Source organism: Equus asinus, chromosome X, assembly GCF_041296235.1.
Source record: "Equus asinus isolate D_3611 breed Donkey chromosome X, EquAss-T2T_v2, whole genome shotgun sequence".
Lineage (NCBI taxonomy): Eukaryota > Metazoa > Chordata > Mammalia > Perissodactyla > Equidae > Equus > Equus asinus.
This window is the reverse complement of record NC_091820.1, coordinates 111,605,747-111,677,835: the sequence shown is the minus strand read 5'-3', so window position 1 is coordinate 111,677,835 and position 72,089 is coordinate 111,605,747. Positions and strand designations below refer to the sequence as shown.

Genomic DNA, 72,089 nt, shown 5'->3' with positions numbered 1-72,089 from the left:
GTCTCCACCCTCTGGGCCTTCTTCTAATTCCATGCACATGGCTGAGAGGTCAGGTTCAGGCTCAGACAGACTTTGCTCAAGTAGACCTCCTGTGAGAGCAGCCATTGCTCCCTACCATCCACTGTCCCAAGAGACAGACCTCTGACCCCCCTGAGTCATTGCAGAGCCAATATTGCAGAGCAGCCCAGAGAGCAAGCCTCCAACAATCAGGGAACTCTGGTTTTAAAGACCAGGCCCTCCTTTCTGGAGAGAGAGCCACCCTCAGCACCAAGAGGAGAGGTGGCCAATGCAAATGCCCCCAACAGCTCTCAGAGACCATCGACTACCACTAAGCCTCTCTAGAAGTTGTCCTCAGGAACTAGAGACAAGGCCTCTACCGACTGTGCTGGAGTACCTCCTCCTTCTCCTGCCCCCACAACCTACCCCACTCACCCAACCTGGGCCATCAGCCTATCTACTAGAAATAATTCTCTTGGCAACCTTGCAGAAGGTATGTATATATATATGAAAACGCTTTTCTGCCCCTCTGATACCATCTCCCAGAAAGTACCTATATCAACAGTTTGCTGCATTGTCTTTTTGATTTGTCCTATGCTCATACAAATATATAAGGCAAATATGTCTATTTATATTTTGTAAACAAAAAATAGGATTAGTCAGTACACCTTGGACTACAACGTGTTTTACTTCCCACCTAATGCATCATAGACACCTTTCAGATGGGTACATACAGTTCCATCACTTTCTTTTTCATGGCTACTTAGTATTCCATTGAATGGATGTACCATGATTTATTTAGCTCTCCCATCCAGGTACTAACCAGGCCCAACTCTGCTTAGCTTCCAAGATCAGGTCATTCAAGGTGGTACAGATGTAGACTATTTGGCTCTCTTACCTTTCCCCTCTATTCTCTCCTCCTCCTCTTCTCAATAGAGTTATAGCAACCTTTGGAAAAACTATTATGTTTACATCATTATGATTATGTATAAATAATTCACCAATGAGCCAGGTGATACATTACAATTAGATTTCTTTTCTTAAACAACTTTTTCTTTTTTTTTGGATTTAATAACTGTCTCTCCTTTTCATTTGCTTAGTTTTCCATGGTGCTTCGTGGAGTTGTGCAGTGCACGCCCTGTGCAGCTATACATGGCCGCCTTGTTTGCACCTATGGCTAAGTCTCCCCAAACTATTCAAAAAACTTTCAATATAATTTTCAACACAGTTAAATTAATAGATAATCTATCAGTTGCTTTTTGTTTTTTTCTCAGAGCCCTCTGTCTTCTTACTTCAGTCTCCTGTGTCAGATCTTGTTTCCTGCATGCCATGTCTTTTTCTTTCTTGGTTTACTCTCTAGGTTTAGTGAAGAATGTCCTCCAGTCATTTCTTGAGAGTGTGCACAGGAGGAAGAATTTTTGAGCACTGCATGTTCAAAATGTATTTACTCTATAAATAAATAAATGCATTTATTCATGTATGAATTCTATGTTGAAAATTATGTTCACTAAGAATATCGAAAGCATGGCTCCATTGCCTTTCAGCTTGACCTATTTCTGTTGAGAAGCCCAATGTCATTCTTATTCCAACTCCGTTGTATGAGATCTTTTACTTTTTCCGACTTCCAGGAGCTTTTAAAGTCTAGTATTAACTCTGGTATCCTGAAATTTCACAGTGGTGTGCCTCTATGTGGACCTTTTTTAAAACTCACTCCGGTTTTATGTTTTATGACTATAACATTGTCCCTTATTTCTCTGAATATACTAATTGGTGGGGCGGCATAATGGTTGTCTTTATGTTTTCATCTGCTCCCTGCATTGTCTCTGTTTTATCCAAGTTCTCCTTTTTTTTGTTTTTTGTTTTGGCCTCTGGCTTTCATGTTGGAACTTTCCTTGAACTGTCTGAAAATTCCTGGTTATTTGTTCATATTTAATAGTGAGGCGCTGTAAGGCTGACTGGAAGTTCTGTGTGCCGGGGGTGGGCAGGACTTCGCTGTATGGTGATTGGATGGCAGAATGCTTTACAGTTGGGGTCTCAGTAATCTTTCTTTAGGGTGGTTCAGTTCTCCAGAGAAGGACAGTTTAAATCTCCTACTTGGGATATAAGCCTGGCTGCCTGTATGCCGGGAACTGGATGAGGGAAATAGAACCCTTGACTTTCCTCTCTTCCCCCTATTTTCAGTCTAACACACGCCACTACCCCTCTTTGTCTCCAAGTCTCCTCTTTGGTTCATTTTCACTTATTTGTTTTTTAATAAATTGTTAAAACTTTTTACTGACAAATAACATACAGAAATGCACAAATGACAAGTGTATAGTCCAGTGAATTGTCACAAGCAGAACCAGCTGCACCATGAGCATCCAGAGCTCTCTGGTTCAGTTTCTACAAAGAATAAACTTCTTTGCCGGGGTAACACACATGAAGCACTTAGAACAGTCCATGGCATATTGTGAGTGCGTCTACTAGCGCTAGCTATTATCACTCAGTCACTTGTCCCTCTGCTTTCCATCTCCACAGATTGTGCTTTCATGTAACATTTATCTCTTAGTTTCATGGAAAGTGGAGTCTACATTCCAGTTTCACTTTTCCTTATTGTTTTGGGGTGATTTCTGTGCTTCAGTTCTCCTTACAAAATTTTTAATTTTTATGTAGGCTTATCTGTCAATGGATGGCCAAAAGGCATTGGATAGAAATCAGCAACTATTCCTTATAAAAACGCTAAGTACAATGGAATAGAAGAGAATTTTCTAAACACAGTAAAGAGTATCAAAAAGCCATGATGAGCAAGCATCATAATTAAGTCATTTCCCACGAAATTCAGGAATAAGGCACAACGTTCCCTATAGTGTTTTGAAGGTTCTGAAATGTAATAAACTAAGAAAATGAAATAAACTGTATTAAATTTTAAAGGAAGAAAGAGAAAAAGAAAAAAGTTTAATTATTTGATATGATTATATGCATTGAGAATCCAAGATATGCAATTTAAAAACTATTAAAACTAAGAAGTCCATGTAGTGGACATCTGCTGTTTTGGTTTTCCCAGCATTCCTTTCTCCCCGCTTCTGGTAACAGCACACTCTCCTCCCTTTAGAGATCTGCTCCTTCTTCACTGTCCTTTCAATATAGTCCTGGTGGGACAGGCCAAGATAGTACCTTGCCCCATTCCCCCTCCACACACACTGCTGGGCACCTAACCCAGGATGGCGAATCATAATATCAAACCCTGCTGGACACAGTGGCAGCTCTAAGGGGTAGCCATGTGACCCAGGCAAGAAATATAAGAACTTCCTCAGAATATTTCAAATCAGAGGTAAGGAAGTAGCTTTCTCTTTTCTTTGCCTCTTGGACTGTAAGGATGTGACTCCAGAGTAGTTGGTAGCCATGTCACTACCATGTGGAAAAGTTTTAGTGAATGAGGCAATACAGAGAAGTAAGAAGCTGAGAAGAGAGATGAAGAGATGAGTGAAAGCCTAGATACATTTGAGTCTCTGGATTCAGGTGTGTCTGTGATCTGCCCTGTCATTCCCAGTTATATAAACCAATAAACTCCATTTTCCTCTTAAGCTTATTCAAGTTGGGTTTCTGTTACTTGCAAACGAGTCCTAATACAAGCTGGATGTAAGATAAATGTACAGAATTCCATAGCTTTCACTTTTTCTTTTTTTGAAGTATTATAAAGTAGCTCCCTTTTGTTTTATTTTCCAACACTTACTATGAAATTTTTTCCAAATACCATATGATTTCACTCATATGTGGATAAGGAGAACAGATTGGTGGTTACCAGAGAGGAAGGGGGCGCGGGTAGGGCAAAAGCAGTAAAGGGGCACATATGTATGTATGGTGATGGATAAAAACTAGACTATTGGTGGTAAACACGATGCAGTCTATACAGAAACTGAAATTTAATAATGTACACCTGAAATGTACACAATGTTTTAAGCCAATATGACCTCAATAAAATAATTTTTTTTCAAACATACAGAAAAGTTTAAAGAATTCACAGTGAACATCAATATACCCACCACATAGATTTTACAATTAACATTCTATTATTATATTCCAATAGCTTTGTTTTATTCTAGCGATAATAGAAAGGGGGCGGGGGGGAACGTATTCCAGTCACAATAGTGGAAAAAGATATGTGAGAAACACCACCCGGCACAGACAAATAAAACCCGCACAAAATTCTGCTCTGTCTAGACGAAGGACCAGGAAAGGAGTAACCAGGCAAGACGGAAAATTACAGATAACCGACTCACTCTAGCCAAATGCCACAGAAAAAGTGCGGCGCCACCCTCATCCACGCCTGGAATGGCGGAGTGGGGCTCCCAGATCTCCGCCCTCGGCGGTCTACAACGAGGCGCCCATCCCCATCCCCGTCTCCTCCATCCCACCCCTTCCCCTCAGTGGAGACCACGTGGGGAGCCTGACACCTTCCCCCCCACCCCCAGGTGTCGGCGTAGTATGCCAGTCTTGGCACAGAACAACCTTAGCTGACCTGCTGATGTCCCAGAGATGGTACTACTACAGATAGAATAACCTAGAATTTGGGAAATGTATCGATACCAGATGGTTTTGAGTTTTCCGGCTTTTTCACTTTTGGCGCCAACCAGGCCCCTGTTAGTCGAGTGGGGTTTCCCCTGAAGGGATTGGTCAGATCCGCTGTCAATCATCCTTGAAAGCCATTAAAAGCACAGGAAAGCCTCCACGAGCACAAGTCAGCCTTAAGAAAGGGCGTGTGTTGGTAGCGTGTTTGCGACAGGTCTTCTTCCGAGCCCTGAGGTTTCGAGATCGGACTAGATGGAACGACGGCAACAATAACAAATTCTGCTGGTCCAACTGAAGCGGTAAGTTCAACACCCTCCAGATTGAGAAACGCGGGGAGGGTGTCCTTTAGGAACTTAGTAAACGTGCGCGTGCTTTCCGGCTAAGAGACCCTAAGCAAAGCCGCCTCTTCAGGCAATGTTAAGTTATTCTCCGTGTTGTGCTTCCTTTCGTCATTCTCAGCTGTTTAGAAGAGGTATGTTAGAAGTTACAGCCTTTATCTACCCGCAGTGTGGAGAATTTAGGGAAAAGCGTGTTAGAGCCGTAGTTACCTGTCGAGAAATCTCTCCTCGGCAAAGTGGTGACCACAGGAGGACCCTCAACAACCCTAACACTGTAGGTGTAAATGAAGAGGCCAAAACAGAAGATAGGGACCTGGTCCAGCTCACATGTGAGATCGTACTTTGGCAAACCCTCCGAAAAAGCTGGAGGAAGCTTTAAGGGGAGTCTATTTCTCGACATTTAAGCTAGCAGGAGCGCAAGCCATCGTAATTTAAAAGGAAACTTAAAAGAGCATGTCATACTTCCAGTTTAAATTGTTAGTCTGAACAAATGTGTTTTTCTCCCCAAATTAGCTTTAATCGGAAGAAAAATAAAAAACAGAGCCATAACCACAAGGGATAACAGGGAAGGGTATGATTCGCAGGCCAAAATTTTGAGGATTTTCTTGAAGATATGAAAGAAATAGGATAAAATTGGTTGAGAAACCAGAGTCAGTGAATCCATAACAGTATACAGATATGGGAAAGGTCTGCGGTAAAAGGGAATTCTCTGTTTTCTAACATAGTCCCCAAGTGATAGATGAGGGCACAGTGATCTGGGTTGGGGGATGGGAGTGATGCTGGGGCCAACTCAGAAGACAACGGAGAGTAAATGAACTTGTCAAACTTAGATTTAAGTCCAAATGATTGTGAAGAATGTGTATAGGATGCTTGAGTAAATTATGAAGAAATTATTCCTAAAAAGATGAAGCCTAATGAAACCATTAATAAAAAATTAATAGCAAAATGGAAATAAATTTCTGGAGAGAGGATTGGTGTTAGAGGATGGTAGTAAAGATGGGACTTCTGCTTTTGCTTTGTTATGGTTGTTTTACAGTGAGAATGAATTCATGTAATATTTTGGCAAAAACTTTAAAGTTTGATAATATTTAGCGTTGCTGGGGGCCAACCCGGTGGTGCAGCAGTTAAGTTTGCAGGCTCTGCTTCAGTGGCCCAGGGTTCACCAGTTCAGATCCTGGGTGCAGACCTAAGCATGGCTTAGCCATGCTGTGGCAGGCGTCCCACATATAAAGTAGAGGAAGATGGGCACGGATGTTAGCTCAGGGCCAGTCTTCCTCAGCAAAAAGAGGAGGATTGGCAGCGGATGTTAGCTCAGAGCTAATCTTCCTCAAAAAAAAAAGAAACAATTTAGTGTTGCTCATGGTGTGAGCATTTAGCAGTCATTCTTTTTTTTTTGAAAGATTTTTTATTTTTTTCCTTTTTCTCCCCAAAGCCCCCCCCCCAGTACATAATTGTATATTCTTAGTTGTGGGTCCTTCTAGTTGTGGCACGTGGGCCGCCGCCTCAGCGTGACTTCATGCGTGATACCATGTCCGTGCCCAGGATTCGAACCAACGAAACACTGGGCCGCCTGCAGCGGAGCACGTGAACTTAACCACTCGGCCACGGGGCCGGCCCCTTAGCAGTCATTCTGAAAGTGGGAGTGAATGCACAATATTTCTGAAGAGAAATATGGCAATCTATCAAAATTTTAAATATACCTTCTCCTTGACCTAATTCTACTTTTTCAGATATACCCTCATAAATACTTTTACACATTCACAAAGATTTATGTTACAGGATGTTCACTGCTGCATGTCTGTAGTAACAAAAAACTGGAAATAACCAAATATCCAAAAAAATAGGGGCGTTTAAATAAAGTGTGGTGTGTGTTTGTAGCCCTTAAGAAAGAATATGTACTGTCATAGGAAGATCTCCAACGTATATAAGTTTAAAAAGCAAATTGTAGAGCTATATGTACAGTAATGATACCATTAAAAAATACCAAAGCTTCCTGTTTGTATATAAACAAATGCATATGTATGTAAATGTTGAGGAAGGATACACACAAAACTTAACAGTGAAAGGGACACTTCCAATTTTTATCCTATATTCTTCAATACCGTTTGGTTTTTTTTTACAAGAATGTTTGTCTGTTATTTGTATGAGTAAACAAAATTAAAAGATAACCATTAATAGAATGTAAATAGTATGTAGTTTCCCAACCACTAATAGTTGAAAAAAAGGAAATTCAGTCAGTCCAGCAAAAATAAGGAAAGGGAAAAAGAAACAATAATAACGTGTGATAAATAGAACTTTTAAAAAAGTGACATGAATATGTACATCCATATAAAGTATATTATGCTGCCCTTCAAAATGGTGAGGTAGATTTATGTATACTGACAAGGAAAGATGTCCATGATATAATATTATGCAAAAAAAATTAAAGTTACAGAACAATTCATACAGTATGATTCCTTTTTTTTAAAGCAAAAACTCTGTGTTGCTAAATGTATAGAAAAAGATCTTTAATTAGCAAATTGTTAACTGAAGTTACCCTTGAGGAGTGGGTTTTGTTTGGGCAGCAGGGAGTAAGGGGTGATGTCACCTGATTTTGTAGTCAAAAGTTGTTGAGACCTGGACATTTCTAGATGTACGGCTGATCATATTACTCCCTTCCCTGCTTGAAACCCTTCAGTGGTGACCCATGACCTGCCGGATCGAATGCAAACTCTGGAGCATGGCATACAGTGGTCGGCATGATCTGAAACCTGCCTGCCTCTCTGTCTTCATCTCCCGCTATACCCACCACTGGCCTGCTGCGTGTCAGTGACACAGCATAGTAATATTTGCATTCGCTTAAATGGGCCATGATTTTTCTCATACCTCCATGTCTTTGTACACACTGTTCCCTTTTTCAAGTAACCTGTAGGTCTGCAGATCTCACCATCCTGATACTGTAAATTAAGTTCAGATTTGTAATAATTAATAATACAGATTACAACAACTTTAAGTCCCCATCTTGTGGACCATGGAAAGTTTATTTTTCTACCAGGTTGGAAACTTTTTATTACATAATTTTAATACATATGAAAGAGTATGTGTGACAGCTTATGGAGCATTAGAATAAAACAAACATCCATGAACCCATCATCAGCTTAAGAACTAGAACATGCTTTTGAATCTACCTAAATTCTCCCCCCTTGCTTCCCCGAGAGCAATCCCCTATCCAGGATTTTGTGTTTATTATTTCTCTTCTATATTTTAATGGTTTTACCACATTATATATCCATAAGTTTTCCTTTTTTCTTTCTTTCTTTCTTTCTTTTTTTTTTTTTGGTGAGGAAGATTGGCCCTGAGATGACATCTGTTGCCAATCTTCTTCTTTTTGCTTGAGGAAGATTGTCCCTGAGCTAACCTCTGTGCCAGTCTTCCTCTATTTTGTATGTGGGATGCTGCCACAGCATGGCTTGATGAACAGTGCGTAGGTTCACACCCGGGATCTGAACCTGCAAACCCTGGGCCACCACAGCAGAGTGCATAAACTCAACCACTATGCCAATGGGACTGCCCGAGTTTTCCTTATTTTTGAGCTTTACAAAAAGGTTAGCAAATTGTATATATTCTCCTCTGATTTGCTTTTTTTATGTAACTTTATTTCTGTGATTTATGCATGTAAGCAGTAATTCATTTTTCAATGCTGTGTAGTATTTTGTTGCATGAATATGCCACAAATTATTTAGCCACTTTATTGAAGAATAGTCTCTTGCCATTCTTTGAAGTCTGTATCAAAGGTGATGAGGACTAGGAACAGAAAATCCTTAGCATGTCTTTTTTTAAGTAATTTTACTGGGATTATAATGGTTTGTAGCATTTGTAATTTCGAGTATACATTGTTTATTAATCTTAGCATGTTTTAAATCACTTCCTCCTTTGTGCCATCAGTTAATATTTTCATATCCCTACTTTTAGCACTTAGTATATTCAAGGGCAAGGATTAGCAATTTTTTTCCTGTAGAGGACTAGATAGGAAATATTTTAGGCTCTGTGGTCCATATGGTCTGTAGCAACTACTGAACTCTGTTGTTTTAGCACAAAAGCAGCCACAGAAAATATGTAGATGAATGAGTATGGCAGTGTTCCAATAAAACTTTCTTTATAAAAACAGGCAGCTGGCTAGGTTTGGTCCACTGGTTGTCATTTCCCAAACCCTGCTTTAGTTCATCTGAATTCCTGTAGCATTGTCCAGTATTGTCTTATCATCTTGTTTCCCATGCCTCCTCCCCCGCCCACCCCAACCCCCAGCCTTCTGTGATTCAGAGCTCCTCTATCTAAGGATGAGCCCAACCTGTAAGTCCAACTCCTGAACCAGTGTGGCTCAAAGCAAGAATTATCAGTAGCCCCAGCTCCAACAGCCAAGTAGGGTATAGTAGTAAGGGCTGGTGCTAAGGGTCCTAGGAATTGCTGCACCAGATTTGAGACTGGGATGCTGCCTTGATTTCCCTCTTTAGCACTCCAGAGTTTCTGTTTAGGACTGAAACTATTCCCTGAGAACTAGCCTCCTTGCAATTTCCCGAATATGCCTTATTCTCTCTCACCTTCAGGATTTTGTGCCCCCTGCTCACTCCCACACCCCTTGCCTTCAATTCCCACTTACCCTCAGGGATTTAAGTGGAATTACTTTCTCTGGAAGCTATTCTTAATTCCCCACCCCGATCCTTTCTCCACTGCACCCTGCCTTCCTCGGCTGGCTGTTCAGGTGTCTCTCCTCTGTGTTCCTATAGCAGCCTTTATGGCTCCGTCCTGTAATGGTCTGCCTCACCCACTAGGCCAATTGAGAACTGTGTCAGGGCAAGGGTTGTCTTTGTACACTCAGTGACTGGATCAGAAGGGTTCTCAGGCAAGGTTTGTTCAGTATTTGCCTGGATTGGGCTAGAAGGAGCTGATTTCTACTTCCGGTGAAGATCAGCCTGACTGAGGGTCCAGCTAGGGAATGGACTAATTCTCTAGAAGTAAACTGCCACTTGAATGTGCATTGCTTGCTCCTGTGTCCTGCCTGCTTGATGATGGCTTGAACTGAATCCAAGCTTGGTCTCCTTTTGGGCACCATGATTTGGCTCATCTCAATAAAGGAGTTATTTTATTATTCATTTTTTTCTCCTGGTGAGTGGGGCTCTGAACTTCTTTTCCTAACTTTTCTATTACTTGAGACAATTTTATAGCATGTCTCCTTACTAAACTGTAAACCGTGGGAAATACTATATTTGGAGTTAGAGAAAAACTTTAAGTTTGGTTTAAGTCTGTGTGCTTTACGACTTTGGGATGTTCCAGGCCTTCCCTGAGCCTGTTTCTCATCTGTAAAATGGGGATGGCAGTTGACTTCTCACAGTGTGGTTAAGAGGATAAAATAAGATTGCGTGTGAAAGTCCTTTGAAAAACTGTAAAATCAACTGCACATGGAATTTTGTATTAGTTCTGTATTCCCTTATGACATCTAGCACCGTGCCTTGCCCAGGGTAGTTGCTCAATACATTTTTGTTGAATGACCAAATGAATTGGCAAGAGAAATAATGCTATTGGTGGGAATAAAGGACATCTAATAGAATCAAGGAAAAACAGAGCGCTTGGCAATAGAAACATCCATATGATGAGTGATAATTCAGAAGTTGGGCATTAATGGATAGCTCCAAACTTACATTCCCAACGTCTGCTCTCTGTTTTTCTTATAAAAAAATATTTAAAATTCTTTTTAACATGATGTCGGTAGTAAGGATAAGCTGTCAAACTTGACTAGATCTTAAATACTTAGTCATCACAAAGCAGGATTGGCCCCAGGCAATGTTGTGAGGTCAGCAAAATGTACTTTCTCCCCTTACATTGCAATGCCTATTCCTAGTTCTGTTTACCTCCAGGCACTTAGGACTTTTGTATTATCCTTTGTTCCCAAGAAGCGTTCACCTTAAAGGGTCAGGAACTAAGTCTCTCTGGACGATTTCTTTTGAAAACAGGATTCCTAGAGAAGGAGGCTATTTTATCAAAGAGAATTAATAAATAATTGTGAAATTTCGGGCATTAAAGGGAATACAAAGGCTTATGAACCCCATTCAAATCACAAAGGTATGTACTTCACCTACAGCTGTGGTCCCTACCCCGGAGGTGTGGAGAATCACCTGGAGAGCTTCTTGAAAATGCTGACAGTTGAGGCCCTACTCCCAGAGTTCTAATTCAGTTAGATGAGGTTCAGACCAGGGCAAAGGGGTTTTTAAGAAAACTCCCCAGGCAATTCTGCTGTACAGTCTGTTGTACAGTCAGAGTTGGGAACTGCTGATTTAAACCTCCGTTGGCCCTGTTCTTGAGCAAAAGAAAAGCTGAATGCCATAGGAAGATCAAACCTTAAAGCAGGGTGGGGGTGGAGGGAGTGCGAGAGTCATGGATAAAGTGAACAGAAGGTTAAAAATAGGCCCAGCAACTCCACAATAAGCAGGTGCTGGGCAGCACCAAAGGAAGGAGTAACCTGTGGCTGATCTGGTCCCCCATTCCCAAACCCCCAGGGAAAATGGCCTGGCCCTAACTGTTAAGGCCTTAAATCTACTTTCCAGATGGTTCACTGGTATGACAGTAGATAAAATCTCTGAGCTAAGGGGTTAAGTCCTCAAATGGTTAATGTACCTGTCAGTAAGTCTTCAGTTGATGAGATAACATTACATAGAAGATAAAGGATTTTGTTAAAAATATGAGACCTGTGTTATTTACATTTTACTGAGTACTGTAGGTTCGGCATTTGTTATTAAGTTCCTTTTGCTCTATAAAGCAACTCCAGGATGGGCAAAGGGTGACTTTACATAGTGTAGTGGGATCATGTTTGCTTAAGCTTTGGCCTTCTCAGTCCCCCAGAGCAGGGCCTTGCTGTTGCTTGCATCACAAAGCCCTTATTATGATACAATGGTTACAATCTCACCACTGCTGGCTTTGCGCTCTCAGTGTTGCCCTGCTTCAGAGATGGTCCTGGAGAAGAGTGGATAGAGAACATGGACCACCGTTTACCCAGCAGTGGTCTTTTCTGGACACATTCTTAAATAGTACTTGCTGCAGAATCGTCTTGGGTATTCCCCTGAGCAAGCAGTATCTCCTATTTTTAAGGAAATTCCCACACATGAATAACAAGGCTTCCAAGAGTCCACCAACAAGCCCCTGCTCTGAGATGTCTGGAGAAGACCCAAACCCAAGCACCCCGGGGAGTCGTCGTGATGAAAGCGAAACAGGTTATACTTTTTAGAGAGATGCCTACAGAAATAGGAGAATGGACATTAGAAAAACTAGTCCTCTGTCTTTCTTCCTTCTTTCTTTCCTTTCTGTATTTCTTCCTTTCTGTATATATATATATATACCTTTATAAATAGCTACAGATTTACTTATTTACTTGATTAAAAGAAGGCCAGTAATAACTATACCTCATCTGGCAGCAGTGTAAAGTTTAATTAATGTTTCTAAGGTATGAGTTGAACTCACAAGATGAAAGATTCTATATATGTAATATGTGTTAAGTGCCCGATCTGGTTTAGTCTGATAATGGCCGTAATTTATGCTCACGCCTTGATTATTGTGGTTTCAGTGAGTTAAATCTTGAAAAATGCATTTTAATGTTGAGAATGTGTTTAACATTGGTTGGCAAACGTTTGGGTGTATAAAACATATGCTTATGTTTTAGCTAGCCCCAATTAGTTGATTCTTGATGTAAAAGATGTTTTACAAAGCAACATGGGAGGTTTTTCTTCTTTTTAAATTGATCCTCAAAACAAAGGAAAAAAAATTGATCCAAGGGTCCAAGGAGACACAAAGTTCTGGTCCTCATACATCAGATAGTAATATCTAAATTGGTTTGTGCCACAAAATATAAATGTTAAATTTAAAAAATAATTTAAATTAATTATTAAAATTTTATATCTGTATTAAGGATATTGCTGAATATGCTTAATATTACATATTAAGATGTGCTGAATATGTGAGGATTGACCTGGTACAAAATAAAGTGAGGTTGTAAAATGTCAAAAGGAAGCTTGTTACTAATCACTAAGAAAAAAAAAGAAAAAATATTTTTTCCACAAAACTCACTTAAGGATATTCATGGAAAACTTAAATAGTAGGTTAGACTCCTGGGTCATTTAAAGTGAGCTAGAGCTCAAGAGCCAAGAATCTGTGCTTTTAGAACTAACATTTACCTGGGAAGACTGAAGGGCTTAGATAACCATGTCAGATTGGGAGCTATTATTACTAGAATGTAGTTGAATATTAACAAGACTCAGCTATCCTTTATGTTAGTATAAAAGTTTATCTTTGTATGGCAAAAGCAGTTTTCTTTTTATCTTCATGTCCATTCCCTTTCAGTTGTACTAATATTTATAATTTTTAAAATAGCTAGCACTCCATATACCCTTCTAAGGAATATAATTACATGAATTAGAACAAGGCTCACTTTTTTTTGTCTTGAAAAGTCCTCAGCTGGTCCATCCATACACCCTTCTAAGGAATATAACTATATGAATTAGAACAACTTTGTTCATTAAATCCTGAAAATTAGCCAGCTAATCCTCCCTTATAAAGGCACGGCATTATTTTATTCTCATTCAATGAAATATTCCATTCAATAAGTATTTACTCTGCGTTTACACAATTGTTCAGCGTTATGTGCAATGTGAAGTGCAATAAAGGAGAGCTTCATGTTAGGACACCTTCCCTGGCCTTAAGAGTTTACAGTCTCATTTTAGGCGGCAAGAGCGATACGGTATATTCAAAACAGATAGGAGTTTATCTTCCCCCTTTCAGGCCTCTATCTCCTTTCTCTGCGGCCCTGGGGCCTAAGTTCCATTAGAGCTTTGCTCTCTGCCTGTTGTCATCAAACAGGACAAAGCTGATAATAGCCCAAGGTGGTGCCTTTTCTAAGAGGATCTGCATTTTAATCAAGGACTTTTCAAGACACACACACAAAAAAAAACCAAAACAGTGGGTCTGGGTAAACAAAGTTAGAATATTGATTTATTCTTAGGGTTCTGATTTGTCTATCTCAAGCTTTACAATACAAACTGTTTTTACTCCAACCACAACCCTGTCTTGCCCCTGCTTTTAAAAGCCCAGCTTGCTGGCTTATCTCCATGCTGCCTATCCTAGCCCACAGGGTAGACTCCAAAATTTTTGGCTTTGTGTGCCAGGCAGTCTTGAGGCTCATCTTCCTTACTTCCAACCAGACATCCTACTTTCCAGCCTCACTGCACTTTCCATATTTCCATAAACAGGCCAGGCCCTTTCACAACTCCTTGCTTTGCCCCTGTTTCCACTGCCCAGAATGCCTTTCACCCTCTCCCCTCTTGTCAAAATTTTTGGCAACTCCCACTTTGAGACCCAGCATAAAACATCAGTTCCTCTGTGAAACTCTTTCTGACTATTCCAAAATTACCCCAGATTTCTTGTTTCACCTGTTCCCATAGCACTCTGTACATTTGTTATAGTACTGTTATGGAAATTAGTTTTGAAACTATCTTCCCCCACTGGCTTCTCCATGGCAGGGACCTGGTAAAGTGTCTGGCATACAAAATCTTTCAGTACCTGCTCGTTGAATGTTTCTGCAGTTAGAATGATCAACAGGTTGGCAAATTTAGTTTTATTTGACATTGTGTACTCTCATCCTCCCGCCAAAAAAAGGCTTCGGGTTAAATAAAAACTCCCAACAAGGAATTTACAAGGTTTATTGTTGCTAATTTAATCAAATGTAGAGGTTTGTTCTTATGAGTAATCCATTTTAAAATTTGGGCTCATGGAATACATTGGTAGAAAACATTGACTTCTGCCAGTATTGTTCTCCTAAAATGTCTTCTTTGGGACGAAGTGTATAAACTGAGGTTTGGTAAAAGACGTGGCTTTGTCTAGTCTGTAAATTACTAGGTTAATGACAGATGAGGTCGGGCTTGGGGTTGGTCCTGGGACTTGTGTGTGGGGGGGGCGTGTTAGTTACCTTCCCGTTTCTTGGCCTTAAAATGCACGCTTAACTGCGGCCAGCTATCTTAGAAAATGCTCCTGGTAGGAAGGGAAAAGAATTTGTAGCTATATTACTGAGAAAGGTATCAAAATTCAGGCCCCATTCAGTATTGGGTCAGTGATGTCCTTGACATAAAAGAGAAACAACTTATAGCGCAACTCAATCAGAACTCCTTTTCTTTCCATCTAAGCTCTTTTTCTTTTCCTATCTTAACATGACATTCCTCCCTAGCAGGGGGCATAATGGCATGATTATATTTTCGTCCATTTCGGGTTACTCCCCTCGTCTTGCAACCCCTCCTCATTCCTTTATCTCTTTCAAAGTTTCCATTCTCCGTTCCCTTACTTTTTACTCCCTCCCTTCCTCTCTCCCTCCTCCTCTTTTTTCCCAGCTAGCTCACCCCGCCCCTCACCGTCACCACTTTCCCTCCCCTTCAGGCTCCTTCCCGCTCCTTCTCCCGCCACCCCCTCCTCGCCCGCCCCGCGTCCAGAAATCGCCAATCAGGAGCTCCGAAGGTGCCCGAAGGCCCGCCCCTCCTCCCTTTCCACCTCTCCCCCTCCCCTTTTCTCCCTCCCCCACCCCCCCTTTCAAGTCCTGCGGACCTGGGGGCTTCGGGATCTGGGCGCTATGAAAAGTGTCTGCCCAGTCACTTCCGGTAAGGGCGTTGCGGCGCGAAGCTTCCCGCGGGACCGTTAAGGAGGGGTGGGAGTTACCGGTGGGCCGGGTGAGGAGAGTGCAGCCCGGGAAGGTGAGCGGGGGAGGGAGGGGGAGGGAGCGCGAGCGCGAGCGCGAAGGAAGGAGCGCCAGCGTCTCGGGTGCCTTAGCCGCCCCTTTCCCGCCGCCTCCCCGCGAGCCGGCGCCCCCGCCCCCCCGGGCGCCCGCAGTGCTTCTCTCCACCCCCCACTCCCGGGGACAGACGCCGCCCCTCCCTCGCCGCCGCGTGACCGGAAGTGGCGCCATCTTTAGCCTCTTGTGCTATTGACAATAACAAGCCCCGGCTCTCTCCCCCTTCCCCCTCCCCCCAAGCACGGCGTCTCCCCTCCCTGAGAGGGGGAGAAAAGGAGGAGGAGCTGCCGCCTCACAGACTCTCTGAGTCGCTCCTGCAGAAAGGGGGGAGAGAGACCGAAAAGCAGGGGAGGGGGACGGCACGGCCGTTTACCTGTCTGCCTCCTCATTCGCTCTCCCCCCTCGTTCTGCTCACTCCTGGTGTCAGCCTATCCGCCTTCCCAAACCCTCCCATTCCCCCGGTGTAGCCCCCCCTTCACTTTCCTTCTCGTCCTCTGTGTTTCTCCTCTCTTCTTTCTTCCCTTCCCCCTCTAGCATTGCCACCTTCTCTCCTACACGCACGCAGGCATATAAACGTAGGTTTTTGATGCTCCTCTGCCTGTTGACCCCGCTATTTTCATGTTTCCAACAGGTTTTTCTTCCCCCAATCCCTCAGCTGCTGCTGCTGCTCAGGAGGTCAGATCTGCCACTGATGGTAATACCAGCACCACTCCGCCCACCTCTGCAAAGAAGAGAAAGTTAAACAGCAGTAGCAGCAGTAACAGTAGTAACGAGAGAGAAGACTTTGATTCCGCCTCTTCCTCTCCTCCTTTACAACCCAGGGATTCGGCATCCCCTTCAACCTCGTCCTTCTGCCTGGGGGTTTCAGTGGCTGCTTCCAGCCACGTACCGGTACAGAAGAAGCTGCGTTTTGACGACGGCGTGGACTTTGTAGGGTTTGATGCGAAGATGGCTGAGGAATCCTCCTCCTCCTCCTCCTCCTCTTCACCAACTGCTGCAACATCTCAGCAGCAGCAACTTAAAAATAAGAGTATATTAATCTCTTCTGTGGCTTCGGTGCATCACGCAAACGGCCTAGCCAAATCTACCACCGCCTCTAGCTTTGCTAACAGCAAGCCTGGCTCTGCTAAGAAGTTAGTGATCAAGAACTTTAAAGGTAACCAAGGCCAAAATCCATAATCACTTACTAAGGATTTGACACTTGAGCGGTCACGTGCTCTATTTATGTTAATATATTAAACAGTATAGAGGTGGCCTAATGTTTTATGCATAATCAGTGAGGCGGAGGGAGGTCCTTTTTTGGGTGGAGGGTTCATTTTCCGGGGATGGTTAGTATCCTTGTGCTGAAGTATACACTGGGTGTTTCTGTACAGTATTTTGAGGTCTGTCTCAGCCTATCGTATCTAATCTGTTATTCCTTATAACACTGACAATCGGTATGTTTGATCCGGATTTTACAGGTGAGAAATTTGTATTTTAAAGAGGTTTATGTATTTCAGGTGCATAGTGAGCCTTGGCACTGCTGGGAATTTTATTTTTATGCTTCAGTAGGCCACATTCTCCAGTCCCTAGAAATGCAGGTAGCAATGGTGATATGTTCATGCTCAAATAAGATTTACAGTTAGATTTATGATGTTGAATGCTATATTCTTGAAACTCATTGTGTTAGCAGTACTTGGAGAAAAATATTTATGATCTCTGCATTTCTTTCCAAAGGTGGGCTTTGGAAGTGAAAAATAATGTGTTTACACAGAAGTAGTAACTGTGTACCACTAGTCTAAAGATAGGATCAATTACTACATCTATTTTTTTATCACTAAAATGGGTTTTAAAGCACTGACCTGCAGCTTTTAGGAAAACTTCTTCATTTTGTGTTTGCGATGTGATGGAGAGTGTTATAAATGCATTGATGCAAATATAAAATCAGCAATTTAAAAAAATGTAGTTGAGCTGATTTACTTTTTATCTGTTGACTGTGTTTCTGTTTTTCTGACTTACTTTTTCAACACCCTTAACTGACAGGTATTAGATGCTAAATTGTTTATTAAGTGGAGAAGTAAATGAATGAACTAAAGTAATATTTACCAGATAAGTGCCTTGCGGCTAAGTGTTAGTATTGAGAAAATTAGATTCTCCATGCTTGTGTTTTCAACATTAGTGTGGAAATCAAGAATATGCTCTATTTTGTCTCAAGCAGAGGATTATAGTGTTGTTTATTTTTAACCATTTTTTTGTGTCACTCCTCTCTCGTCCCCAAGCTCTCAAGAGTGTTGTAATGTTTCTGATTTAATAGTAGACCTTTCTGAAGTAAATATGAATTGTAATTGACTAATGTGTTCACTGTTTCATTTAAAATATGTTGATTTAATAGCCAAGGATTTTTAAAGAGATGAGCTGTGATCCTAATTGTATTTGCATACTGGTTTCAGAGATTTTTGTTTGGGTTTTTTCTCTCCCTCCTAAAATAAAAACACCTTATTAAGATATTTGGGTGTTTTCATTAAAAAAAAGCTCATTGCTGGTCAGTGAAGTTTAAATTAAATCCTGGATTAAGATTCCTTTTCCTTTTCATTCTAAAAAATGCTACATAGGTTCTGGAGTCATTTTGATGTTTTAATTTCTTAACATTTTACTCTGCTCAGAAATGCAGTTTAAGTTAAAACCTGAATTAAGATGTTTCTCTCAATTTCTGTAGATGCTGCATAAATGTGAGGGGTCAAACAGACCTAGATTAGAATCCCAGTTTTGCCATTGGCTAGCTATGGTGACCTTGGGCAAGCCTTACTAAATGAATCTTCCAGCCTCAGTTTCCTCAGTTGCAGAATAGGGATAATAATACCTTCCTCAGGGCATTATTAGGAAGATTCAGATGTTTATAAAGTACCTTGTGCATAATAGGCGCTCAGTGTTTTAAATCTCATGTACAGAATTCATGTTGACTGACTTAGGTTTTACGCATGATTGAATAGGATCAGGATTGTTATTTTTTATCTGTCATTCTTGAATTTTTGTTTTTTGAAGCAATACAGTCAATAGGAGATAAAATCCTCACCTTCAGTTTTAATAGGTGAGTCAAAATGACTTGAACAGTATGCTGGCATTTGAAATTTTATTCTTTATACTAAACTAAATACAGTGGTTACATGAATATTTAGGTGTAATAATTATGAAGATCACAATTACTCCTAAAAAGCAGTCATAGTGTTATTGTATTTTATGGATCCTTCTATTACTATATTGTACATATTATTCTGATGTCAACCTTTTATATATCATCTAGATAAGCCTAAATTACCAGAAAACTACACAGATGAAACATGGCAGAAGCTGAAAGAAGCGGTGGAAGCTATCCAGAATAGCACTTCGATTAAGTACAATTTAGAAGAACTGTATCAGGTCTGTATTAATGTGAACAACCAGCTTTCATTAGCATAAATTGAAGTGGAATGTATATGGATTTTACTTCCTGAAATGGGTCCTTATGTGGACTTTTGGTTCCCTCCTAATTATAGTTTCTCGATTAATTTATGCACTGTTTTATAATCAGACTACGTATTCTGACATAAACTATGGGTACAGTCATATTGGTATAAATTGGGCTTATCTGGGACCCTTCTCATTAGAATTTATACTTAGGAGTACCTTGGTATAATAGAGGATTTACCTGTAATGGAATCCTATAGCCTGGATCTCAGAGGTGATTTTTGGTGACATGTCATTTTATTGTGATGCTTCTTGCTAAGTGATGTTACTCATCTGTAAGAAAGGCCTCAAGAAATACAGATATTTCCATACACTTTATTCCGCCTCTTTTCTATTAGTGGCCTTTGGTCATTTCTTTTTCTTTCTCTTTGTTTGTCTAATCTCCTGAGCTACTAGACACACCTTAGCCAAAATATGAGCAGCAGGTTGTATTCCAGTGATGGTCTGATGTTCAGGTTTGTTTCTTTTGCTGAACGAACAGGTCTGTACTGAAGTGTTTAATTTAAATATACTGTTAAAGGCAATTACTGATTTAGATTTCTTACTACCAAGATATTTTGCCCTACCTGTGTTTTTGACACAGCCGGTTCAAGAAGTTACTTTGCATTATAGCATCAGCAGTTTTGTATTAAAAAAAATACTTCAGAGTCCAAAAGCTTGAGTTTTTGTATTGATGAATACCTTTTAAGAAATTACGTTGGGTCAGTTGATCCGAATTTGTAGTTTTCATCTATTCATTTTAGTTATGGAGGTAGTATGGTGATGGACAGACCCTGGATTAGGAGTCAGAAGACAGGTTTGGGACCTAGTTTGGGCTGCTGTTATCCTTGTGATCTTGGTCAAGGAGCTAAACTTCTCCCAGCTTCAGTTTTCTCCTCTGTAAAATAGGGGAAAGAGTACCTGCCCTATTTACCTCAGGAGGTTGCTTATAAGAATCGAATAAGATGTTTGTGAAAAACCCCTCAAGCACTATGATTCAGAAATATAAGATCATATTATCACTAGTCAAACTTCTTCATAAGCCACAGTGTGGCCTTTTCACTCGTACTATGTCAATTGAGATCACCAATTTCTGTTGCTGTGAAGGTTAAATGATTCAGTGCATGCCAAACAGAATGATGCCCAACATGTAGTAATAATGCTATGTAATAGTATAAGCATGATAATGCTATCTAAGTGTAGGTGGTAGTAGTACTGCTAAGGTATTACTTACGGATAAGCCCACCTCATTTGCCTATGTTGGTATATTACATACGTGGCTCCTAAGTTGTACAATAATAGAAGTGGAATTATGGAATTAGAGTTGGAAAGGCCTTAAGAAAGATCATGTGGTCCAGTATCTTTTGTTCATACATGGAACAGCCTGCAAAGCAGGTTCATTGTTTAATATCTCATTTAAGAATTTAGAGACCCTTTGTGAAGTAGATAGGGTAGTGTAGTTATTATCCCCTCTCTATTGATAAGGAAACTGAGTCTCAGGGAAGTTAAATACATGCTCAGAGTCATACATTGGCAGAGCAGGGGACTGGAACTGAGGTGCCCAAGTTTCTAGTCCAGCGCACTTTCACTCACTGCTGCCTCGCTAATACACCACAGCAGTTCAAATACCTCTGTAGTGCAGTGTTTGAAGCACTTTTGAAATACTTTTACTTTAGGAAAAAACTCTTTGTCATCAAAGAAGGTAATTTTTTTCGTTCACGCACATATATGGTGTTTATTTGGATATGCTGGTGTTCGGCATCTTTAATTTCAGTAACGTCTTTATTTCATATTTATAACTGATTGTAGTTGTTAATGAACCCTATTTATTTTACTTTAAATATTTTTCCATAGCTTTTGGTTCAAAATATTTTTCCTGATAATTTGATTCTGTTAAATTCCTTTATGTTTCAAGAGCTCATAGCTTACATTTTTTGTGTTTTTCCTTTTCTATGCTTCAGAATTATTATCCGCTGTTGTTCAGGTGCACTTCTTCAGCCTAAAATCAATGTTATAACTTTTCACTATTTGTATTTTTCATAGTACTTTACTACTTCTGCTCTAATAAATTCGGAAGCATTTGTTTCCAGCTGCTTTGTTATTTTGGACCTTAATTTTACAAATGCTCCTTTCGATTGTTCTCAGAAAGATTGAGATGTTCAAGTTCAAAAAAGAGGATAAAAGGATAAAGGGAGTAACATTTTTTCATACCATCTGGATTTCAGGTGCTTCTTTGATTTTGACTGGTTGAAATGTAATTTAAAATTACTCTCCTAAAATTGAAACAATAATGAAGTATGTAGTATACCAAACATACCAAACAAAAGTTCTCCAAATTTCTCATTACCCCATCTCACCCTCTGTCCCTGAAGTAAACACTTATAAATTTGGCATGTATCTATGCAGAAGTTTTTTCTGTGCGTACAAAACCATTTTGCTTTAAAGCTTACCCATGGAAGTCCCTAGTGTGGATTGCGTGTACTGCCTCCTAAGTTTTTAATTTCTCGGAAAGAACATGCTCTTGAGTGCATTGGCAATAAGCAGATGTTGTCTTTTAAAGGTGATTTTAAATTAGAATTGTACCTGAGTTTAAAAATTATCTTTCTTTGACAACCTCGAAATCCTGTAAGAGTGAGGCAGTGGTTAATGTTGTTTTGGTTTGGTTTTTTTTTTTGTTTGCTTGTTTCTGATTGACAACAGATAGAAGTATGGTTAAATGCACTGACTTTGAGTTGATCAGCCTCCTTAGATTAGAGATCTGCCATTCATGATAACTTTGGGTGAGTCAGTTCTCGAAGCTTTGGTTTCCTCATTTGCAAAATGGGGAGACTGACAATACCTATATGGCAGGGTTGTTTAGTTATAAATAAAATGCTGCAAACAACTACTTACTACAGTGCCTCCTGTATATTGATGTTATCCATGATGATGATGATAATAAATATTTGAGTCTTTAAAAAAAAGATACCTTTGTTTTAAGATTGCATTTTGGTATACAACTCTAACGCCACATTTAGTTTTTCGATTCTAAATCCACACTGGGCCAGAACAGCTGGCTGATAAATAGATTACATTGCACATATGTGTTGGTAGACACCATTAGCCAAATTGAAAAAATACTAGAAAAAGAGAGGAACTCTCTAGGAACAGTGTCCCTCTGCAGTTCTCAAGAATGTGCCTTGTTTTTACATGTGGTATCTTAATAGTTGGAATTTTGGTTTTGGCATGTCACTTTTTTACTAAGTAATATTTTAAATAATGGGATTATTTTCCTCATGTTCTCAGCCTTTGTATGAGTAGCTGTGTAGTGTTTTTAAATCAGTTACCTTTTTTGGAGCTGGCTGTTTGTTTATATATGAAAGTGTAACATTTATTCTTAATATAAATGTCTAGCTATTATCTTTGAAGGCAAGCCTAGTCCATACTTCAATTCTGATGAAAGTAATTTTATCTATCATTAATAACAGAAACTCAGGGCCGGCCCGGTGGTGCAGCAGTTAAGTGCGCACGTTCTGCTTTGGCGGCCCGGGGTTCACCGGTTTGGATCCCAGGTGCAGACATGGCACTGCGTGGCAAGCCATGCTGTGGCAGGCATCCCACATATAAAGTAGAGGAAGATGGGCATGGATGTTAGCTCAGGGCCAGTCTTCCTCAGCAAAAAGAGGAGAATTGGCAGCAGATGTTAGCTCAGGGCTAATCTTCCTCAAAATAAAAACAGAAACTCTCGTTTGGTTAGCTTTTTGTGAAATATATCTTAAATAATGAACCTTTCTATTAATGATTCGTTTATCGAGTAGATGACCACAAGACTGGAACTGGAAGCAAATAGTGCATTCATCTCAGTATAGGTTATTATCTGTTATAAAATCTGGTTGCTTAAGCAGTCAATGGTTTGTAGGCAAGCAGTTAGATTCTTAGCAAGGATGACTAGCTCTTGTATTTTCTGTAAGTTTGTTTAACTGTTGTTACTCTTGATGTTTTTAAGCTTAGTCTGTCACGTTATGTATTGCTCCTCTTTTTACTGAATTAATACTATCCTGCTATTTTAAAAAATGCAACTACAAATTCTTAGTACTTGGTAATTTCAGTTTTATTTAAGCCCTTTTTACTAGATGTAAAGAGGAAAATTTAGCCTTCATTGTCTGGCTTCCTTTTTGCAAATTCTTAGTTTTTGATATATTTTGAGTATCTTCTTTTAGCCATTTTTACTAGATATAAAATAGAGATAATTTAGATTTTGTTGCTGTATCAGTTGTTGAAAAGTTTTGTGGTGTGGTCTTTCCTTTCTTTCTTTGAAACATATGGTTGGAAAAAATAAGACCCAACCTGTTAGGTCAATGACCAGTGTTCAGCACCCTAATAGGAATTTAATATCTTTCTTAGTGTCTGTTGTTAGATCAAAAACATTTTTAGATTTCCTCCCTTACCATGTTTTAGTCCTTTATTTTTTGCATTCTTTGTATCTTTTATCTTTATTTTAGTCATCTTCATTTTTTATTCTAGTTTTTTCACCCTTATTTGCACTCCTTCCCTCGTCCCAAATGCAAATCTTGTGCGCCTTTGCTGCTGCTTAAATCCTATATTCCCCGAAGCATCAAATTTCACAAACTGTAGTTTTGCATTTCATTTTCTACATATTTATATTTTTTTGGAGTGTGGTTTTTTTTTTTTTCCAGACAAACACGTTTTTGATGTGACATGTATGTATTTGGGTAGGGGAGGGGCCGGGATTTGGAGGAATAAAGGTTAAAATCTTGCTAGAATTTTCTTTTTTGATATCTAACTACTTTTAAAAAAGGATTTAAGGAAGCATATTTACCAGTAATCATTGGGAGCTTAAGTAAAAAGGTAGTTTTATTTAAGAGACTTGTAAAACTATCTAGAATCTGTTTAATGCAAATAGTTGCCTGTGAAATGAGGTTATTTTAGTAATAATTATACTAGATCAGACTTTCAGGGATTTCCAAAATGTTTAGTGAAATGTAAAATAATATATTTCTAAAAGTGCCTTTCAAAGATCTGGAATAAAATAGAGCTTCTCTCAAGCTCCTAAGTAGTGATTTAACACTTTCTTATTCATGTTTGTATCCTAGGACCTAACAGGATACAGAGAGTGCTTAGTAAACACTCAATCTTGTTGAATCGATGACTGCTTACTCTACGCAAAGCTGGGCAGACACCATGGGCATGTAGAGATCACTTAGTCCTTGCCCCTAAGGTGTTTATATTCTAGTAGGTTCGTGAAATTAGTTTATGACCAGCATTTTTTTAAAGAAATTAAATAGGAAATAGAGTACATCACATGTAGTAATGGTAAATGTAGTTTCATGAAGATTTTCTTTGTTACATAAATTTATTTTATGTGCAATAGATTGTGACATAAAATCTGTTTCTTACTGTGGCTTGTCAAACATTTTTGGAAGCCACTGTTTTAGGCACATATGACTGCTCCAAACAAACCTTGCTCAAAAGTGAGGAAAGCAGAGTGTTTAGATCACAGGGTGTGTGGAAGATTATAAACAGACATGAAACTAAAATGGTTAAGACTGAGCCTTGAATGCCATGCTGAAAGTGTGGTGGTGGGGGAGATAGAAAGGATTTTATTGAGTGAGGCAAGTATTTAAGTGTTTTGAATATTTAATATAGTCAGGTGGGTCAAAGCCCAGAAAGTATTACAGAGCGTGTAGTGAAAAGTTTCACTTCCACCTCATCCTCCAACCCTCATCCTCTCCCCGCAGCTAGTTCCCCTCTCCACAAACATTCTTAGTTTGGGGGGTATCTTTCCAGAGATGTTTTATCTATGTAAAAAAAAAAATCTGTGTTTTCATTCATTTTTTCTTTTTTACATAAATGATAGTAGACCATGCACCACACCACACCATTCAGTCCTTTGTATTTTTTTAGACATATGGGATTTCTCTGTAACAGTACATGAAGAACTTGAAATTTGTCAAGAAAGGGAAATTACTAGATCTGGTCTATATATTAAGAAGCAGTCAAGGCTAAATTAGAGAAGCAGAGTGTTGTCTTCCAGCTTGACCTTCAAAACTCAGCTTAGATGCTCCTGTCTTTCCTACTTTTCTTGCCTTTGACATCTTAAACCACCCTTCAGCTAAACACAGGTGAGGCTGTGTGCGTATAAAGCCCAGCTGAATTCTCTGTTTCTCACTATTCCCACTAGCTCTTTATGCATTTCCCTCTGGGTCTTTGGGACTCTGCCTCTTTATCTTGCTCACCTCTTTGCTTATCCCAATCATAGCACCTAGCACACTGTATTGTAATTATGTTTTCTCATCAGTTTTTTCCTAACACTATAAGCCCCTTCTTTGTGCAGGACATTTTTCTAGTTGTAGGTACATTGTTTTTTTGAATATTTACTATATTCACCTTGTTCAAAGCCCAACAAGTTTTGAAGAACCTATTGATACATGGGCACGTAGTCTCTTTCTGTCATTAAGGAGAGTTGGGGGACAGGATATACACATAAAAAGATATAGTATTGGCTCAGTGACAAGTCAGTGTGGTATGATTGGTGATAGTGCCAGGTGAGTCACTGGTAGCTGAGGCAATTAAGGACAGCTTATTGGAAGAAGTGGGATGTAGCTGAGTAGGAAGGGAATATGGTATCTTGTATGAGAAGATAAGTAGGTGCATTGAAAACTACTCTATGGGAGAAAGGAACACAGCAGAAGGGGATGGAAGAAATACTGGAAGTGGAAATGTGGAGAAAATGAAGTACAAAAGCAGAATCTAAGCAGGAAATGAGAAATGCTGAGAAAATGAGTCACTCAAAAGGAACCTGGAGATACAGTGAGAAGACTACTGAAGGGGGAAGAGAGAGAGCCCATAGAGGACCAATGTAAACAGAGAGGCACATGAATAAGTCTAAATACACCCTGTAGGCATTTGTGGCCTAACTCATGGAAAGTAACCAGCAGGGGACTCAGCCTTCTTATTTCTCCTTAGCTGCTGGATTTAATTGGCCTGCTGTTTCCTGGTGAGGTGTGGTACCTTAACCTCCAGTGGTCTTTAAGCTTTCTTTTCATTTGCTGATTTATTTAGTAGACTTGCATACTGGGAATATGACTTTCAACTACATATTTATAAAATTCCACTCCAACCAGCAAAACTTGGATGCTCCCTTAGAATCAATTTTAATGGAATTTTTGCCTTCTGTTGTGGTGAAAAAGGAATCCTGATGTTATATTTAAGTCATTACTAGTTGGAATTGTAGATTATATCAGAGTTCATCCTAAGAGTTTTACCATGCCTGTTGTTTTAAATTTGAAAGTCTTTTGATATGCATAACAAGAAACTCACTGAAATCTGAAGTTTGTCCTTTTGGGATCTGAGTATAAAAGAAGACCAATTCAGCTATTAGAAGGAAGTAAAAATACAGTCAGTTCTTTTGTAATTAGTGTTTATTCAGTTGTACAAGTTTTAAAATGCCTGTATTTATTTAAATATTCTTAAACAAATGTTGGAGAAAAATCCTCGTGTTTAATTATATCATACTCATTATAATACTTTAGCAATAATTTCTGCACTCTTCTGTTCAGGAAAAGCAAAGAAAGTATAAATAAATTTTAATTCAGTAGTGGTTGGACTGCCCAACCCATCTGATAAACAGTTGGTGAAATTATTTTTTAAACTCAAAATGGAACTCTGCTTATGAAAACAGTTAACTTTTTTTTTAAAAGATTTTATTTTTTTCCTTTTTCTCCCCAAAGCCCCCTGGTACATAGTTGTATATTCTTTGTTGTGGGTCCTTCTAGTTGTGGCATGTGGGACGCCGCCTGAGCGTGGTTTGACGAGCAGTGCTGTGTCCGCGCCCAGGATTCGAACCAACAAAACACTGGGCCGCCTGCAGCGGAGCGCGCAAACTTAACCACTCGGCCACGGGGCCAGCCCCAAAACAGTTAACATTTTTAAGAGCAAGATAGCATTTATATGTAGCAGTTGTTTTAAATTGGATGTCTTCACAGGGGAGAACTTGGCTTGAACCCCTCCATCCTTAACCTGTGCAGTCATAATAAATATGTTAACTTTTTTGGTACAGTACATTGGTTATGAAAAAGTTTACTATATTGGTATTTTCTTGTTTTACCTTGTGTTTTAAATGGATGAATAACTTCTTAATAAGCTGACATGGTAGAAATAGTAAAATAATATGAATTTGATGTAAATAATTGAGAAATCCCCTCCTTCTCTCCTTAAGTATGTGTTTAATCTTGCAGGCTGTAGAAAATCTCTGTTCTTACAAGATTTCTGCAAACTTGTACAAACAGCTGAGACAGATTTGTGAAGATCACATCAAAGCACAAATTCATCAGTTCAGAGAATATCCTTTTAAAACAAAAAGTCTTGTGTTTTCATCTCCACCTCCCTCCTCATCCCTCACTATTTAACCCAGCTTGAAATGGAATACCTGTGTTTTGTAGATTTGTTATTTTTGTTCATTTTGCTTCTAGAGAAAGAAGCAACAAATTTTTGACTTTCCTGCTTTAATTAGGGTCCAAATCTACATTGTAGTATTAGTGTAAATAAGATGCCCTTACGTCTTTACTCTTTTTGTCCTAACAGATTTCCATTTGAGGAAAGATAATCTTCTAAGGGAAATCATAAACTGGAAACACAATGCTCAATTATGTCTAAGACTTGTATTTAAAGGTATTTTTTAGTGGGATCTAAAATTTTTGAACAGTTTAAGTAGCATTTTGTTCTATAATTAAGTGCTATTTGGTTTCATTTATTATGTAGAGTATTCCGTATTTAAGACAAACATGCTCTTAACATTGCATGTATTGCTTGTACTAAGCACTTTAAAATTTCCTTAACATATATCTCACGGATTCATTGGATAGTGTTCTTTTTCTAAAGAAGATCGATAGATGCTGGCAAAACCATTGCAGACAAATGGTAAGCTGGAAAAAGTATTACATTTCAGCTAACTATTGTAGTTAAAAAATAAATTTCTTTAAATATAGGACTATTAGTTTTAAAAGCTTTGCAGTAGGTGGACTGCCTCAATATCTGCTCTTGTTCTGAATTGGAAACTAATTTTGGTTGAGTTTTCTGTTTTAAAACTACAAGTTATATAGGTAAACCAGCATTTTAGAATGACTTACACCTTAGAATCATTTTAATTTTTGTCACACTTAACCAGAAAGTTTTATCTCATTAAAAAAGTTTCATTTAGTCTGTCAGTCTTGGTGAATATGCCCACTATTTGATTACCTGTGAAGGTGCCTGGTGGTCCTATAGTTTAGCTTACTCAGACCACAAGCTTTTCCTTTCTCTCTAATCTGGTATTATTTTATATCTTATTTTAAATGCCCCTTTTCTGCAAACTACATCAAGGATTAAGACAATAGAATATTTTAATAAAAATGGTATGGGAATATTCTCAGGTAGATGTGTTTATCCGTATGTTTGATCCTAGTAGTCTAGTATATATACAGGCGAACCCTGCAATTTTATTCTTATTTGAGAGCAAATATTTCAACTTCACAAAGTATAAAAATTGTTTGATTTCTTTTTTCATTGGCAGATCATGATCAGGAGCATTTTTTTGTTTCTGGATAGAACTTACGTTCTTCAGAATTCAATGCTACCATCCATATGGTAAGGATGCCAGAAAAAAAGTATGAAAAGATTTGTTACAAATCATAGTCAAATCTTAATTACACTAATGGAAGAGAGTAAGTGATACTGTGAATAATCTTCAAAAACTCACATTTGGCTTCTAGACTTGTATTTATAGCAGGTTTACCTTCTTAATTATGTTTTGCCTATGCCAATATTAGAGATAATGAACATTCTCTGAGCATATAATAATTTATGAAGTTTTTTTGTTAGTCAAAGGGGTTAAAGTTTGCTCTGGACTAGCTGAGTGTGTGTCATTTTGTTGCTGATCAAGAGTTCCCTCATTATCTTTTAACATTAATATTGAAAATGCCATGTATACGTGAAAATAGAATAGTATAATGAGCTCTTTCCCCACCATGTGCCTAGCATCTACCTATAGCAGTTATCAGGGAGTTTACTAATTTTTGAGTACTGAAGCCAGGTGACAGATGACCGATTAAGCACTTCTTTAGCAGTACAGTGAAGACCGTTTTACATCTTTGAACTACTTTTGTCTCTTGATTTATCCGAGGAAGAAATAGCCACCAAAGGAAATACAACAAAACTTAGTTATGGAGGAAGACAGAAATTTAGCTTCAGTTCTCATTAAACAAAACAAGTTTCCTGTATGCTTTAATCTCATAATATCATTTAGAATTAAATGTGTGGATTTTATCCTTTAACGATTGCTGCTTCAAAGCCGGGAGCCCTAATTAGCACATGGTGAGAATTTAAGCAAGCCTCTCCAGAAGTGATATTGTTCTCAATTAATTTAGATTATATACATTTTTTTATTTTAGGGACATGGGGCTGGAGTTATTTAGAGCTCATATTATAAGTGACCAGAAAGTCCAGAATAAGACAATTGATGGCATTCTTCTCTTGATTGAGAGAGAAAGAAATGGTGAAGCTATTGACAGAAGTTTACTCCGAAGTCTTTTAAGCATGCTCTCTGATTTGCAAGTAAGTTAACTACTTCACTTACTACCGAGCTGATTGCTACCCCAGTTTGATACTTAAAAACCATGTTGATAGTGATGTTCACATAGAAGACATTCAGTAAATATTTATTGAAAAAATGAACTCCTTTATTTTGTTCCACTCTCCCAGATTTATCAGGATTCTTTTGAACAACGATTTTTGGAAGAAACTAACCGGCTCTATGCAGCTGAAGGCCAAAAATTAATGCAGGAAAGAGAGGTATTTAAAAATCATGATTAATAAATTCACTGTGTCTCACAATAGACCTTACTTTATAGAACATAAACTGCCCTTTGCATTTATCTTCCCAGCATTGTGATGCTTTTCTGTCGCTTAGGTGCTCCTTTCTTTTCTCTCTTCTTAAAGGCCAGAATTCTGGATCATATACTCTACCTATAATTTTACATATGATTCAACCCTGTCACCTTTGACAGGGCTGCTCACAGGATCTTTTGGACTTGACATTTTCTGAATGATTTATGGGGAGGAAAACAATAATATAAAAAACTATCTTTGTAGGTTCCTGAATATCTTCATCATGTTAACAAACGTCTAGAAGAAGAAGCAGACAGACTTATTACTTACTTAGATCAGACCACCCAGTAAGTATTTCATGTTCAGCCTAATAGCCTTAACCCGTGTTGTTGAATCACTTAAGGCACGTGAGGCATCCTCAGGCATGTTAGTAACAATTTTCAGGTGTGACTTGAGATTTTTTAACAATTGTTTTTATAATACAAATTTCAAGTTGTTATTTTCCCTAGTTAATTAGATTTAACCAAGGATTTGATTATTGGTTGTGTGTATGTGTTTAGGACATAATTAAAAAATGGTATTAGAAGCTGATGTGATCTTTGAAATCTTCAGGCCAATTAAAATTCAGTGGGTGTTTATCAGAGAAACTGTGCTTTCCTAAATATTACCAACCAAAGAGTTCCTGTAAGCAACATAGATAACTTCTTTACCTTCCTAATATAAGCAGAGAAACTTGGAAATAGCCAGCAAGACCATGGAAATATTTATTTCATGGTGTAAATCAAATTCTGAAATATACAAGGTTTCCTTCTTCTAAGCCTAAAGTGAAGTAACTCTGAGCACCAGTCAATTTAAACATAGGATAGGAATATTTAAATGAACACAAAATGAGCTATTTGACTTTCACCCCCAGGAGAGGCTATTTAAATTTTCAGCAAAGTCAAACGTCAATAATTCTAAACTTCTTTTCCTTGTAGGAAGTCATTAATTGCTACTGTAGAAAAACAACTTCTAGGTGAACATTTAACAGCAATTCTTCAAAAAGGTAATTGGTGATTTATAAATAAGAAATTACCTTTAAAATGGTAGCAGCAAGCAAGTAGAAAACATTTTTAAAGATTACCCTTTTTAAAGCCTGATAGCACGTGGCTGCATTTCTGAGGATGGACACTATCCTTTTTCTCTATTCATTACAGTAAACTTTCAGGAGGTACCTCTTTTCCTTAACTTAAAGATATGGGCACTAAGACGAGAGAGGTCCACCAACCCCAGTAAAGAAACACTAGGAATTTGGGAATTCTTGACTTAATTTGTAAGATTACAGTAAGGAAAGGCATTCCTTTTTACACTAAAATGTTTTTGTTCATAGCATGTAAAACCAAGCACTTCTACTAATCCTGAGCGATCTTTGGAGAATACCCTGACTTTTACTTTGAGAATGCCACAAATAGGATAGAGTCTTACCTTTCTCTCCAACCATCTTTTCTTTTGTATAAAATGGATATATTTTAGAACTTTAATGCAGTCACACTGTTATTTCATTCTAAAAACCAAATTTGTTAGAACCTCATTTAAACTTGGCCTATTAATGCATGGTTTTTGATATACCACAGGCCATCTCTGATACTCTGAGATAAAGCTATGTACACTAAACTAAAGCCAGATATACTATGGCTACTGCACATGTGAGGTATATATAAATTGGTTTATACATCTGATCTACCAATTCTAAATGGCACAAACTGTTACACAATTATTTTTATTTTTATTTAGACTAAAGTTGCTATATTTAGTTTTCACTTGGAAAGGTGACTGTCTATTTGGGTTTAATTCAAAGCAAATCTCTATATTAAAATTCACAGACTAGTCATAGTTCAGACCAGCATCACAATAATAATTTAACTTAATTTTCATTAAAATGTCTGACATTTTTGTTCACCATTTTTAAATGTCAAAATTTTTGAAAATTCAGGTTTAAATAACCTCCTTGATGAAAACCGAATTCAAGATTTATCTCTCCTGTATCAACTCTTCAGTAGAGTTCGAGGTGGCGTTCAGGTTCTGTTGCAGCAGTGGATTGAATACATTAAGGTATTAACAATTAACCTGCATCTTTTTTACTCTCATAGCTTGTAATCTGTGTGCCCAGAATACATATCAGTGAGCATTTCTTGTTAGATCCAATTTTTTTTAAGTAATGAGAGTTTTGAGAGCAGTCAACTTAAGAATGATAGCTCTATGGCAAATCAGCAATAAAACAGTTACCTTTTTGATGTCTGACATGATTTCTAGCTCCAATCCTTATAGCAGTGAATGTGGGAAAAGAAAGAGGATGTTTTTGGGATCCAAAATTTCTTTCATTTCTTCAGTATTACACTGAAGCCAGATTGCTGTTTTCAAAAAATTCAAAGCTGACTTCTTTAAAAGTAGGGAAAAGAGCCTAGAGTTATAATAATAACCCATTATGATATTGTATACCCAGTGGTCATTTTTTATTTTATAATTATAGATGAATGGTATCAGTCTGGATGTTTTATCACTTTATTTTTTGTTTTCCTGACTTCAAAAACAGCTTTATTTTAATTTTTTGAGATTTTAAAATACGTGTACCTTCTTAGAATATGATTTTGGGATTGTTTTCATTGTAGATAATTCAGTTCTAGTAAAAAGTGGTAATTTTTGTTTTTCAGGCATTTGGCAGCACTATTGTAATTAATCCTGAAAAAGATAAAACTATGGTTCAGGAATTGCTCGATTTTAAAGATAAGGTTGACCATATAATTGATATCTGTTTTCTGAAGAATGAAAAATTTATCAATGCCATGAAAGAAGCATTTGAAACATTCATTAACAAAAGACCAAACAAACCTGCTGAACTTATAGGTATTTTTCCAGTCATTTTTTCTGGTTATTTTGTGTTCTTCTTTTATTCATAAAATTTTAGTCAATCTGAAATTTTGACAGAGCTGTGGTATATTAACTACCTTATTTAATTGAGGTTGCTTAAGCTAGTAGTTTCTAAGAACCTGGATGTAAGGAATAAGGCCCTCAAGCTAAGAACGTCTCAAAGCTCACATGTCACACATGATGTTCTTTCGTTGTAAGACAGTACATTGGACCCTATTTACTTTTATTAAGTTTGATACCTGTTTTCCAAGCCTACAGCAACTTAGAGGTGGGGCTGGGTGCTGTTTCTAGAGACCCACACTTAGGGCTACAAGAAAGATAGCACAAAATTATAGTTTCAGTGAGAAAGGAAAAACATTCAGGATGAAAATAAACCTAATAGTCTGGGCCCATTTAGTGTAAGTGTATGGTATACTGCAGTGTATCTCAGGTTTTCCCACCTAAGTACCTTAATGTCAGAGGAGGTACCCTGAGAAGGTCTAGAGTCTTCTGCCAAAAGGATGAAATTTTGTTGGTTTATTACTTATCCTTAAAATTTTGCAGATTTGCCTTCTACTCTGTAATGTATCTGGTTTGTTTTAATAGAAAAGTAGTATTTAAGGCTGCTTACTGTCAGTGTAAAATGAACACTCCAGAAGATGTGCCATGTCTTTCAATGACTTTAATGACCCCAGCACAGGGCTGTATATACCACCCTCTCCTGGTCACCATACCCCATTTTAATAAACATCAGTATAGTGGAAAGGACATTATATATGGAGCCAGAAGACTTGGGCTTGAGTTATTTATTGGGCTCTGTTATTTATTAGCTCTGTGACATTGAACAAGTCACTTGATCTCCTTGACTTTGGAGACTTTAAAAAATGCATGTATACCTCTGAAGCATTGAAAAACTCAGTATATCACACTCCTATTTGGATATATATAGTGTCCAGTACCTCATGAGTACCCATGATCACTAAACAACAAACTTTTCCCCCATTTTAGCTAAGTATGTAGATTCAAAGCTTCGCGCAGGCAACAAAGAAGCAACAGATGAAGAACTTGAAAAAATGTTAGATAAAATTATGATCATTTTTAGATTTATCTATGGTAAGTATTTATTTTTAAATTAATGTTTTTCTTTTAAAACAAAGCACTCAACAGAAACTAGCAAGTGTAATCAACTTGGAGGGAGTATTTATTTGGGAGTTAGAGATTTAAAATTCTATTTCTTACATTTAATTCATTTTGTACTTGAGGAATGTTACTTAATTGCTTTGTGCTTTGACTTTTCCACTATTAAGAGCCTTGATTTTTGCTGCTTGTTTTAATCTCTAGAGTATTGATGCTAAAGCTACCAGGCAGCTAAAGCTTTTCTAAAGAAAAGTTAATGCAGTCTTAATTCTTTACAGCAAAAACCTTTGAAATGTCTGGCACAAAAATCTACCTCTAATGTTTCTTGCATTTAACAAACTTGGACAAAATCTATAAATTTAAATAACTTGGAGTAATGGTGTGACTTATTAGGCACTTTGAAGCAATTCTGTCAGAACTTCGTATTGGAATATCATGAGTTGTGTTTTATTTAACATAGGCAAGGATGTTTTTGAGGCCTTCTATAAGAAAGATTTAGCCAAGCGCCTGTTAGTTGGGAAGAGTGCATCTGTAGATGCTGAAAAATCAATGCTGTCCAAACTTAAACATGGTATGTTTGTCATTCATTCTGTCTTTGATTTCTGAGGGAAAGTTAGCTTAAGTTTTGCTTTTTTCAGTCGATTGCCTCTTTAGTCAATCATCGTTTGTGTGATGAAAATGTAAAATAGCTCAGGAGATTTCCAATCTGTTGTACATATCCAGCACTGTTGTTGGTTTTTTTATAGTGAAGCATTGTTCTTGTTTTTATTTGTATAAAAATTTCCCATTTATCTTATGCCTAAATAGTAGGTAAGGTTACTACAGGATTAAAGAGTTTCACTCTGAATTAGTGGGGCATACACTTTGGGGTAAGGATTTTTTTTTTCTTGTGAATGGTTAAATACCATATTTCATGCTAAAGTAAGTTTTGCATTTCATGTTTTCAATTTTAAATTGTTTTTACCACTTTAAAATATTATGAATGTGTAAACATCTTTAATAGAATGTGGAGCTGCTTTCACCAGCAAACTTGAAGGAATGTTTAAAGACATGGAACTTTCTAAAGACATCATGATTCAGTTCAAACAGGTAAAAGTGAGTTAAACTCTTACTTAATTCCTCGAACTTAAATATATTTAGTTATCTCCTTGCTGTGGTGTGTGCTGAAGAGGATAAATAGAAACATGTTTGTTGTACATGCTTCATAGCACCTTAGATGGTATTCACAGTAGAGAAAAATACCACCAATGAAATGTAAGTATATCTGACCTACTTCTGAATTTATTCTCAATATACACCCAAGATAACACAAAAGTAGAAATAAAATGTATTGAACTGAAGTCAGGACAAGAAAAGCTGTAGCTAGGTAGTGAGAACAGGGCTTTCTCCAGCATCTAATCACTGTTGGCTATTTGCATGTTCAAAGCTGGCAATGTGGAAGAAGGGAGGTGATAGAGTGGTTGTATAAGGCCTTTGGGGACATTGGGAATGAAAAGCTAGATGCACGGTTTTGCAGATGTTGGTAGAAGGTGATTTTGAAATATTTAAGAGCATAGGTAATAGTGATATCAAATTAGATTTTCTTCTCTTAGGGTTTTAGTAATGACTTCTTTACCACTGTATTGCTACAGTGGGAAGTGAGAGTGGAAGACTCAAGAAAAAGATCAGGGTCAGTAGGATCATGGGTCCTATAGTAGCTACAGAATAGGGTTTATCTGCTTTGCCCTTTCCCCTTCTTCTTCCTTCCCCACTTCAGGTCACCCCCTGCAAACAGGCAGTGGAACAAGTGAAAAACCGGAGACTTGGGCTTGCTGGTGGGGTGAGGAATGGGGGTTGCTGCAAGGTGTTCCAAGCCCACATAGGGGTCTCCAAAGGTGGGGACTGCAGGTGGTATGGGGGAAAGAATGGAGAAGAGATCCTGTAACAGCCCAGCCATATGTGAGAAATTATTTAAGTTGATAATGCCTCTAACGAGGTCATGTGATCCTTGTCTGCCATTACACCAAAATGTTAACCAATGCACTTTTCTAGTGCATTTAATATAGGCTTCATTTTTAGTCCTTTTAATAGTTGCCTTTTATTTTAAAGATGGTCAGTATTTGCATGTAATTTTATAATGGGAAACTTCTTTAATTGGTCATTTTTATGACATGAAATGTATGCACTTTTGTTTTTAAGATCTCAACATGTGTGTTTATCTTATTGTAGTATATGCAGAACCAGAATGTACCCGGGAATATTGAATTAACTGTGAATATCCTGACAATGGGTTATTGGCCAACTTACGTGCCTATGGAAGTCCATTTACCACCAGAGGTAAGAATTGCTGTTTAGGACTTTGAGTTATAAGCATAGAAATGTATGACACTTCCATTTTGCTTGTCATTGAACAATTAAATACTTTTTAAAAGTTTGTGTCAATAAGCACACCAGCACCAAATGCCAAATGTTTTAATATTTTACTCTTCTATTTATATTACTCTTGAATTTATATCATTAGAGCACAGCTAATGATGCCACGTTTCTGGGTCCAGAGGCAATTTCCCTGACTTGTCTTTCAGTTCCCCAGATTGTACCCATCACTCTGCCCAGCAGTCAGAAATTCTTGCCCATTTGTCCCCTGGGGGTTGGATTGCTGAGTGATGGGTACGTGAGTAAACCCATCCTAACTCTTGGGGAAAAGTCTAACTCAGGACTGAAGTTTAGGAAAAGGGTTAAGCCTAGAGAGATAGATACTGAGAATCCTCCATGGAGATGATCATGGAAGCCCAGGGAGTAGATCTCTCTCCTTAAGGAAGAGGATGTAGAAATAGGAAGAAAAAGGCTGAGGCAGAGCTTGGGAAAAGGCTCACATTTGGCAGGTGGTGGGAAGAAGAACCTGTGAAGGAAACTAGTGAAGAAGCAATAGTGAGATAAAGGAACCAGCATGGTGCAGAGGCACAAAAGCCACTGGTGGTGAATGTTTCAAAAGAGAGAATGATTAAATGTTGCAGAGAGATCAAAGTGTAAAGACTAATGTCATTAGATTTTGTAGTGGAGAGATCATTACCTTACATCAAAGTGATCGGTGGACCTACTGGGTAGCGTCTTAGAAATTTCCAGAAATTATTACACATGAAGTATAAAATAAATAAAACGTGAAGAGTAGCAATTGTGATACTGGATACAGAGCTTAAATTAAGCTTTATTTTATTTACCGTAGATGGTAAAACTTCAGGAAATTTTCAAGACATTTTACCTAGGCAAACATAGTGGCAGGAAACTTCAATGGCAGTCAACTCTAGGACACTGTGTACTAAAGGCAGAATTTAAAGAGGTAAGTGGATATTCCTAGAACTTACTTTTCACCTTCATCTTTTGATATTGAGGTCATCCCTCTTAACCTGAAGGTTTAAGTTACTTTATAAATTTATCTTAAATATCTGCATGGTACAGTGATAGTTTGTCACAGCTTTGTGTATATTATAAGAATGTGATCTTTTCCACAGTTAATTGGTCCTGCTGCAAAACCAAAAATAACAACCCTTTTCTCCTACCCTTTCCCCACCTGTGGATGCAGAATTTTCATTGCCACTTCTTGATAGGAAACTTCGTGTTACTAGGAGCTAGAGGATGGAGTGGGTGTTAAGGGGAACCTAGTTCCCATAACTAATTTCAAAAATTTCCCACAGCTTTTCATAACTAATCTGAATCAAACAAGTCGGAAACGCATTTGAAATAGTGATTTCTTGCTTCTCGTGATAAATATCTGTAATGACACATAAGGCTGAGTTATTAATTTTCATTACTTTGTTGTTCTGTTTTAATTATAAGGCTTAAAAAAAATACCTGTAGAAAGGTCACCCAATCCTTGCTCCTATTTTAGGTAGGATCACACCTAAATCCTACACTGAACATACTGGCTTTTCTGGATAATGTTAATCCATGTTTCTAAATCCACTAATTGAAAAATGCTTTTCCTGTAAGAGATTAGTTATTTGATTAATTTTTCATGTGTTTTAAAAAAAATGATGGCTAAACACTGCTGTTTCTCCAACAGGGTAAAAAAGAACTCCAGGTCTCTCTCTTTCAAACACTGGTGCTGCTAATGTTTAATGAGGGAGAGGAGTTCAGTTTAGAAGAGATCAAGCAGGCTACCGGAATAGGTTGGTGTTGAATCAGTTGATTAGCAAGCAATATTCAGTGTCCACTACGTGCACTCCACTAGATTAAGAGCTTTGGGGGGATACAAAGAAATAATCCCTCTCCTCAGCACGCATAATATCACCATGGGGAAAGGGGGAAATGACACTGGAAATTCACAACCAATAAGTACCAATCTGGTGCTGAGTAGGAGTGTGTTAGGAGTTCAGCAAAGGAAGAGATCACTGTGGACTGGCGCAATTGGGAAAGCCTTCATGAAGGAGGTGGGACTTGAGCTGGGTCTTTAAGTTTTAGTTAGAGAGAAGGCATATGCTGCAAGGGGAAATATTGTGAGAAAAGGCTTGGAGATGGGAATGAGCACAGTGTGGGCAGGAGTCATGAAGAGTTTAACTGCAGCATAGAGTACAGTCATGCATCGCTTAACAACAAGGATGCTTTCTGAGAAATGTATCCTTAGGTGATTTTGTTGTGTGAACATCATAGAGTGTACTTACGCAACCTAGATGGTATCGCCTACTACATACCCAGGCTATGTGGTACTTATAGGACCTCCGTCATATATGTGGTCTGTTGTTGACCGAAACGTGGTTATGTGGCATGTGACTGTAGCGAGATATGAAGTTAGATAGATAAGATGGGTAGAGCCTGATCATGGAGAGCCTTAGGAATCCAGTGGATGAAACCTACATTGTAGGGTCTCGAGTGTGTATATACACACATAATGGAAGTGACTTATTTGGACAACTTACCTGGAGTCAGTAGACTATAGGGCAGCTTGGAGGATGAAGAGATTCCAGTCCAGAAGCTAGTGGGGTAATTCAGGCATAAAGTGATGAGGGGCTTAGACTAGAATGAGGGCAATGAGAATGGAGAAGAGGCATCTCTAAGCAAACAACTACTAGGTACATGGAGGATGAAGGAGAAGGAAGAGTTAAAAGATGATTGCAGGGTTTCTCACCAGAGTTGGTTGGTAGCTTCACGACTAACAGTTGGAAAGAGGACACAGTTTTATGGGGAAGATGATGAATGAAATTTTGGACATAACTGGAGTTGATGATAATAAAATAGCCAGGTGGAAGTGTCCTTTAAATGTGGGACTAGAAAGAAGTGAGATGTCATTTCTGAAGATTTGGTAGTTATCCACATGGAATAATTGAAGCCTTTAGAGGATAACCAGGAAAAAAGCCATTGTATAGAACAAAGGAAGTTACTGATGACGTTGGGGAAAAAAGGAAACAGTTTTAGTAGAGGGATGGATGGAAGCTAGATTGAGGTTGAATGTCACTGTTTGTATTGATGAGCAAGTAACAAATAACTAAGCTGCTGTTTCTTCTTCAGAGGATGGAGAGCTGCGGAGGACACTGCAGTCATTGGCCTGTGGCAAAGCTAGAGTTCTGGCGAAAAATCCAAAAGGCAAAGATATCGAAGATGGTGACAAGTTCATTTGTAATGATGATTTCAAACACAAACTCTTCAGGATAAAGATCAATCAAATTCAGATGAAAGAAACGGTATTTCTTTTGCATTCTCCTCATCCTAATGCACTGGAATTATGTGTGTTCATAATAAAAATTTATAAAGAAGATTTTATGCTTATAATACTACCACTAACATTTTTTGTTCCTATATCTAGCTCAGTGTATTTCATGATTGGATTTTGCAGTTTTTTTTTTTTAAAGGTTTTATTTTTCCTTTTCCTCCCAAAGCCCCCCCGGTACATAGTTAGTTGTGGGTCCTTCTAGTTGTGGCATATGGGATGCCGCCTCAGCATGGCTCGACAAGCAGTGCCATGTCCAAGCCCAGGATTCGAACTGGCAAAACCCTGGGCCACCGAAGCAGAGCGCGCAAACTTAACCGCTCGGCTAAGGGGCCGGCCCCTGGATTTTGCAGTGTTTTTGGAGGGAGGTACACACAATTGGGCCTGACACTCAGTGTAGTTTTATATCCTGCTTTTTCTGTTTAACGTTAAATCTTTAGAATTTTTCTTTGCCATTAAAAATCTTCATAAAATGACAGATGGCCACACAGTATTCTTTTACATGGCTATTATAATTTATTCAACCAATGTCCACTGTTGGGCAATTAAATTCATAACTTTTCAGTATTGTAAATAAAACTGCAAGAAACATCCTTGTACCTAAATCTTAATTTCTTTGAGCCTTCCTTTATGATAAATTCATGGAAGTAGATCTTTTGGGTAAAAGAGTGTGAACATTTTAAGAGTCCTAGTACGTAGTGCCATATTGTGTTCCAGAAAGGCTGGACCAATTTACACTGTTTAGCAGCCTGAGTGCTTGTCTTAATGGTGCCTTCACCAGCACTAAAGATTGTTTTCTTTTTTAAATCTTTGCCAACTTGCTTGGTGAAAAATCTGAATGATTTAGTTAGTATTTCTTTGCTTAACAGTGAATATTTTGTTAGTTTTTGCCATTTGAATTTGTAAGAGATGTTTACTAAGCAAACGATCAACTGCAGCATTTGAAACTAGTTGGTTTCCAGTCCAACAAGGTTTAATGCAGTACTTGAGAAAAAGTTTTAATGTGGCGCTGAGGTCAGTATCTCAGACAAGCTCCTTTCTTGTTTACATTCACATCAAAGATGTAATAATCCCTTAGAAGATTATTGTCTTTTTAAAACGTGTATGCTGTATCAGAAAGAAACTGACTGCAAAAAGCCCTAACTGTTCTTTTTAATTAGGTGCTAAAGATGAACGTTTTTTCTTTAGCATTAAAATTGGTAAACTGACTCCTAAACACTTAAATTTCTGTTATTCTTGAATGATTATAGGCACTACCTGTGCATTTCTGATTTATATATTACAAAATAAAAATTAATTTTTTTAAAAAAGTTTGACTCCAGTTAGCTTAGCTAGTTAGTACCATGCTTTCAGTCAGAGATCAGAGTCAGTCACTTTTACAAATAAGCTAATGTCATGCAGAAATCTGGTCAATAACCCATTGTGATACATTTAGAAGATTTTGAGGACAGAGTAAAAGAAAATGATAAATTCTGTATTAGCCGCCTCTACTTCTAGAAAGGCAACTTGAGGGGCTGGCCCCGTGGCTGAGTGGTTAAGTTCACGTGCTCCGCAGCAGCGGCCCAGTGTTTTGTTGGTTCGAATCCTGGGCACGGACATTGCACTGCTTGTCAGGCCACACTGAGGCGGTGTCCCACATGCTACAACTAGAAGGACCCACAACTAAAATACACAACTGTGTACCGGGGGGCTTTGGGGAGAAAAAGGGAAAAAACTTAAAAAAAAAAAATAGAAAGGCAACTTGAAAGATGGTATTTTTCTGTTAACTAATATTGGCATTACTTCATTGGTGAGGGGCAATATAATTAGGTCAGAAAGGAGTTATGTTTGTAGGGTTTTTTCTGTCATTGTCTATTTGTAAGGTTCCTTTAGATAATTCAGTATATTTAAAGCATTAACAGTGTGTCATGTACACAAAATGTATCATTTATGTAAGTAATCAAGTTTCACTTCAGGTACAATTCCTGAGTTTAAAACTTTTTTTGTTAGGTTGAGGAACAAGCAAGCACTACAGAGAGAGTATTTCAAGATAGACAGTATCAAATTGATGCTGCAATTGTTCGAATTATGAAGATGAGAAAGACACTTAGCCACAATCTCCTTGTTTCGGAAGTGTACAACCAGTTGAAATTTCCAGTTAAGGTAGGTACTTCTGTGTTTCCATATTGAGCTTGTTATATGTAAAAGAGTACGTTAGGTTTTCAGACACGAATCTTACAAACACGGATTAAAGCCTCAAGACCATTTGGAGGGACAGATTTATCATGCTCATATATATGATTCAAAAAAACCTTTGTTGGCATATGTGGGCAGCTGTGACAAAAGGAGAGAACAATTTATAAAAGCTTATTCTTGAAAGTTTAGCAGCTGAATGAATCTGAAATTTCCAAGTTCATTTACTGTGTTTGTTTTGAGCTTCTTTGTTATTTTTTTTCTTCCTTGAAATAACTTGGTATTTGACAGATTTGGTTATTTTAAATTAAATTAAATCTCCTGTTTAGTTAGCTTATATAAGTGTCCTTAAACTCTATACAGATAACTAGTCATCATTAGGCGTCTTTTTGAAAAGTTTAGCCATGGTTCTGGCAAACTGAAATTGGTCATTAAATGGACATGTTCCAATGTAAATGCCCAATAATAAAGAGGCTTAGACAGTGTGGTGTTGTACTGGAGTGTTTAACAAGTTTTAAAAGATTCCCAAATCCTCACAATGATAAACACTTAATAGAGTTTGGACAGATTCTTGGCTGTTGGGGTTCTCATGAGCTTTGAGTTTAGGTAAATCACTTCACCTCGTTGATCTTGTTTCCTCATTTGTAAAATGAGGATAATGATGGTACTTACCCCATAGGATTATTGTGAGGCTTAAATGAGATAATGTAAGTGAAAAATTTAACACTGGGCCTGGCACATAGTAAGTGCTCACTAGCTGTTAATTCTAATAAGGTTGGCTTTCTCTCCTCTCCAAACCTAATACTGCCTTGTTATTACCACACTCTCACCCTCATGCTCTGCCTAATAACCATTTCACTTCCAGCCAGAGAGATCAGCGAGGCTAGGCAAGTTAGAGGATAACTATAGTAAATATTGTGCTGATATTCTAGGTCCCTCACCATAATTAAGAGAAAGCCATTTTGATTTTCAGACCTCGGAATTACTGGGTAAAATTACTGGCTGAAATTTTGGCTGCCCCATCAGACTACTTTCCCTCTTTACCCCACTTGATTAAGTGAACCTTTTACATAATCTGGAAAACTCTGTATTAGCAAGCAAGATTATAGTCTTTTTATAAGCTAGATACAAAAGACAGTGGAATTTTGTCATGGAAGAGCTAAGAATGCAATCATGAGGATAAGCTGTAACGTTTCTTGATGATTTTTATAACCACAAGTAGGATTCAGAAATCCAAATCATTTATAGTAGGTAACAGTTAAATCTCACATTAAAGCTGAAATACCAAAATCTGAAATATGAGATGATACTTCACTCATCAAACCATTAGTAGTAGTCGTTAGTGATTTCCCCAGTAAATTTTTTATTTAATTTATAAAAATGCAACCTAACTTTGAGAACTAGCTTTTGCCCAAAGTAAAGGTCTACTTATCTTTTCAAACTGTTTTGGCAAAACTAAATAGCATTCTGTTTCCCTAAACAATATGTTCCTCATGTGAAATTAGGATAAGTTAGTCTTTTGTATTTAGCTGTGCAGAGAATAGCTGGTTCTTAGAAAACCTTTTTAAAATAGAGAAGTAATAGAAAGTATCACATAACAATATGACAAGGTGTGACAGTATATGTGTAATAAAAAACATTTCTTAACCTGGCTTATTTTCATTACACTTTTCTCTTTAAAAATTTAAGGAGATTTAAAAAATAAAAATTAAGGAGATTACATTAAATCAGTGAGCCAAAACTGTTTTTTTTTTAAATGGAGTATTGATAAATGGACTTAAGCCAATGATTATGAGCTTTGCACTAAAAATTTGCCCTCTTTTACAGCCTGCTGATCTTAAGAAGAGAATAGAATCATTAATTGACCGGGACTACATGGAAAGAGATAAGGAAAACCCAAATCAGTACAACTACATTGCATAAAATGTTGGCCTTGCAGCATTGATGTAATAAGCAGTAGCCAGTGGATAAACTAACCTGTTGATCCTATATTATTTGACTTCTTTTATACTACCGATGACCAAATGAAGCAGTGTAATGGAAATAGTTGAGTGGACTTTTTCAGTGGTTAACATGCCCATTTAAAGAGTAATACTTACCTTTAAGAAGAATGTTGTTGAACTCTTTGCATGTTATTTAGTATGATGTGCAGAAAACTCTTAAGAAAGTACCTGGTCTTCATGATTCCTCTTTGGAACTGGGGAAGAGGTCCCTATGGCTGTTAAAAGAGGAGGGGGGATTCTTATACACCATTAATTATGAAGCAAAAGGTTTATTTGCTTAAAATGTCATTTAAAGATACTTAAACTGCATGCAGACTTTATTTACTGTACAGAGTTCTGGATGTATTTATCAAATAGAAAAACCACCTTGGACTTGGTTGTACACTTGTTTTGTGATTTCCCTTGAAAAGAAAAATAAGTTGTCACAGCTATTGATATTTTACTAAGTAATGTTCTGTTACACTGAAAGGGATGTTTTAAAAAAAATTTATTTGGAAACAAGTTTTCAAGTAGAGGGACAGTTGCTTACCTAATCTCTTATATATGCACATCCTAAAATTTTCCATTTGTGACTCTGGGATGTGTATATGGCTTAGCCCTCAGTTTACTGTGCTGATTAACAGGTACTTATAAAAATAGCTGAAATAGAAAATTGGTGATCAGTTGTACTAGAAGAACATGGTAGGAGAGAAAAATCCAACTTTCTTCATATTAAAAATGAATACAATACGAACATTGCAAAAGAGACCAAAACCCACATATTTGTAAATTTTTACAGGAGCAAAAATTCATCAACTAGTTTTCAACTTCCTTTAATGTTGTTTGCACAGTTTTGTCTTTAACTTGGACCAATTATAGATTGTTACAGGCTTCCTAGGATTTAGCATTCCTGTTTTCTCTACCAAAGTTTATTTTGGAAGCACCCCAACTCTTTGTTGGTGAATGAGTCTTTCCTATTCAGATGTAAAATTCCTTCCTCTTTTTCCCCACACACCCCCTAGTTTGGAATTTCAAATTCTGTTTCATGCTGATCTTACTCCTTTAAAAATTGCTTGAAGATAAGCATTCTCATAGCCACTGGACACCTACTTTTCAGGGGAATGTCCTAGAATTGTTCTAACATAAAAAATAGCAAAAGTATTGTTCTTCAAATTGATAATGTGAGTAAAAGGCTTCTCTTTACCATCAGTAGTTTTTTGTTTTTGTGGGGTTTTTTGGGTTTTTTTTTTTTTTGCCTCCTTGTTTGTTTTTCCTTGAAGCTTTGAAGGGAATTGATCTTGGAAGAGAAGCAGAAAATTTTGTTTTTATTTTGTTAAAAATCAGAACAGCTTTAATGCTTTTTGCAACAGTATACTTCCTTGACTATCTGGAGCCGTTAGAATAAATACCTAGGTCCTAACTGTCAACTGAGGAGACCTGCTCTTGTGTCTGCTGTTGATTGTTTTCTTGAATTCTCAAAGACCTGTGACCAGTCATTAAAAAGAAGTTGCCTGTTTCTCATTTAATTGCATCAACTTGCACAATGTTGGTTAACAATATGTGGTATTTAGAATGCCTTCCGAATTCTTTTTGAGTAGCCATTGCCTTTATTTTCTCAACTCCTCCTTGGTTTCCTTACATGAGCTCATCTGACAAGAAAATGCAGCTATCTTGTTCTCTCTCTACTGGACCATCGACCTCAGTGTTCTAACTCACCCCTGATGGTCTCTGAGATAAGTAGACTATATTCCATGAGACTTGATAGTTATACTTAAGGAATTTTTAGGTAGAATTGGTCCTGTTAGGAGGAGACTCTTGGTGTCACCTTTGTTATCTTGAAAGCTGGTCCCTTCCCTGAGGCTCTTAATTTTTTGAAAACTTGATGCTGTTTCAGCTGAAAACTTGGCAAGACTATTAAAAAACAAGTTGAAGGGAGCTGTTTAAGAAATTGAAAAGTCATTGCAAACAAAATCGGATAATTGTGACTTTCAGTTCTGTATCAGTTGAATTTTTGTGCTCTTTTCCCTGTGTACGTGGTGGTTCTATTTTTCTCCAATAAAACTTTTATTTAAAAAAAGTTTGTAGAGAAGATCTTTAAAATACAAATATGTTAAGAAAGTTATAAAACCATAGAACTTAAAATCTTCCTAATTTAGTGAATTCTCATTTGTCAATTTTGTTATTTTTTAAATTTCTCTTTTTATTTTTGTGGTGGTTTGGTGATAATGCTATAGGAATGTGGAGGAGGGTATGGAAAAGGGTGAGTAAAATTCTCAGGAATCCTCAAGGTGGGTATTTATTCTTAAATGGCATATTTTAGAAAAATCAAATACAAGTATGAACATTGTTTCATTCAAATCCTCAAAGTCAAATAGTTTCATGAAGTCGGTATGAAACTAGTCTAGATTTAAGTTGAGGGGAGAAGGAGCAATTAAATACACTCTTGTTTTAGTCATGGCACTTGATCCGCCTTTTCTGTTAATGTGAGCTCTGGGCCATATACTCTCAGAGTAAGATGCTTCTTGAGAACCTTACCAAACCAGAGATCAAGAAGCTTTTTTGAACCCAGTTCCTGAGTCTGCTGAATGGTCTTAACATGTTGTCTAGCCATACTCTTGAAATTCTTATCTTGTACGTGTGCATAGAGTTCAGGAAATCGGTTTATTCTGTATATCTGTGTTTCAGGATTTTCGGAAGTTTGTTTTTTAATCTTAATATCCATATATCTTTTTTACATTAGCTGTTTTTTGTTTGTTTTAATGACCATTCTGTTTAATGCTGTGAATGGCAGGAGTGTTATAAACATGTTCTGTTCTCTCATCTACATAAAATTGCCAAAACAAATTGTTCATTAAAAAGAAAAGAGTAGTACTAATGGGAATTTGCATGATTATGCTTTATATGGTATCCTTGCTAATGCTTCGTTAATCAATAATTTTCAGTTTCCAACAAAAAATTTGAATAATGAACAGATTTGTTCACCTGAAAACACTTGGTTCAAATTTAACACTTTGTTCATTTTTTTCCTTTTTCCTTGCTATTAAAGAGTATTTCTTTTTTTGAACAGGCACATAATGTACTTTTATAATTAACAATCCTTAGAATTTGTCTAGCATAGTAAAAAAAATCGAACTTTTCTTTTGTAGAACCTTTTATATTTGATGTGGAATATAAGAATGTGCTGCAGATGCAGATTGCAACTTAATAGTTTTGCAAGCTATGAAAACAGATTCTCCTATCCTCTAATTCTTAGAATAAAATCTTTTAAAACATTTCTTTAATGAAAATTTTTTTGTTGTAAAATACACATAACATAAAATTAACCATTTTAAAGTGTACAATTCAGTGACAGTACATTCACTATTTTGTGCAACCTTCACCATTCTTTAGTTCCAGAACATTTTCATCTCAAAAAGTTTTTAATATAATGAAGTCCAATAAATCTACTTTTTCTTTTGTTGCTTTTGCTTTTGGTGTCATAGCAAAGAAACAAGCTAATGATGATATACCCCTATGTTTTCTTGTAAGAGTTCTATTGTTTTATTCCTTACATTCCTCTCATTTGAGTTAAATTTTGTATCTGGTATCAGGTAAAGGTCCAACTTCATTCCTTTGTATATGGATACCCAATTGTCCCAGCACCATTTGTTGAAGAGTCTGTTCTTTTCGCCATTGAATAGTCGTATCATCCTTGTTGAAAATCAATCGACCCTAGCTCTATAGGTTTATTTCTGGACTTTCAATTCTATTCCATTGATCTATGTATCAGTTGTTATGTCAGTAATACACTGTTTCGATTACTATAGCTTTTTAGTAAGTTTTGAAATCGAAAAGTGTGAATCCTCCACTTCTTTTTCAAGACTGTTTAGCTATTCAGATCCCTTGCTACTGCATATGAACTTTAGGATCAGCTTTTCTATTTCTGCAAAAAAGGCCATTGAGATTTTGATAGGGGTTGCATTAAATACAGTGATCACTTTGGGGCTATTAGCATCTTAACAGTATTAAATCTTCTAGTCCATGAATACATGATGACTTCCCTTTTTATTTAAACCATTTGTTTTAGGTCTCTTAAAAATTTTGTTCAGAAATACAGTCATGCATCGCTTAACGATGGGGATACACTCTGAGAAATGCGTTGTTAGGTGATTTCTTCATTCTGCGAACACCATAGATTTGTACTTACATAAACCTAGATGATATAGCCTCCCGCACAGCTAGGTACTAATGGTCCTAATCTTATGGGACCACCATTGTTTATGCGGTCCGTAGTTGACTGAAACGTCATTATTTGGCGCATGACTGTCTTTTGTACTTTTCACTGTACAAGTCCTGCATCTTCCTGGTTAAATATGTTCCTGTGTATTTTTGTTCTTTTTGCTGCTGTTGTGAATGGAATTTTCTTAATTTACTTTTCAGATTGCTCATTGCAAGTGTATACAGTTTTTGAGTGTTGATCTTGTACCCTGCAACTTTGCTGAATTGGTTTATTAGCTTTAATATATTTTTGTAGATTTTTAAGGATTTCCTATATGTAACATCTTTGTTGTCTACAAATATAGTTTTACTTCTTCCTTTCCAATTTGAGTGTGTTTTATTTCTTCTTCTTGCCAAATTTCTCTGGCTGGAGCTTACAATACGGTGTTGAATATAAGTGGCTAAAGTGGATGTCCTTGTCTTGTTCCTCATCTTATGGGGAAAGCTTACAGTCTTTCACCATTGAGTATGTTGGATGTGGGTGTTTCATAAATGCCCTTTATCGTGTTGAGGGAGTTCCCTTCTATTCGTAGTTTTCTGAGTGTTTCTGTCATTAAAAAATGTTGAATTTTGTCAAATGCCTTTTCTACATCAGTTGAGGTAATCGTGAGGTTTTTTTCTTCATAAATTGGTGTATTCAACTGATTGGTTTTCATCTGTTGAGCCATGCTTGCATCCCTGACATAATCCCCACTTGGTCAAGATGTATAATCCTTTTGATATGCTGTCAGATTTGGTTTGCTAGTATTTTGTTGAGGATTTTTGCATCTAAATTCATAAAGAGATATTGGTCTGTAGTATTCTTGTGGTGTCTTTGTTTGGCTTTGGTATCTGGGTAATGTTGGCCTAATAAAATGAGTTATGAAGTGTTTCTTCCTCTTCTAGTTTTTGGAAGACTTTGAGAAGGATTAGTGCTAATTTTTTAAATATTTAATAGAGTTTACCAGTGAAGCCATCTGGTCCTTGACTTTTCCTTTATGGGAAAGTTTTAGGTTTTCTTTTTCTTTTCTCCCCAAAGCCCCAGTACATAGTTGTATATCCTAGTTGTATGTCCTTCTAGTTTTTTCTGTGTGGGATGCCGCCACAGCATGGCTTGATGAGCAGTGCATAGGTTCGCACCCAGGACCCGAACTGGTGAACCCCGGGCTGCAAAAATGGCGCACACAAACTTAACCATTACGCCACCAAGCCAGCCCCTATGGGAAAATTTTTGATTGTTGATTCAATGTCTTTATTTAAAGGTTTGTTCAGATTTTCTATTTCTTCTTGAGTCAGTTTTAGTGTTTTGTTTGTTTCTAGGAATTTGCCAGTTTCATCCTGGTTATCTAATTGGTTGGTGTACAGTTTGTTTATAGCATTCTTTTATAATCTTTTTGATTTCTGTAATGTTGGTTAGTAATGTCCTACTTTCATTTCTGATTTTAATAATTCGTCTCCTTTCTTAGTCTAGCTAAAGGTTTGTCAATTTTGTTTATCTTTTTAAAGAACCAACTTTTGAATTTGGTGTGTTTTTGTTTTTCTGTTCTCTGTTGCATTTATTTCCACTCTAGTCTTTATTGTTTACTTCCCTCTGCTAGCTCTGGGTTTAGTTTGCTCTTCTTCTTCTAGTTTCTTAAAGTGTAAAGTTAGCTTATTGATTTGAAATCTTTCTTTTTTAGTGTGTAGGCATTTACAACTATAAATTTCCCTCTGGGCACTGCTTTCACTCCATCTCATAAGTTTTAGTATATTATTTTTGTTTTCATTCATCTCAAAGTATTTTCTTTTTTTTTAAATAATTTTTTTAAGATCTTATTTTTTTCCTTTTTCTCCCCAAAGCCCCCCAGTACATAGTTGTATGTTCTTCGTTGTGGGTCCTTCTAGTTGTGGCATGTGGGACGCTGCCTCAGCGTGGTTTGATGAGCAGTGCCATGTCTGCGCTCGGGATTCGAACCAACGAAACACTGGGCCGCCAGTAGCAGAGCACGTGAACTTAACCACTCGCCCACGGCCCAGCCCCTCAAAGTATTTTCTAATTTCCTTTGTGATTTCTTCTTTGACTCAATGGTTGTTTAAGAATGTGTTGTTAAATTTCCACACACTGTGAAATTTTCAATTTTCCTTCTGTTAGTGATTTCTCATTTCATCCCATTGTGGTCAGGGACGATACTATGATTACAGGTCTTTTTAATTTATTGAGACTTGTTTGTGGCCTTTCACATGATTTATCCTGAAGAATGTTCCATGTGGACTTAATAAGAATGTGCATTTTGCTATTTTGGGTGAAGTGTTCTATATGTTTGCTAAGACAAGTAGGTTTATAGTGTTGTTCAAGTCCTCTGTTTCCTTATTGGTCTTCTGTCTTATTGTTTTATACACTATTGAAAGTTGAGTATTGAAGTCTCCAACTATTATGTGGAACTGTATTTCTCCCTTCAATTCTGTCAATTTTTGCTTAATATGTTTTGGAACTCTGTTAGGTGTGTACATGTATATGCTTGTTATATCTTCTTGGTGATTCATCTTTAATGTATATTGTTATTGTCTCTTGTAATAATACAGTTTTTTACTTAAAAGTCTGTTTGTCTGATATTAATAGATACACCCTAGCTCTCTTTTGGTTACTCTTTGCATGCAGTATCTTCTTCCATTCTTTCTCTCTCAACCTATTTGTGTCTTGGGATCTAAAGTGAGTCTCTTGTAGACAGCCTATAGTTAATGTTTTCCTTTAATCCATTCTTCCAATCTCTACGTTTTTAAATTGGAGAGTTTAATCCACTTACATTTAAAATAATTACTGATAAGGAAGAACTTCTGCCTTTTTGCTATTTGTTTACTATATATCATATCTTTTGTTTTTCAAACCCTTTATACTGCCTTCTTTTGTGTTGGATTTTTTTGGTAGTATATCATTTTGATTCCCTTCTCATTCCTTTTTCTGTATATCTTTTAGTTTTTTCTTAGTGGTTACCCTGGGGATTGCAATTAACATCTTAAATTTATAACAAACTAGTATGAATTAATACCAAATTAGCTTCAGTAGTATATAAAACCTCTGCTCCTGTACACCTCCAACCCTCCTCCTTTACGTGGTGGTTGTCACAAATGACATCTTTATACATTGTGAACCCATTAACATAGAGGTAAAATCTTCTTTGTGTTCCTTAATCAGTCTTGAATAGTCAGTAAGGCATTAAGTTGAAAATAATGATCAAAAAGTAAGTTGTTTTCAGTTATTCATCTGTTTTGTTTTGATTAAAAGTCCCTCTATGCATAAAAGTATTTTCTTGTTCATTACTATATGTCAGAAGTTACTTTTTAAACATTTTGCAGATAGTAAGAAAGTTTTTATTAAGTGCAAAGACATCTATTCCATTGTTTGTTATTTGTCATTGGTGTTAATACCTTGTGAAAACATTTTAAAAAGGTAATTAGTTGCCTGAAAATTCTTCACAATGATTAACATTATACCTAAAAGGCCACTATGAAATTTGCTAGATTTTTAAAAGACAACACACAAAAAAGTAAAGGCAGATTTTCTTAGAATCAGGTCTACATGATGAATGGTGCTTCTATCCTAAAATTAGTTGCAGTACAGGCTGTGGAGTTGGCATCTTTCGAAGATTTTTTTCTTTTTTCTTTTATACATGTGATCATGTGCTTAAGGACAATCATTTTTTTTAATTGCTTTTTGGTGAGGAAAAATTGGCCCTCAGCTAGAATCTGTTGCCAATTTTCCTCTTTTTTTTCCTTCCCAAAGCCCCAGTGTATAGTTGTATATCCTAGTTGTAAATCGTTCTGGTTCTTCTGTGTAGGATGCTGCCACAGCATGGCTTGATAAGCAGGATGTAGGTCCATGCCCAGGATCCGAACCAGCAAACCTTTTCCAGGCCGCCGAAGTGGAGCATGCGAACTTAACCACTACCCACTGGGCTGACCCCAAAGATTTGTTTCTAATTACTCTCTGAGTTAAGGAACTCTGATTATGAGGCAGAAAGGTACTGCACATTTACTCCTTTTATCTAACTTTAAAAAATATTAAATTCTCACTGCCAGCCCAGTGGCACAGTGGTCAAGTTCACACGCTCTGCTTCAGCGGCCCAGGGTTCACCAGATGGGGGACCTATGCACTGCTTATCAAGCCATGCTGTGGCAGGCATCCCACATGTAAAACAGGAACATGGGCACAGATGTTAGCTCAGGGCCAATCTTCCTCAGCAAAAAGAGGAGGATTGGCCACAGATGTTAGCTCAGGGCTAATCTTCCTCAAAAAAAAAAAGCTTAATACACTTTATAAAATGTTTAGAAATATCAAATGTCCTGCTTAACCTACATAGTTTTGCTTATTTTAAGAGGAAATTAGATATAGACAGCTTAAATATTTTAACCAAAAACAAGAGTAGCATAAAATCCTCAAAGATCTTTAAGTGCATGGGGCCTATATTAGCCTTCTCACCCTACTGCTAGGTGTGCAGTAATAAACAGAGGGTCATTTCCCTCACAATTGAAGTGGATTAGAAAAGTTGATTGTTCCAGACCAGTATGTATAATTCCTACATAAAACAGATCATTAGGTTCTATAATCCAAGAATGTGTATTTTGGGGCTATCAGATTCTATTATAATATTTGAACATTCTGTTCATTTAATTTATAACATCATTCCAAAACAGACCATTAAAATGTGCTTTTTAGAAGAAAGGAGTGGGATGCAAGAAGAAATTGTGACCCCCAGTAATTGTTGAAATGTTCATATATCTAAATAAGTATTGACTAAACGTAAAAATGACTAATTTTGTTGGGGAAGGTAAAAATAAGATAGGCACTAAAATACTAATAAGCAAGGTAACATCGAAGATGGAAAGAGAGAGTTTGGAATTTAAATGTATTAAAATTTTTGTTCAGAAGAAAGATAAACTTTGGACTCTAAGTATGCATATTAAAATTTAGGGACACCTAGAAATCCCACTCCTAATTTACCTAAGAGGAATGAAAACTTATGTTCACACAAAAGCCTCTATGTAAAGGTTTGTAGTAGTTTTATTTATAGTTGCCAAAAACTTGAAACAACCAAAAATGGCCTTCAACTGGTGAATAGATAAACAGTGATTGGTGCGTCTCTGCAATGGAATACTACTACTCTGCAGTTATAAAGGAACAAACTATTGATACATTCAACAACATGAATAAATCTTTAATGCATTGTGCTAAGTGAAAGAAGCCAGAATTAAAAGGCTGCATATGGTTTAATTCCATTTACATCACATTATGCAAAAGGCAAGACTAAGAGTGGAAAACAGGTAAATGATTAGCGTGGGTTGGTGTAGGGAGAGGGGCTGACTACAAAGGGACAATAAGAGGGAATTTTGGGGGCTGATGATGCTTTGTATCTTAATTGTGGTGGTTCTACTATGCATTTGTAAAAACTTGGAAGTGTACACCAAAAAATGAATTTTACTGAATGTAAGTTAAAATTTTAGAAAATATTTTAAAGGTGACCCTAAAAGAATAAAAATAGAATGAATAACAGCCAAACCAGTAGAGGGGGGAAACGTGATCAGTCAAATAGAGTCAGGGAAAGGGTGCGATGGGGAAAGATAGCTTAGAAAAAGCAAAGTTAATACAAAGCACAAAATAATATGGCAGAGAGCGCTCCAATATAACCAAAAGGCCCCATAAAAAAATCAAAAAGACAGTCCACGGACTGGGAGAAGATATTCACAGTACATATAATCAACACAAGATTAGTATTCAGAAAATATACATAAGTTGTATAAGTCAATAAGAAAAACAGGCAACTCAAAAATGAGCAAGGAATATGAGTAGGCAATTCACAGAAGACAAAACCCAAGTGACCAATAAATTTATGAGATCAACCTCTGTAACGAGTGTAATACAACATAAAACAGTACAGTGCTATTTCACATGCATCCAATTGGCAAAAATGGAAAAGCCTCACAGCACTAGATGACGGTGACGAAGAGCCATGTAAACTCATCCATGGTAGGGATATGAGTTAGCACAACTACTTTGAAAAGCAATATGGTGAAATTTTGTAGTTAAAGGTGCCCACATCTTATGACTAAGCAATTCTAATCTTATATATCCTAGAGAAATTCTCATACCATATACAAAGAGAAATACACAAGAATGTTTATTTCTGTATCTGTAATTAGTAAAAAAAAAAAATTGAAACAGACTGTGTGTTCAACAGCACAATGGATAAATTGTGATACATTAAAAAATATATAACAGTTTAAACTTTATAAAACAGTATAAAAATTTGTAAAATATATTTATAAATGTTATATAGCAGTTAAAATGAGTGAATTAGTACTATATCAACACAGATAAATCTCTAAAACGATGAAAATGCAAGGTGCAGGAGAATACACATCCACTATGATACCACATATACATTTTTAATTATTAAAAGTAAACATTTAAAATTTAAAAATATAAACAATACTTTATAATGTTTAAGGGCACATGTACACACATATACATTTGAAGTAGTAAAATTTAAACATTACCTTAGAATGATAAACACCACATCCAGGATAGTGCTAATTTCTGGGGGAGGAAGGAGAAGAATTAGGTCAAGAGTGGGGTACATGGAACTTGAAGTGTTTTCTGTAGTGTTTTCTGAAAAGGTGCAAACCCTATGATCAAGAAATTCCACCCCCACGCTGGAGGAGCTCTTCCTCCGTGTGCACTGCAAGACTTGTACATGAATATTCATAGCAGCAGTTTCCAACCAAGTTTTTTGATTAAGTTCTGTGAATATTCTATATCGTTACTAATTTTTTATGTTTAATCTATCAATAATTGAGAAAGGTGCATTACAATCTCCCACCTTTTATCATTATGTAGTGACCCTCTCAATCCCTAACAATGCATTTAAAATTTTTTTTTGTCTTATATTAATGTAACTATCCTGGCTTTTGGCTAGTATTTGCTTGGTATATCTCTTCATTGCTTAACTGTCAGCCTTTCTCTGCTCTTATATTTTAGGTGTCTCTTCCATATTAGCTGGATTTTCCCCTTTTTCCCCTAGTCTGACAATCTCTGTCTTTTAACTATCAAATTACATCCATTTGCATTTATCGTGTTCACATTCATTTGTATTTGTTTTTAACATCTTACTGGTTGCTCTCTATCTGTTCTAATCTTATTTGCTTTTTATCCTTTCTCAGTTTAAAAATAATTACTGAGTTTTGTTTATTTTGTTTTCTTATTCCATCTTCCCCACTACTTATTTGGAAATTATATATTCTATTTCTGTTCTTTCTTTTTCTGTGAGGAAGATTGGCCCTGAGCTAACATCTGTTGCCAATCTTCCTCTTTTTGCTGAGGAAGATTAGCCCTGAGCTGAAATCTGTGCCAGTCTTCCTCTCTTTTCTATGTGGGATGCCGCCACAACATGACTTAATGAGCAACGCGTAGGTCTGTGCCCAGGATCCAAACCTGTGAACCCCGGGCCGCTGAAGCAGAGCATGAGAACTTAACCACTACGCCACCAGGCAGGCCCCTATTTCTATTCTTTTACTGATTATCTTTGATATGTTACCATGTATGCTTAACAAAGCCTAAAGTTAGCATCAAATTCTCCCAAATTATATATGGATGTTAGAACACGTTAATACTGATCACCTCTCTCCCACCTTACACAGTATTGTTGTCCAGCATTTTAGTGTTGTCCTCTTTTTAAAAATAAACACCATAAATTAAAACACCACCTTCTCAATGAGGCTTACCATAGCCACTATTTAAAACATCAGCTTGCCTACCAACCCCGTGAAACATACACATTCACTCCTGATTCCTCACTCACTCTGCTCTTCTTTTTGCTTTTTTACATATCACTTGTTACCTTTTAGCTTACTATGCAATTTACTTGGTTAATATGCTTATAGTGTATTGTCTCTTTACTCCACTGGAGTTTAAGCTCCATTAGGGCAGAGACCTTTGTTTTGTTCATTGATGTATCTCACTTAGAGCAGTTTCTAGCCATAGTAGGTGCATTCGTTTCCTGTGGCTGCTGTAACTAATTACCGCAAATGTAGTGGCTCAAAACAACAGAAATTAATTCTCTCACAGTTCCAGAGGCCAGAAGTCGGAAATCAGCTTCACTGGGCTGAAATCAAGGTGTTGGTAGGGCCACACTCCCTCTAGAGGCTCTTGTCTTTTCCAGTATCTAGAGCTGCCTTCCTTGGCTCATGTCCCCTTCCTCCATCTTCAAAGGCAGTAGCATAGCCACCTTCTCTCTCTGACTCTGCGTCCATCCCATGGCTTTCTTTTCTGTGTAATCTCCTTTTGCCCCTCTCCTATAAGGACACTTGTGATGGCATTTGGGGCCCATCCAGATAATCACAAAATAATCTCATCTCAAAATCCTTAATCACATCTACAAAAACCCTTTTTTCCAAATAAGGTAACATTTTACAGGTTTCAGAGATTAGGCCCGGGCATCTTTGGTTGGACATTATTCAGCCTACTACAGTAGGTGATAAATATATGCTGAATAAATGAACAACTTATTTTATACCATGTATAGATTAATTTACATATTTGCCAATTTTTTCCCTCACTATTCCTTCTGACAACTCAGAGCTTCTTTCTGAGTTAATTTTCTTTTCTTCTGAAGTACATCTTTTAGAAATTTACTTGGTGTAGGTCTATAGGTGTAAATTTGTTTTTCCTTAACTGAGGATGTTTTTATTTCCAACTCTGTCTTGAAATATTAATTTTCAGGGCACATAGTTCTTGGTTGCCTGTTATTTTTTTCTCAGCACTTGGAAGATATCATTGCACTGTCTTCCAGCTTCAATTATTGCTCTAAAGAATCTGCTGTTACGGTTAAGTTTGCCTGCTCTACTTCGGCGGCCGAGGGTTCGCCAGTTTGGATCCTGGGTGTGGACATGGCACCGCTCAGTAAGCCATGCTGGGGCAGATGTCCCATATATAAAGTAGAGGAAGATGGGCATGGATGCTAGCTCAGGGCCAGTCTTCCTCAGCAAAAAGAGGAGGATTGGCAGTGGATGTTAGCTCAGGGCTAATCTTCCTTAAAAAAAAAGAACCTGCAGTTAGCCTCATTTTTGTTTCTTTACAGATGATCTGACTTATCACTTGATTATGTGTAAGATTGCCTCTTTGTGGCAGATGTTCTGTCATTTCAGTATGGAGAAGTGTGGATTTGTTTTTATTTATCCTTCTTGGTATATAATAATGCTTCATTTGCATGTAGATTCATGTCTTTCATTGGTTGTGAAAAATTCTCAACTATTACTTTGTTTTTCAAATATTGCCTCTTCCCCATTTTTCCTCTTCTCTCCCCCCAGAAATAAATTAGGCATGTTAGAGCTTTTTATCGTATCCTCTATGTCTAGCTCTCTTTCATATTTTCCATCTCTAATGCTGCATTTTGGGCAATTTCTTTAGATCTATTTTCCAATGACCTAATTCAGTCTTCAGTACCCAATCTGTTTAATTCATCTACTGAACTTTTAATTTCAATAATTTATATTTTTTATTTCTAAAGGTCCTATTTGCTTCTTATATAAATCTTCCTGATCATTTTGATAGTCTGCTGTTGCTTGGTCATTTTTGTAGTTCTTTCTTTTGATTAAATATTTTTCTTATATTAGAAACTTTACATCTTGTATCAGATAATTCTAATATCTGAAGGGCTTGGGGGATATAAATTTTTTGTTTATTTCTGCTGACTCATTCATGGTGGTTTATTTCCTTGTACATTTGTTGATTTTTGTCATCCTCATTGTGATTTTAATTTCCATTTCTTTGATTACCAATAAGATGGAGCATCTTTTTCAAATATTACTTTGGCCATTTAGATTCCTTTTTTCATGGTGTTCTTGTTCAAATCTTTTGCCATTTATCTTATGGGTAGTCTGGTCTTATTGTTTTATAGGAATTCTTTATATATTTTAGATCAGTGCTGGCCAATAGAAATATAATATGAGCCCCATGTATAATTTTAAATTTTCTAATAGCCATTTTTAAAAAAGCCAAAAATAAACAAGTGAAATTAATTTTAATATGTTTTATTTAACCTAATGTATTAGGGTTCTCCAGAGAAACAGAACCAGTAAAATATATATGCACATATATTTACATATATATATGAGAGAGAGATATTTATCATAAGGAATTGGCTCACATAACAATGGATGCTGAGAAGTACCAAGATCTGCAGTCAGCAAACTGGAGACCCAAGAGAGGTGATGATGTCATTTCTGTCTATAAAAACAGCAGACTCAAGACCCAAGAAGAGCTGATGTTTCAGTGAGAGTCTAAAGGCAGGAAAATACTGATGTTCCACCCCAGCAGTCAGGCAGGAGGAAATTCCAAGTCACTCCTGGGAGGGTCAGCCTTTTTGTTCTATTCAGGCTTTCAACTGAGTGGATGAGGCCCATCCACATTGGGGAGTGTAATCTGCTTGACTCAGTCTACTGGATTCAAATGTTAATCTCATCTAAAAACACCCTTACAGACACACCCAGAATAATGTTTGACCAAGTATCTAGGAACCCCATGACCCAGTCAAGTCGAGACATAAAAACCATCTCACCCAATATATCTAAAATATTTTCATTTCAACATATAATCAGTATAAAAAATATTAATGACATATTTTACATTTTTATACTGTCCTCAAAACCCAAAGTGTAGTTTATACATACAGCCCATCTCCATCTGGATTAGTCACATTTCTTTTGCTCAATAACCAAATATGGCTAGTGGCTATTGTATTATACACACTAGCTTGCCTTTTCAGTCTTAATGGTGTCCTTTGATGAACAGAAGTTTTAAATTTACTTTAGTCAAATTTATAAATCTTTTCCTTGATGGTTAATATTTTTTGTATATTAAGAAATAAATGTTTCCCTACCTCAAGGTCTTAAGGATATTTTTTCCTAGAAGCTTTACTGTTTTAACTTTGACATTTAGATCTATAATCCACTTAGAATATATTTTTTGTGTATGGAGCAAGGTTAGGGTCAGGTTTCATTTTTTTCCATATGGAAATCCAATTGAGCACTATTTAATGAAAAAACTCTGTTTCCCCCCCAATCTGCAGGGCCACCCCAGTCATATTTCAAGTGTCCATATACATGTGGGTCTGTTTCTAAATGCTCAATCTGTTCCACTGATATCTTTGCTATCTATGAACCAATACTGTCTTAATTACTATAGCTTTATGGTAAATCTTGATAGTGGGTAAAGGCAGAGCCTCTTACTTTGTTCTTTTTCTGTAGAAGTGGTTCTCCAAGTGTGGCATCAATATCAACTGGAAATTTATTAGAAATGCAAATTTCAGTCTCCATTTCAGACTTACTAAATTTGAAAGTCTCAGGGTAGACCTAAGAAATCTGTTTTAACAAGCCCTCCAGGTGATTGTGATGCACTCTGAAGTTTGAAAGCCACTGTTCTAGAATAGGGCTCAGCAAGCTATGACCTGCAGGTCAAATATGGCCAGCCATCTGTTTTTGTACTTCAAGCTAAGACCTTCTTTAATGACTTTTAATAAAGTTTTATGATATTTTCCATGAAGATCTTACACATCTTTTGTTAGATTTAATTTTAAATATTTTTATGCTATTGTAAAAGGGATTTGTATGTCATTTTTCTGTTTCTGGTTGGCATAAAGGAATACAATTGATTTTTGTAAATTGATTTTGCATATAGTCACTTTACCAAACTTTATTTAAAAGTTTATCTTTCAGTTTTTTTAGACGTTCTAGTCACACAATCATATTATTTGTGAAAAATGAGAGTTTTGTTTCTTCCTTTCCAAGCCTTATGGATTTTATTATGATATAAACTCTCTCTATATAAAATCCTTTCTATTTTGGCATTCTCTAGGACTCTTGTTAGTTCTCACAGACTCATGGGGCAATTAAATTTATTCTTAAGGTTTCAAATGACATAGTTTTTAAATTACAAAAGGAATTTTGTCTGGACTTCCAGACCAAAAAAAAAAAAAAGGAATTTTGTCTGGACTTTCAAGATGGCATAGATTAATCTCTCCCTACTCCTCCCTACTAAATAAAATGATAAACCCTGAAACTAACACAAGAGACTACCAAAGGAGAACTCTTAAAGATAGTAAGAAGAAGGTGAACTGGTTTGGGACCTCAGATATGGAGGAACAAATGTCAGGAGAGCATCTTATGACCCCTGTCCCCTCCACCCCCGCAACAGAAGAAAGTGGTCCAGGCCTAATCTTTCCTGACCATTAACCTGGCAACAGAAGGTAGCCCAGATAGGCTCATTCCACCCCTGGGTCAAATGGAAGCCCCAGTGACACCACCAGGCAAGCCCAGCAGAACCAGCAAGGGAGATGATCAGAAGCCCCACTGATAATAAGCAGCCAGTAGAAGCCCTTTTCTTCCCTGCCAGGCCTCAAACTCAGCTCCTCCACTCAGAGACATTGCATTCTGGGCAGTAAGCGGGGGATCCCACCGAGACAAGCAGAACCTGTCTCAGAAGAACTCTTCTTCCCCACTAGGGGGCCTGAAACCCCTCTCCCCCCTAGAGATACCACGTGGCCAGGGAAACACTGGCAAGAGGGATACTGCTATGCTACAACAAGCACCCACTGGCAAGCCACTACATCCTGTAGGCCTGAGGTACACCTCCACCTACTGGCAAGAGAGATCTTACAATAAGCAACCATCCCAGGAGATACTCTTCATCCTTGCAAGTTGGAAAAATCCCTTCCCCTACCTAGAGGCACCAAGCAGCCCAGCCGAGGGAGGCTCTTTCCATCTGTTTAAGCAACACCATTATAGACTACTGGGAGCTTTGGCAACATGAGGTAAAGCAGGAAGACAAAAGTAGCACTGCAAAGGCTCTGAAAACTAGATTGTCATTGGAACCAAAGCTCACCAGTGTAGGTCAGGACTGCATGCTAAATCTGAACAGGTGACTGCCTGCTAAAATAAAAAATATGAATAAGACCCAGCATCTACTAAAATAATAGCCAAAATGTCCAGGATACAATAAAAAAATTACCCATCATCTCAAGAACCAGGAAATCACAACTTGAATGAGAGAAGAAAATGAACTGATACACAAATCAATATGAATCAGGTGTTGGAATTACCTGACAAAGATTTTGAACTATCATAAAAATGACTCAACAAGCAAGTACAAATTTCCCTGAAACAAATGAAATAGAAAATCTTAGCAAAGAAAGAATTGTTAGAAGTAACCAAATGGAAATTATAGAACTAAAAAATACAACTAGAGATTTAAAAAACTCACTGAATTTTAATAGTAGAATGGAGCTAAATAGTAGAATGGAGATGACAAAGCATAGAATTAGTGAACTTAAGGAGAGTTCAACAGAATTCATTCAATCTAAACAACAGAAAGAAAACAGAAGTTTTCTTGAATGAACAGTGCCTCAGGGACCTGTAGGACAATTTGAAAAGATCCATCATTCATACCATAAGAGGCCCAGAAGAAGAGGAGAAACGGGAGCTGAGAGAGTACTTGAAAAAATAATGGCTGAAAATGTCCCAACTTTGGCCAAAGACACAAACCTACAGATTCTAAAGGCTGAGTAATCACAGATAGGATAAACCCAAAAAACCTATGCGAATATATATCATAATTATACTTCTCAAAACTAAAGACAAAAAAATCTTGAAAGCAGCCAGAAAGAAATGACACATTGCCTGTCGTAGGACATTAATTCAAATAACAGTGGATTTCTCACCTGAATTCATGAAGACCAGAAAAAAGTGACACACGATTTCTCAAATGCTGAACTGTCAATCATGAATTCTGTATCCATGATACTATACTTCAGGAATGAAGGAGAAATAAAGACATTCTCAGACAAAGGAAAACAGAAAGAATCTTTCCCTAGCAGAACTATCCTTATATAAGGGCTGAAGAAAATTATTCAAACAGAAAGGAAATGAAAAAAGAAGGAATCTTGGAGCATCAGAAAGGAAGAAAGAACGATCTAACTCATAAATAGAAAATAACAACAACAAACAAACACATAGAGACAGAGATTGGTGGTTACCAGAGGGGAAAGGAGGGAGGAGGGTGAAAGGCGTGACTGGGCACACGTGTGTGGTGATGGATGGTAATTAGTCTCCGGGTGGTGAACATGCTGTAATCTACACAGACATTGAATGATGATGATGTACACCTGAAATTTATATAATGTTAAAAACCAATGTTACCTCAATAAAAAAATTTTAAAAATAAAGTTGGTGTCATGGAGCCATTTGGTTGGCTAACTCAGCCAACACTTTAACAGCTACTGCTTCACTTTTCATACATGCACAAGGAAATTTAGAATAAAAAATAAGCAAAATGAATTTAGAAGAACAACCATTCGATCTATATAGTAAGTTATGGTTCACAGAGTTATATGTAAACCTTCTGTATCTGCATGTGTGATCCTTGAGCACTTTAGGAAAATAGCTGCCGACTTTTGAGGTAGACGCTGCTATTCCTTCAGCAGATAGGTGTCTTCTGGCTTTTGTGTGGTTTGCTATATCACTGTGGCCCCCACGGGTGGTAAACATCAACAGACATTTTGTGTGAGTTACATGTACATCATCAAATTCAGTACCTAAATCTTCATAAACACATACTTTCATATACTTGTGCTCATTACTGCTAAGAGGATTATGGCAAAATAGAAAAGCATTATCAATCAGTAAAATAAGTAGTTGTAGATTTACACCATGTATAAATCACAGAACCACTGTTGCGAGAATGTTCAGACTGCTCTCTGTATAGACTATATGGTGGGACTGCTTAGCCTCTCCTTCCTACACATATTTCATGCATACCTAGCCTGTAATTTCGCACATCTCTCATTGACCTTCCTAATTGGTGAGCCAACAGCTTCTGAAACTCACATCTGGAACTTGCCAAGGAACAACTGGCCAGTGTACCAGGTGACAGGCGGCTGGACAGGGTCACATACATCTTCCACCACTACTGAGACCCCAGGTTGTTAGCAGTCCCTAGCTGCTGTTACCTGGGCACATTTCCTCTTTTTTTTTTTTTTTTTTAAGATTTTATTTTTTTCCCTTTTCTCCCCAAAGCCCCCTGGTACATAGTTGTATATTCTTCGTTGTGGGTCCTTCTAGTTGTGGCATGTGGGACGCTGCCTCAGCATGGTTTGATGAGCAGTGCCATGTCCACGCCCAGGATTCGAACCAACGAAACACTGGGCCGCCTGCAGCGGAGCGCGTGAACTTAACCACTCGGCCATGGGGCCAGCCCCTGGGCACATTTCCTCTTATCAGTGAGCTCCCTGCCTGCTTTTCCTGGTGAGGAGGTCAGCGTTATATCAGGAAAGGGTTAGTTAGGAAAAGAGATGGATTATCACTGGTTGTCTTTCAGATTTAATCATGTGAGAACTCTGTAGAAACTGGAAGTTCAAAATAGAGATCTACTAAACCCAAACCAAATTATTTACCACAACTATTAATTGTAATATTTGGTTCAAAAATGAAAAATGTGGGACAAATGCTAAATTGGATGAGATGTGGGACAATGGGTGTAAATTGGGACTGTCCCAGACAAACCGAGAATGTATGGCAATCCTGATTACACTACTTCTCACTAGATTATCATTTCTTACATTGGGTCCCCTTCAATAACTCCACATGGTCTTCACCAGTGTGCTAGAGTAATAACATGATGATGATGATGCTGATGAACTTTTGACCCAGTTGATTACACTATCCTCCTTAAAGTGTCCTTCCCTCTCATGGCTTCTGGGGAGTTTTCATCTTAACGCTGATGTTCCTCCTCCTCTGCCCAAGCTCTGAACCTTAGAGTGCTTCCTGGCTCAGTCCTGTGCCTGCCCTTCTTCTCTACCTGCACTCTCTCCCTAGGGGATCTCATCTAGTTCCATGGCTTTAAAATCCAATTCTATACTGATGGCTCCTGAATCTATATCTGCAACTTGGGCTTCTCTTTTATGCCCAGACTCACATCCCTACTTGCCTATTCAACACATCCACTTGGATGTTTTATACATTTCAAACATAACATACCTAAAAAGGAACTGTTGCCTGGGTTTGAATCCTGGCTCTGTCATTTACTGGCTGTATAGCGTTAGTCAATTCTCTGTGCCTTAATTTTCTTATCTCTAAAATGGGAATATTAAACCTATGAGGACCTTATTGAGTTGTGTTAGTCAATGTAAAGCTTGTAAAGAAACACTGAGGGGGCTGGCCCCGTGGCTGAGTGGTTAAGTTCGCGCGCTCCGCTGCAGGCGGCCCAGTGATTTGTTGGTTCGAATCCTGGGCTTGGACATAGCATTGCTCATCAAACCATGCTGAGGCAGCGTCCCACATGCCACAACTAGAAGGACCCACAACGAAGAATATACAACTATGTACTGGGGGGCTTTGGGGAGAAAAAGGAAAAAAATAAAATCTTTAAAAAAAAAAAGAAACACTGAGTTGGTCAATAATGCATGGAGAGTAATGATGTTAGCAATTAAATGGATATTACTTGTTTCTCATTTGGCTATTTGATGTTTAAGGAGCACTTAAAAATTTTTGTTTTAATTCATGTTAAACTTTATTTTACTATTATGTCACAAGAGAAAATCAGTCATTATTTGAGAGGGGAGAGGTATATAAGAATTTTAAAAACACTCTAGGATTAAAGGCTAATTCAGAGTTCATTTATTACCATAATTGACACAACTGATCTAGTGGGAAAAAGAGCCAAGGTGTGGGTTGGAGTCTCCTGGCTGTGTGAACTTGACCAAGCCACCTGACCTTTCTGATCCTCAATACAAAATGGAAATAGTAAAAACATAACCTCCCAGGTGTAATAAGGATTAATGAGATAAAATGTTGAAGTACTTTGTAAAAATAAAGAGGATTCAGATGTAAATTATGTTATTGAATGTATTTGAACACAAGATGTAGGTGGTAGCATTTCCTCTTTTGTCTCCCAGAGCCAATAGCTCAGTCCTCATTTAATGTGGCTAAGACACAAGTTGTCTATATGATTATCCAGCATTCTAACCTATGTGTGTACCATGTTTCTATACTGTTCCTAGGCCTTGTCATGACAGCACCAACAACAGTAACAAGAATAATACAACAAAGCCGCTGAACAGTATTCAGTGTTTTCTGCGTGCTGTGCCTTTCCACGGGGCTTTCTGTTCAATCTCCGTAGCAAACCTATGAGGGGTGTTATCCCTTCTGTAGATGAGGAAACTAGGACACGGAGAGGTTTGGTGACTTCCTCAAGTCTCACAGCTAGTAAGTGGCAGAGCAGCCAGTATGTGACGCAAGCCTTTGCCCCCAGCGGCTGTGGTAGGTTTTAATGTCATATGACCAGAAAGATCTGAAGGCAGGAAACTAGATGAAAACCACAGAGCCTCATTCTGATCAGGAAATGCTTATTGACGCTCTGAAGGGGCCTTGGGGGAGTGCTCAGATGGTTGTGAGGTAGAGTGTGCTTCCTAAACTCCAACTCAGACATCCAAAAAGACAAAGGTACCTAATTCGTGAGTTCAGACCGGTTTGTGAAAGAAAACGAGGGCGTGAGTCCTTGTTTTTCTGGCAAACGGTTTAAGCCCTTCCATATGGGTTGATTCTGCATAACGTAGGTGGTGGTGGCCATTATTTGAGGACAGTTGTTTGGGCAAGAAAAGTCTTGTCCAATGTCTCTTCAGAGGCACTTTGGGCATTTTTTTCCTATATACTATTTATATTTGGAACATATTAAACATTTGGCACATATTAAATTAAATTTGGCACATATTAAACATTCCACTCAATAAATGTTGGTTATTATTATCTCTATGCCCTGTTTGTTTTTTCATAAAGCAATAAAACTTGAAATTATTTTATTTGCCTGTTTACTTGCTTCTCACTAGTCTCTCCTAGAATGAAACTCCTTGAGGATAAAGACAGTATCTGTCTTATTCATCACTGTATCCCCATAGTGCCTGGCTCATAATAGGTGCTCAATAAATATTTGTTGAATTGATTAACTGAATGAATGAATGAATGAAATAACTGCATGACCCAACTTAAAGATATGGAAGCATAATTTTCTGTCTCCTTCTTTCTAATGTGTCGTGTCTAGGAAATAACTGGGAGAAATGTTGGGAGTAGTGTGTTATATAATTTGGGGGGGTGACTGGGATAAAAATGACGTCATGAAGGTGACCACTAGCAAAATAGACTTTACTACAGGAGTTCTTAACTTTTTTTGCACCATGCACCTCTTTAAGAATTTAATGAAGCCTAGGGACCCTGACATAGAATAATGTTTTAAATGCATAAAATAATATATATATATATATATATAAGATTACAAAGGAAGCTGATTATATCAAAATAGAATTATCAAAATATTTAATAAGAAATGTGTGATATAATAATACATGCACTTCTCTATTAACAAATTAAATATCAAGATCTAGAGATCTAAAAAGTAACAGTGTTGAAGTACTGATGAGCATATACCATATTTCAAGATACCTGCAACAATAGTAATGTGGTATAAAATATATCCATGGTTTCTATTGGTGACCATGCCATAGATATTGCTAATCCTACTGTGGTTTGTTGTCTATATCCATGATTTAAGGAAATCTTAAGTTTCAGTAAAAAGCTGGTTCGGATAAAGATGCTGATTTTTCATCTCAGTTCATGAGCCCCTCTGAACTTTATCTACGGACCCTGGGTTAAGGACTCCTGCCTTGGAGCCAGGGAATTCAGGACACTGACCAGAGAGGGTCACACTAGTTATTTCTGTAACTCAGGATCCCATTCAGATTGCTCTGTCTTTACCACATCTCAACACTGATGGATGATTCACTCTATATGATGGTAACTGACCGATACATTCTTTTCTCTCTGGGTTTGCCATCTCTGCCATTAGAGTCTGGTGGCTGAGGGTGCTGGCTGGATCATCTCTTTTTACAGAGTCTGTAACAGTGAGGGTACTATGTGCAGCCTTGTGGAGTGTAATCCATGGTGCTGGTCTATCTTTTGCAGGGTTCTCAATCTGTAACTTGCAAAGAAAGTAGTGGGGATGCCTATTAAACATGCTGATTCCTAACCCCAGAGATTCTGATTGAGTAGACTATTGTAGGGAGGTGGGTCTGGGAATTTAACAAGTATCCTGAGTGATGAGGAACATTGTTGCGAGGCCGTGTAGATTTATGGGACAGCCCTGGGCTAAGATTTGCTCTACCTTTAGCCCTTGCCTCTCATCTTAACTTCTCCCTGCTCCCATGCTATATAAAACCCTACCAATCGCACACGAGCCATTTGGCAAGAGCCTGATCTTCTTTCCTGGGCAGAGCAAACTTGTCTCAGTGGTAGCTGCTCTGACTGCACATGTACAACTATCTAGTTCATAGACATTTCAAATCACTTTTCCTACTATCTTCTATCAAGAGTTGGCTGCCAACCCTCTTCTTTAATGTGTTGAGATACAATTGGAATTCTCTGTTCTGAACAGTCAACAGTCTGGTCTGTATTATTACATTGTTGGTTTACCGCTCAGTGTGGTGGACATGGAGAATACACCATTCTGATCTCTGTTTAAGGAAGGACGGACCTGCTGCCCAGCTGTGGAGAGTGTGTTCAGATGCCAAGTGTCTGCCACTTCCGGGTTGGCCTCCACTTCAGGTCATGAGGTCATGCTTTTCCCAGGGTAGCCCTCGTCCTGCGAGTGAGAGAGAGAGGTATAAAGGCCTGGTCTTGTCAGTTCATTGTGGGATACTCTGATGGGCAATCCTCTCTCCAGACCTCCCTGTGGGGTTAGTCCAGTCTTTGTTAGGCTGGCATCATTGTTCGACTTTTCCCTCTGCCCAATCCTGCCTCCCACCCCTTCCTTTCACGGATACTGATCTTTAAACATCTTGTACTCCAAATTCCACCTCAGCATCTGCTTCTGGAAAACCCAAGCCATGACACCCCACTTCTCGCCCTTACAGCAACTACGACTGAAGTACACAAAGTCCAGGGCAACACTTCAGTGCAAATTAGATGCTTCCATGCAGCCCGGTGCCAGGTGACCCAATCCAGGTCTCCCACACTGTGCTTCCCTGTATCCTGCCCCAGAGCCACAGGAAAGGCCGCATATGCTGAGGTGGGGGACAGGAAGCAGGGAGAGCTCCACGGAGTGGGCTGAATTTGAGGTGGCCGTTTCAAAGTAAGGAGAGAGAAGAGGGAAAAGAACTAATACCCACTGAGCACCTCTTACGTCTCAGGCTCTCTGCTAGGAACTTGCTTTATTTCACACAAGCTCTGTTCACAACGATACTATGGGGTAAGTGGTTCCACCACCAATAATAATAAAGTAAAAATAAGTACCATTGATTGAGTGCAGTACTTATTATGTATCAGGTACTTTTCTGAGCCTTCACATTCATTATTCTCTCATTTATTCCTTAAAGGTCCTCAAGGCCTGGGAAGCTCTCACCAACCTCCCCCCTCTAGTACCAGGGTTCCATGCATTTCACTTACGATCAACTTTTGTGATCACCATTCTCCCAGCAATTCCCCACGAATTTACTACCAGGCAGCAGCCCAGATTTGAGGCCCACTTAGAGTTGAGGCTCCAGCCCAATGATCCCTCTCTGCTCCTCCTCTGCTGACCCTGATTCACTCAGGACTCTGTGAGAAAGCAGAGCCTCAGAGAAAACAAGGGACTCCTGCTCACACAGCTAGCGGGCGGCAGAGTGTGAGTTCAGACCTAGGCAGCCCGACTCCTTAGCAGGGTTCCTAACCCTGCTGCTCTATCACCTCCTACTGGGTTATGATCTTTTCTTTTCTTTTCTTTTCTTTTGAGGCATGATGGCTTTGTGTTTTCTTATGTGTCACAACAACAGTAAATCAAATATTAATGAAATATCCTCATTTAGGGAAAACTTTGCAAGTAAAACCACGTGCCTATATTTACAGAAATCTAAGGCTTTAAAATAAGTAAGTTAACTCACCAAAAAAGGTCATGAGAGATGGGGCTGGGCTGGTGGCGTAGCGGTTAAGTTCGCACGTTCCACTTCTCAGCGGCCCGGGGTTCGCCCGTTCGGATCCCAGGTACGGACATGGCACCGCCTGGCACACCATGCTGTGGTAGGCGTCCTACATAGAAAGTAGAGGAAGATGGGCACGATGTTAGCTCAGGGCTAGGCTTCCTCAGCAAAAAGAGGAAGACTGGCAGTAGTTAGCTCAGGGCTAATCTTCCTCAAAAAAAAAAAAAAGGGTCAAGAGATATGATCTTTTCTTCACGACTCGGTGATGAAGATAAAAGAAATACATTTTTGTATTTTATCCATTAATCTTGATTACCATTTATTACTCAATCCTTTGAATGTGTTTTTTAAACAGCTTGAGGTACAATTGCTGTTCAATAAACTATACATATTTAAAGTGTACAATGTGATGAGTTTTGACATGTTAGTGCACGAAACAACGTCGTTTCTCTGTATGTCAAAGTCACCTATAGCCAACTCACCAGGAGAGGCACTAGGCTTTGGTATAGGTTCTTGCAGTCATAAAGGAAACAGGTGAGTAAGTGTGCTGAAGAAAGACCTCAAAGCAACTACTGCCAGTGACCTCAGAAGCACCAACTGTAGACATAAAGGACAGCACTTCATTGTTCTTTCCTCCGAGAGGCCATAATTAACTGGTAGGGATTGCATGCCACTCGGCGCCAAAGACAAGAATAAGGCAGCATCACACTGCAAAAACAAACTGCGGTTACAGGCTAGGCCTCCAGGGGGAGAAAGCTCCTGGAGGAATGCCTAGAAAGCGGCAAAGCCTCTGGAGTCACTAGCTCAAAGTACAACAGTCGTTTTCCGAGCAAGGTCGCCTTGACCGCTGGCAGCGAGCGCGGCCTCCCGCAGCTGCAGCCGGCCCTCCAAAGGTACCAAACGCAGGAAACACAGAAAGCCAATGTTTCACCCAGATCCATGTGTTACTGTTCCCGGAACGCTAACCCACAAGTCAAGGCGTGCCAGCCCGGCCCAGGGCCCCCTCCTTCCGCTACCCTTTTCGCTCTGGCCTGCCAGGGGTCCGCCCAGTGGAGGAGCCAAAGGATAGATTAAACCGACGCTTCCAGCGCCTGCAGCAATACCAAGAGTGGGTGGAGCGGGGAGGGAAAGCTACCCACTTCTGGTTGAGTTTCGTTTTTATGAAAAACTTCACGTGATTGCCCGACTCTTGACTCAGCGATTTCTCCAAACAGCCTCCTTTAATTTATTGGTTTGTCATCACCGCCTTCACCTTTTCTGGTACAGTCCTACCTACCGGTTTTGAACATTTAAGTGGAACTCTCCCATTCGATAAAAAGAACAAATGTCACCTGTTAAATTCATTTAACCAATTCATTTCAAGCCCAAGAAATGATAAGATAAGGTTTTAAATAATCACTTGGCACAGTCTCCTTCCTTATTCCCTGATGAGGATTGTTTTAGGCTGGTTACTTTTAGAACTACAGATGAGAAGGGGGCTGGTTACCTTTAATAAAAGCAACTCTGAGGAGCTTGCCCTCAGAGCTTGCTTGCCCTTTGTTGGGAAACATTTATATTTGTAAGGGAAATCTCCATCTGTAAAGATGCCACCCTCTCCGCGCCAGGAGGAAGGTGGAATGGCCTTATCTCTGGAAACTCTTAATGGGGAAGGCAAGAACTTAAGTTGGTTACTGTCTGGCAACCTCATGTAACTGACCGCCCCCCACCCACATCCTCCTTTGTCTTTAGCTGAAGGTAATATTCAAGCAGCGACTTCTGCCATTTACTTAATCCGGTTTGATTCTTATCTAAAAGTTGTAGGACCACGCAATAACCAGAACCTACCGGCCCTGATACCATTTTAACAACTCTTTTTACATATTCTTTCCTTTGTCTTGTAAAGAGATAACTCACATACCTATGCCTTAAATTTAGCCTTATTCTCCACCCATGTTGGCAGCAGCAGCTCCTCTTGCCTGTGGGTCCTGTCCCCACGCAGCAGCTCTGACTGCCCATGGGTCCTGTCCCCATGCTATTCCACACTATTCTCTAAATAAAAGAGCTCTACTGCCAGATCTTGAGAGTCCAAGAAATCTTTCTTTCAACTCCTCGGCTCGCCGCCCCCCCCATCATTCCCTACAGAAGCGACTGCCACACATTTTCTTAAAAGGATCATGAGGGTTTTTTTCACTCTTCTACCTCAGTTCTGGATTATTATAGACCCATTCTTAAGCAAATGGGAGAACTAGATAAAGACCTAAACAGTTGTCCTGGGATTTTCTCTCCCTCCCCCCAGATACACCCCAATAGTGACAATTCTGAAAAGTTTTTTGCAAATTGAATTTTTAGGACTCAAACCTTGATTTTTGTTTTTAAAAGTTTATTTTAATCTTTATAATAAAAACAATACACACTCATTATAGAAAATGTGAACAATCAGACAATTCAAGATACAAAAAGGAAATTATTTACGATCTCAACATTAGGAAACAATCCCTGCTAATAATTTGGTATCTTTTCCTCCAGTCTTTTTATTATGGATTTTTAAAAACCATTTTAATTATACAATTTTGTTTCTAACTTCTTTTCCCTCACTACAATGTTAGCATTTTTCCATTATATTAAGAACATCACTTTTAATGACCGTTTAATAGTCCACTGCATGAATGTAACATGCATCACTTAATCCTCCATTTAAGGACATTCAGGTTCAGTATTTTCAATTGAGCAAACTATTTAAAATAACCCTGTGGTAAATTCTTTCTGTGAAGTGGGGCATCCTTTGACATGCAGATAGCCACTCCCAGACCCAATTTATTTGTATAAGTGAAGAAGTGGAAAACTTTGCCTTTCTTCCCTTCTGGGTTCTTTGCCTGGTCTTATTAAATCAACATAAAACAGATTAACAAGAGAAAAACAAATTTAATTACATATGTACGAGAGCCCCACAAAGACAGGAAGACTCCGTGGCAATGGGGCAGTTGAGGCTTG

The 72,089-nt window shown here is 37.9% G+C and overlaps 1 protein-coding gene and 1 long non-coding RNA gene across 5 annotated transcripts; one reads left to right on the top strand and one right to left on the bottom strand.

The window, feature by feature from the left end:
- The first annotated feature begins 15,394 nt into the window (after positions 1 to 15,394).
- CUL4B (cullin 4B) lies at positions 15,395 to 47,132 on the top strand. 4 transcript variants are annotated; one of them, XM_044763286.2, is made up of 21 exons: positions 15,396 to 15,547; positions 16,310 to 16,834; positions 18,959 to 19,074; positions 27,378 to 27,481; positions 27,990 to 28,059; positions 28,691 to 28,764; positions 29,568 to 29,730; positions 29,878 to 29,967; positions 30,268 to 30,350; positions 30,981 to 31,048; positions 31,976 to 32,094; positions 32,694 to 32,886; positions 33,898 to 34,002; positions 34,487 to 34,597; positions 35,030 to 35,115; positions 36,235 to 36,342; positions 37,229 to 37,342; positions 38,066 to 38,171; positions 39,508 to 39,680; positions 41,696 to 41,848; positions 43,706 to 47,132. In XM_044763286.2, the coding sequence occupies exons 1-21, from the start codon at positions 15,520 to 15,522 to the stop codon at positions 43,799 to 43,801; spliced, it is 2,685 nt and encodes an 894-aa protein (XP_044619221.1). In that variant the 5' UTR covers positions 15,396 to 15,519; the 3' UTR covers positions 43,802 to 47,132. The 4 variants fall into 4 exon arrangements, 3 of the variants coding, with proteins under 3 accessions (XP_044619221.1, XP_044619219.1, XP_070359133.1); XM_044763284.2 differs by having other exon boundaries at positions 35,030 to 35,121; XM_070503032.1 differs by having other exon boundaries at positions 15,537 to 15,640; positions 35,030 to 35,121.
- Positions 43,959 to 70,261, bottom strand: LOC123282606 (uncharacterized). The gene is made up of 5 exons (XR_006522767.2): positions 70,136 to 70,261; positions 69,084 to 69,228; positions 67,700 to 67,807; positions 54,628 to 54,667; positions 43,959 to 44,096 (listed from the first exon to the last, which is right to left on the bottom strand). It is a non-coding gene; the product is annotated as an uncharacterized lncRNA (long non-coding RNA).
- Positions 70,262 to 72,089: the final 1,828 nt, after the last annotated feature.

Bases quoted from the DNA above. Each gene is read 5' to 3' on its own strand.
- CUL4B (XM_044763284.2), top strand. From the start codon at position 15,520: ATGAAAAGTGTCTGCCCAGTCACTTCCG. The intron at 16,835-18,958 runs GTAACCAAGGCC...TATATCATCTAG, and splicing joins AGTGATCAAGAACTTTAAAG to ATAAGCCTAAATTACCAGAA. The intron at 39,681-41,695 runs GTATTTCTTTTG...TTTTTTTGTTAG, and splicing joins AAATTCAGATGAAAGAAACG to GTTGAGGAACAAGCAAGCAC.